General features: G+C 40.0%; 1 protein-coding gene across 1 annotated transcript; it reads right to left on the bottom strand.

Moving 5' to 3' along the window:
- Positions 1–49,327: 49,327 nt before the first annotated feature.
- On the bottom strand, positions 49,328–50,248 carry LOC124153295. Its single transcript, XM_046526392.1, has one exon. It carries the CDS (start codon positions 50,246–50,248, stop codon positions 49,328–49,330), a length of 921 nt encoding a protein of 306 aa, XP_046382348.1.
- Positions 50,249–72,089: the final 21,841 nt, after the last annotated feature.

Below are 72,089 nucleotides of genomic sequence, written 5' to 3'. Positions count from 1 at the left end.
AGCTCTCATCATCATCATTAGTCAACAATCCTAAGATTGGTTTGACGCAACTCTCCATTTCTCTCTCCTATCCGCTAATCTCTTCATAGCTGCATATTTATTCTCTTTTACATCCTTTATAACCTGTCCGATATAACTCATTCGGGGCCGTCCCTTGCCCTTTTTCCCTTCCACTTGTCCTTCAACGATTGTCTTCATCAGACCATCGTGCCTCAAAATGTGGCCAACTAAGTTGTCCCTTCTTCTGCTTAAGGCTTTTAGGAGGCTTCTCTTTTCTCCTACTCTCCTTAGCACTTCATGGTTACTCACACGGTCAATCCATTTTATCTTCATCATTCTTCGGTAGCACCACATTTCGAATGCTTCCACTCTTCTCTGCTGCTGTCAACGTCCAAGCCTCGCTTCCATAGAGAAACATACTCCATATGTAGCATCTGATGAATTGTTTCCTTACTTCTATGCTGGTATTTTTAGCTGTACGAAGATTCTTCTTTTTGTAGAAAGCCCTCTTCGCCTGCGCTATTCTACTGTGTATTTCTCTCTTGCTCCGTCCATCGCTGGTAATTCGGCTTCCCAGGTAAGAGAACTCGTTCACCTCTTCAAGCTTATGCTTTCCTAGGTTGATGTTTGTTTTAGCCTCCTCTCTTTGACTGCAAACTAATATCTTAGTCTTCTTTTTGTTGATTTTCAGCTGATATCTGGCCATTGTCCTTTCAATGTTTGTCAACGTCTTCTTCAAATCCTTCTCTGTCTCGGCTATGGCTGCTATGTCGTCAGCAAATCGCAGCATACTAATTTTTTCTCCGTGGATATTGACACCCGAAGCTTTCTGCTTGATTTCGTTGATGGCTTTCTCTATGTAAACATTAAAAATTAAGGGAGAAAGCGCACAACCTTGTCTCACCCCTTTTCTTATTCTCGCTTCTGCACCGTTTGGTCCACATTTGATCACAGCTACTTGGTTTTTATACAAACTATGAATAATTCTACGATCATTGTATAGTACGCCGATTTCTTTCAAAATTCTAAGCATTGAATTCCATTCCACGTTATCAAAGGCCTTCTCTAAATCGACAAATGCTATGAAGGTTGGTTTGTTTTTCTCCATTCTCTTCTCTATGATCATCCTAAGAGCCAAAATTGCTTCCCTTGTGCCCCTGCTTTTCCTAAATCCGAATTGGTCCTCATCCAGGAATTCTTCTGCTCTTAGTTCAATTCTCCTGTAAATGATTCTTGTCAGAATCTTCGACGCATGTGTCGCCAGGATTATGGTCCTAAATTCTTCGCACTTCTCAGCTCTCTTCTTTTTGGGTATGGGAATGATGATGTTCTTCTCGAAGTCACTAGGTAAATCTCCTGTTGAGTACATATCGCAGATATTTTTATACAGTTGAGTTAAGATCTTTTCTCCTGCATTTTTTATTAACTCTGCTGGAATGTCATCTATTCCTTGGGCCTTATTCTTTCGCAGGTCTCTTACTGCAGGGTCAAATTCCGATCTTAAGCTGCTTGCTCCAATGTCATCCTTTTCAACTTCACTTTCCTCTTCGAGAACTTTTGAGCTAAGTTTTCTCCCGTTGTATAATTTCTCCAGGTATTTCTTCCATCTCTCGGCTTTGTCTTCGTTTTCAATTAGAATGTTTCCATTCCTTTCCCTTATGCCAATACATTTTGTGTTTCGTTCCTTGAAATGGTTCCTCACTATTCTATAGGCCGCTTCCACTTTCCCTTTTACGAGGTTATTGTGTACGTCCTCACATGTGTTCCTCATCCACGCTTCTCTGGCTTTCCTCGCTTGGCGGCAAATCTCGTTCCTTATTCTCTTGTAGCAAGCCTGTCCTTCCTCAGTATTCGTATTCTTATACTTTCTCCTTTCTTCAATGAGGTCTAGGATTTCATCCGTGATCCATGGCTTTTTCTTAACACATTTTCTTATCCCTAGAACTTTTCTTATCTCTAGAACTTCTCGGCCTCCTGAAATCCACTTCTTATGTGAGTTTTTATGTTGGAAGGCGTCTTTGCAACAAAATAAATGTTCCACCCCAATAGCTGTCTCAATTCTGTCTCAATAGCTGCTGATACTGAAAACTGCAGTTGATGGTGAAATAGTGCAGCATCGGCAAATTTGAGATGCAAATCAATGCTTCGGAAAAACTCCTGCCCGAGTTTGGAATCACGTTATTCTTTTCCTTCGGATGGTTAAATTGGTTATTCAAGGAGATTTATACCCTTTGTAGTCAGTTCTTCATCGTCATTGCTAGGAGATGAGAGAGTTGAAGATAAAAGGTGAGATTGCAGGGAAAACCATTCTTCGCCTCTTTCAAAGGAGTAATTTATTCTCGCCAGAAGTTTCAAGTTTCTGATTCCGGGAATTTCCAATGATATTAGAAATAAACCTAGAAAGAAAAGTCATGAATTCATTAACAACCCGTATTGGTCCAAATCACCAATGCTGTTGTAGCTGCATTTTTTCAAAGACATTTTGTTTCACAAGCAGCTAATTTTCGTCGAATGTTATATTATTTCGGGGTCAAGCTCTTTTCCACGCATACAACTCCAAAGTCCTTTTCAGCTTCATATTTTCTCTCGTCTCCCACATTTTGTCGCTGGATCTCAAAAATGAAAGAAACTGTATCAATATTTGTTTTGGCGTGTTCCAAAAACATGAAAACTTGCTTTCATTCTGGAGACTCTGCGAAGGGAATCCAAAGACGACCGCACTAAATTATTCAGGAACCTCATCAACCGAGGCCCCCGCTAGCCAAACAAACAGTGACGTCAGCGGCTGCGGGATTTGCGTCCAAGCCACCTCATCCATCTCAAGCGGTGCTTAATGTCACCGAGTGTGCGCTTCGCAAGTGCTGATGGCAGCCAATCATCCCCCATCAATCTCCCAGCTGCTTGCTATCCCCACGAGAGCGCTTGGACCGCTAAGATAATGCTTGAGGAGTGCTTAGATCGCGCTTGGGGAAAGTCGTTGCATTGGAGCTTCTGCTGCAAACAAAAGACAAAATCAATACGCCATGCGCAACCGTCATGGTGATCATAGCTCTCTCGTGTGATATTGTTCATTGCTTGATCTGGACATTTTATTAATAGCTATACTCAATATATACAAAAAATAAAAATATTAGAATGTCTTAATTTTAATAATAACGATTTGGCTCATTCTTCCGTCAAAAGTTGAGGTTTTCCCCGATCCTTAGCTTACATAATTTATATGATGTCGCCTGCGAAGGAGTGCTAATTAAAAAAATTAACGCGCGGAAAAAATTAATTGCTTTCATATAGAGACGCAATTGGCTTCCTCACTCGTTTTATATTCATACAATGGTATTTACCATTAAGTTGTATGAGCTGTTTATTTTATTAACAGTCCCTCGGCTCCGATATATTTACCCGATAATAAGACTATGGCACAAAGTTGGCTGAATAACATCACATGCCAAAGATAAGCATTAATTCTCCCACAGTGAAGTGGTATGTAGACTGCAAGGCCCAGGCAATAGTAGAAAGTAAAGCCAAAAGCATCATCTAACAACTTCAGAACCGTGGTTATCGGCCAAATGAGTTTAAAAAGTATGTTATAATCAGTTTATGTTTGAAATAAGTTTTAAATGTTTCGTGCTGATAGATAAATTGTAAAAAGCCACAAGCCAAGATACGAAGCAGTTCGTTTCATAGATTTTGATCCGCAAATCAAGGCAATCAGCTCAGCCGGTATTTTTACAGAATTAATAAGACGGAATGAGAGTGCAAAAATTATTGAGATAGCAGTATTATATGAAGAAAGTATTTTATTAAAGCTGATTTAAAAAAGATATATTCAGTATTTTCACTGAGCAACGGAAAAAGTGCAGCATATCCCAAAAGCACTAAATCTTACCAGATTTCTCGAGAAAAACTCAAAGGAAAGGCATCTATTTAATGAGAAGTCTTTTCTCGTATCACTCCATAAATTATTTTGGGCGTAAATAGCTTCAGCAATGTGTTTATTCGCCACCCCCGTGTGCACTGTTCACAACTGGAGATGAATGCCTTCGAGTTGAGGTGGGAAGCGGTCGGCCAGTACAAAGCCTCGGACTCGTTATCTTTGGAAGCGTGTCATGATTCATGATCGGGCTTTAATTTTCCATTTTCCTTAAAATAACTTATACAAGTTAGTGACGTGCCAATTAAATGAATTAGGAGTAATCTTCTTCCGCAACGGACTGCCTTATAGTCGGGAGCACTATATGGCGTAGGTATCTTACGCCTATCGTCATAGGGCATCGCCTCCTTCGAATGCGAGAAATTCGCAAAATGCTGCATCGGGGTCTTTCGGAGGTCGGTTTGGAGTGACTGGGTCGTGGCCACACGCGCTTATTCGTTGCTCATCTATCGAAGCGCAGCGGATGTTCTTCCGTAAGCCTCTATCTTTCCTCCCGTTAATTCACGAAAAACGCGCAAAAGGGTATCTCATCGCCAATACGCTCTTTAATGACGTCGACGATTGTGAATTGATTACCGCATTGATTGGGTGACAAGGAAGCGAAAAATGCTAAAATAATCCTTTTAATTCCTCCAAATGATCGAAAAGTGATAAAAATTGGAGGGGGGGGGAGCTCCTTCGAAAATGGTGGGTGATGGGGAAAAACGGAGTTCATAGTCGGGTTTAGGATGTCATTTTACGTGAGAATCAGCAGGAATGGTGTCAGGGCCGATTTTCATGCCGTCCAGTGTAATCTATCACAGCGTGCGAGTTTTGCTTTGAACTTACCATTAGTGATGAGAATTCTATTCGCGGTAAAGGAAGATAACACCCTGCAAAGTTTGAGCATTTGCAAAGAGCGATTCATGTGATTCTGAAGGCCGGGACATAAGACACTGGGAAATGGAATGGAGGCTGCGCTGAGCATCCCGCATTAAAAAACGAACTCTCTCTTAACGTAGACAGACTGCGGTGGGATTTTATTGAGCCAAGGGTTGCGAAGGGATGCCAATGGATCTTCAGAATATCTTCAAATACACTCTCAATCCACACAAAGTTCACCTTGCTCATCCTTTCTAGCTCATTCTTTCCACTTCCCACCATACTGAGCACTTTATTCGATTTTCCATCCGAGCGTCGAATATGTAAACAGCAGATGCGTTGGTGGGGAAAACGCTGGTCTCGACGTCAAAACGATTTGACGAGAGATCATGGGAAGCTGGCTTTGGGCCACCATGACCTAACGCCTTATGAGTCGCTCTGCGCACGCGCAACTGTCAGAAAACCATGCACCGATTGGGCTCCTCTGGTTAAATACTAAAGAAATGCGTGTTTTGGCGTCCATGTGGACACCAACTGCTTGAATGCGCGAGTTCACTGTGTGTGAGCACCGCAGGTGTACGATCGAAGTGTCTACATGGATGGTCGCTATTTGATGGAGATCAGCTATTAGATGTGCTAGATTCACTTGAGACGATTTACTTTAAATTTCAAACCCATTTGTGCCGTCACTAGTAATTGACTACAGCCACTTGTATTAGGAAATCGAATGTAGAATTTCCGTTGATATCATCAAGCAGCGATCCGCTCCAGCCGCTGAGAAGCGGATGCACACGGCTGTCACTTGGTCGCTGCCCTCGGTGTCTAACAGTTGTTGCTGTGGTCATGCATCGCAACTGGGAAACATCGATTTGGGAGATGGAGGTGAAATCAGTGAAGGTAATGACGCAATGCTCTTTCTCAAGGACACGTGCATTCCATCGTCACGCTTGCTTCGTGCTCCTCAGGGAGACGCCAATATTGAAGGCATTCGGGGGTGAGCGGAAGAACGTCCCCGGCTTCAGGGAATTTTCTTCGACTCAGCATAACTTAACCATTTCGTCTGCAATTATGTGCATTAGGCCGGCCCTTATTTTTCAGAATTGCGAAAAGTTATGTTTTCCTGGTCTCAAAATGATCCAAATGATGTTTATATTTGCGTGTTAAAATTTGGTTACTTTAAAATAACGGCAACCCGTGCCCCAAGGGCCCTAAGTACTAAGGACCCTCAATTGAGTTTTTTGGGGCCAAAAAAGCACTATTTCTATGTAAAACGTAAAAGTAAAGTTCTTTGGGACCAATTTTCTGTTTGTTTTAACCTATCTCTAACCATTTAGGAGATATCGTCCGTCGTAATGCAATCTCCCCCCTAGGGCGCCACCCCGCACCGCGGCATCGCTTAGGTATGTCCCGCACCACTTACTAGAGACTTCCCCTCAACCCCCTCCCCTCCCTCGGCAAAGTCTTTGCTCCTGATGTCAAGATCTAGCCTCTGAAGAAATGTGCTTACCTTAGAAAGAATTTAATTGCCATAACAATACTTCCAATACAAGAGATCAATTTATTTTCACTCTGTCCATGAATTTCGGTACATTAACCAAAATAAAATAGATTTTCATTGTATTTCTAATTTTTCACTGACATCCTACATTTGGCAATGAAAGTGCCTTTCCGCGCGTAAGGATTGTATTGCGATGAAAAGTCACTCTTAGTAATTAATTTTGAAAGCTCTCTTCCTTCAACGTGACTGCCCAAAAATCTTGAATTAGTTTCACTCCTCTCGCTGCACAATCATTTCCCACTTGATGACCCCGAATAATTTGCAAATCGTTCTTGTATGTTCATCCCATTCACGTATGTTCACACCAAAGAATGCAATGCATATTTACAATACATTAAATAGCTTTCTCGAATTAGTAGTGACAAAATTTGGTATAGATACCTTAGTCATGTCTTTACGTTTACATAATGCCTTCTTCGGTGGATCATATTTTCCTACACAAGACCACATACGGCGTATCACGTTTTTTTCACACCTAGAAATGGATCCGTCAAAGAAGGACAGGCCTACCAACTCCTCACTCATGCACCACAAGTAGTTTGAAAACCTCTTTTGTGCTGCTTTCGCTATGTCTAGGTTAACACTTTCGTAATTAATAAGTCTTTGTAGGAACTACGGGTCACTGATGGGAGCTAATGCAACAAAAGGAGCGGAGAACCACATCTTTTCATTTCTTCTTGAATATATTGAAATCTATTCCACCAATAACTGCATTTCGTTCTCCTCTTTATTTGCGTAAGAACTTTATTTCTTCAGCCCAAGCACATTTATCCGAGAGATTAACTGCACTTTCCTCCTCGCGCGTCAAAAATTCAGTGGTATCGCTCCTTGTAATGTCAAGCAAATCATCAAGTGTTGTTACGAAAGATTCTCTTCTCTTCATATCCACCGTAGTTCGCGTTCTCTTTATGCCGTTGCACGGTCATCCATTCTTTGCGTCATTTTTCTAACTTTTCAATCGCCTTATTTTCCGTAAAAACAGGAATTCTAGTTTTATACTATGGATGAGACGCATTTCTCACGGTTTTTCTCGCTCTAAGTCTTACAAATTTCGAACCCATTAGGAGATAGAGAAAACACATAGTACTTCTCTCACTGTCGGTAAATTTGAGCCGAGTATTTCTTCACTTTCTTTACCAACCAGTTCAATGCCTGGATTTAGTCTTGATTACATTCCTTTCCTTGTTGGTCTATTCTTAAAATGAACGTCACGTTCATGATAAAGTATTTATTTCACCACTTTTCTCCTTACATCCTAAAAAACTTAGCTCTTCCTATCCTTTGCACACTATACACAAGAACTATCTCTGTCTATCCACAGTGATCTACATCCGTGAACTTACTACCTCCTTTCTTCTCCTTGAATATTTCTAACTACTGTTGGAGCCCTGGAAGCCCTGCTCAATCCCTTCATTCCTTTATTATTCATAGACACATTTCTATCACATGCTTATAATATTTTGCACATAAAAAGCACTTTGTATCAAAGCCTGCTGGAATGGTTCGCGGCCGTTTGGCGGCAAAAAATCAAGGTTTAAGGGGTCGGTACCCAATACATAGGACGGCGTTGAAGGGTTAAAATTGACATTATAGGTTTTAACAACATTAATCATGACACAAGAGGAACAGCCTATTCAATACTGTACCACTAGCATGTAAATCTTATCATCAGGAGCAAAGTCTTTGCCGAGGGAGGGGAGGGGGTTGAGGGGAAGTCTCTAGTGAGTGGTGCGGGACATACCTCAGCGGTGCCGCGGTACGGGGTGGCGCCCTAGGGGGAAGATTGCATTACGATGGGCGATATCTCCTAAACTCTTAGAGATAGGTTAAAACAAACAGAAAATCGGATCTAGAGGGCTTTACTTTTACGTTTTACATAGAAATAGTGCTTTTTTGGCCCCAAAAAACTCAATTGAGGGTCCTTAGTACTTAGGGCCCTCGGGGCACGGGTTGCCGTTATTTTAAGGTAACCAAATTTTAACACGTGCATATGAACACCATTTGGATCATTTTGAGACCAGGAAAACATAACTTTTCGCAATTCTGAAAAATAAGGGCCGGCCTAATGTGCATGCATGTAAAACTATCGTATGATTTTCATCATGATTCTCTTATCTTCCGAGCTCCAATGTAACACAACCTGTCGTTACACAACATTTTATGCACGACCTTGGTCAGCATTTGCGCTGCCAAGTATTTATCACTTTTCGAATATCATGCATCAAAATGATACACTGCTCAATTTCGCTTATGAGTAAGCCACGATTATCATAGTAAGTGCACGGTCAGGCTGATGAGCCACCGGTTATATTTCCACGCTCTTCGTTCATCTTCTCGTGCCAGATGAAGTGCAATCCCATTTTTTCCCTTAGCCCGTGTCGCTACTTTGCACTAAATCCTTCGCAACACCGCGAGGACGACTTCATGCAATCGCACGAGAAATACTAAAACATTCGACTCTGATTCGAATGGTTGAGTTGCAGTTCGCGCAGCGCACTCGATTCCACGGCGTCCGCCCCCAGCTGCATTTGGTCGCTCAATCCTCTTGGGTGCCGCAGCGGCCGCCTCTGCCCCTCGCCCATTTTCAGCGCTCTCAGAAGAGTTTCTCACCCGGCATTGAAAAAAATCTCAATTTGGTCAATCATATCTTCAAGAAGACGGGGTACTTCGGTCAATATACCTAATTGTAGTCTTATATATGTTTATTATGGATTTCTGAAGTTAAATCGATGTGTCGTCGGCGACCAAAGTGACGTATAATCCACTTAAATGCTCCACGGTATGGTCCCTATTCCACTTGACGACACAACGAAGAGAACGGCGTTTTGTCATGCATGGCTCACTGCTGTAATGGCGAGCTAATCGTCGGCGCCGAGAACAAAAGCAGCGCGGGGGGCGTCTTCCTGTTGGTGGCCATTTGTGTCGTCGACAAGAAAGAAATGAAGGGGGAGTGGATGAAGCAATTCAAATTCAACATGGACGCACCTCGCCATATTTCTCAAAGGCTTGAGAGCTGTCTAAGTTGCATACTTTCAATGTTCCTCTTTCATACCCCATGAAGTTGCAGCCGGTCAGCAAACAAAAGGATAGGCTATTTTGACGTGATAGGGGAAGGCTGTCAATTCTCAAATTTATGAATAAAGTGAATTATTATTCTATAAAGATACGACGAATGGGAAGAACTGCTTCATGAGCCTCTTCAGTGGAGGCAGAGTGCAATGGATATCTCCAAAGATATTTACTTTTTAAGATATATATGCTCTATATATCTATCATTGCAACCTCTTTTCTGACGAAACAATGGCACTTTGTAATGTCTTTTTATTTCGCCAAAAACTTCTGTCGTGCACAGAATTGGAAAAAAATGACGCACGGTATGCAATTATGGACGAATTTTATGAAAATGTATACGTTCACCTGCAAGTAAATATCGCGAATTACTTTTCCCTTTAATGAGTAATCTGACTTCTGGGCTAAAATCATTATTGCAGGAAAACGGTGCGCATATCATCAAAAATGAAATGGCTCCAAGAGCGTCTGAGGAGGCCAAACATCTATCCAGGAAACAACAAAATGAAACCAATAAACTACCTAGAAAGAGAAAAAGACCCTTATTTAAAAATGGTGTACTTGAGAAGGCAAAGAACGAACTTGAGGGAACGGATCAGAAGAAGGAGAAGGCTGAAGTTTATCGACAACGTTAAAATTGGAAGAAATGGAGACTTGAAGGAGATGGCCGGAGACAGGAGGGAATGGAGACAGCATTTGCGCGGGGGACCTGCCGACGCGACGGGCAGAATACCGCAAAATGATGATGAGAAGGTGGAAAACGAAAATGTGCAAAATTCCATAGAATTCTATAACACAGTAAATATATTTAACAAAGTGTTCAAACCGTGTTCATTTGGAGTTAAACAGGATGGAAAAGTTGTTTCAGAAAAGGCTGTGATTTTGGAGACTTGGAGGAAATATTTTGGTGAATTTCTTAATGCCGGAGGTAAATGTTTGGACAATTCATAATGCCGTATGTTCCAGAATGTGCAGCCAAAATAGAAGAACCAAGGTTAGAGGAAGTGGAAAATTCAATTGAAAATCTAAATAAAGATAAATTTAAATGCTACAGATCTGGAAAGAAGAAGAAATTTCTTAAGGGCTAGGAAGAAGCAATTATTGTCCCGCTCCACAAAAAAGTTGATAAACAAGACCCTTCAAACCAAAGAGGAAAATCTCTATTAAACACCACTCAAATTTTTTTCGAAAAGTTGTTAATTAGATTAGAAATGTGTAACAATGGAATTGTAGAGGAACACCGAGCAGGATTCATGAAAGGCAGACCTACTACTGACCAGATATTTATAATATTTATTCATAGTGACGAGCACCCGCGAAAGTTTTAACGAAGAATTCAGACATTTCTACTTAGGCCGTTTCAAAATACCTGGAATTTTAAACTCCTTTGGCTTATTTGTCGATTGTGACAGAGCTTCAAATAGTTTAAACCGGGGAAAAGTGTGCGATAAATGGAAAAAATTGGAATTCATACGGAATTAAATGAGGTAGCAAGGCTCAGTGTCAAAAATTACAAATGTAAGGTAAAATTTGCAAATGAATGCCCCACAAGCTTTAAATTTAAGACTGGTGTGAGACAAGGTGATGGCCTATCACCTGTACTTTTTAATTTGGCATTGGGAAAATGCACTGAAAGAAATCAGAAAAACGGACTTAGGATTGGCGATAGGGAAAAATATGACAGAAAATGAAACTCAAGAATTTGGACTAATAACCAATGACGATAAGACCAAATTTATCTCCTTCCGTCGAAACCCTGATAACTCCTGTAAAATTACAATTGAGGATCACAGTTTTGAAAAAGTAGATGAATTCCTTGATTTTGAAAGATTAAATTAATGAATACCTTCGTACCAACTCAAACTACAGTGAATCACATGAGGTACAAAACATAAGAAATTCAGCCAACATAAGTGAATGTATGCCCTTAACAAACTGCTAACATAAAACATTTTATCCAACAGAACCAAACTTTAAATTTATACAGCTATAGTAAGAACAATCCTACTCTATGGAGCAGAATCATGGGTTAACGATAAAAGAACGGAAAATAAGTTAATTACCTTCGAAAATAAAATTTTAAGGAGAGTTTTTGGACCCAAAAAAGAAAATGGAACCTGGAGAATAAAACACAACGGGGAAATCAGGGACATTTTCAACTCTCCAAACGCAGTGGCTGAAGCTAAGAACCGCAGATGGCGACGGGCAGGGCACATAATAAGAAGAGGCCTTAATAAAACAACACTGATGGAATACGACCTTCAGGAAGAGCGAAAAAAGAAGGAAATGGAGAGAGAGAGAGCAAGGAGTGTGCAGAAGGCAGACAGTTGGTGGGGCTAAACACCACCTATGCTATAAACAAATGACTCTGGGAGGAAGAGTAAGCAAGTATTTATGCAGTGTTTACATAATACTTTAAGAATGTACAAATTACTCCATGCTATCCATATTTGGGGAATATTGTGCATAATATATTACCAAGTAGGTTCAAATAGGCTATTTTCTGATGATGCGGGATGATGTAATAGGAGAGGGATTAATGTAATTATCAGCATGCCTACTCTTACGAAAGGTGCCCTTTTGTAATTTCCCATGGTTCCTCATGATATCCGAAAATTTTGTTCCTGTTTCTTAGTGAACTGAATTTTCATGAAACTGAATGATGGACTACCTCTATCTGAATGAAATTCTGTTTTGGTCAGCGTTGAAAATGACAAATCCTTCATCCATATACCTTTACCACACGCTGGGCGAATAACCGAAGGTGCTGTGACATTAGGAGTTTGTCGTAGTGGCGGTAAACCATGTTGATCACAAAGCAGCAGGAAAATGGCTTTTCCATCGACGTCTGTTTCACTGTTAAACTGAGAATGTGTCACTTCCGAACGGAGTTCAAATCATTTGCTTCAATGCACATGCTCTCTTCATTCCAAGCATTGCGAGTTGTTTTGCAGGGCTTCTGATCGATGATCGACGTCCAATGAAGATGAAATTGCGTGAAGGAAATTTTAGTAGGTATACCGAAGGTAGACATGGTGATAACTTTTACGGAGTCACCCGCAATGCGCAAATTGTGCGAAAACTCTACTGAGAGAAATTATTCACGATGACCAGGATTCGAACCCGGATTCCCCGATTTCCGGTCGATTACTTTAGCCAGTTAAGCTACAGAGTTATCATTCCCCTCTTTTCCGGCATAGTACACAAATTCCATATCGGTGGATCCGGGTTCGAACCCCGGCCAAGTGGAATGATTTTTTCTCTGTTAAATTTTCGCAGAGTGCAGTGTGGAGGGAAGATCCGCTTATTATCCACGAAGTTCTGCCTGTTTTCATTCCATATATTTCTTTCGATGCTGAGGATTTACATTAGTTAGTAAGTCTCTTGGTTAGCTGGCTCGTTGAAGCGTTAATATTTTAAACTATTGGCATTTTGTTTCCGCGTTTATCAAACTTAGATAACTCTTCAAGTTTAAGCATTAGGTCATTCTCGATTTTCAAACCATAGGGAAGGAAGCCTGTTATGTAAAATGGTCTTACATTTATTAATCGCACCTCTGCTTCCAGTGACAACTTTAAGAGAGAGCTCTTAAGAATTTGAGCAACTTGTTTTTTACGTTTGTGATTTTGATGTAATCGTATATTTCAATTACGGCCAATGTTTTCCAGCATGTGTTGGCATTTCTGGAGGAAGGAGTCTTTTTATTTGGAGTCCCGTTTGGTGATTCTGAGGAGGGTGCGTTGCGATACACCGCATCGCCGGCATTGAATCGCCGCCGCCGTGGAAGGCGGGGATTGATTGCGGCGCGGCGCCACCCCGGCGCTCCCTGGCGCCACCCCGGGCGCCTCTCCCGGGCAACTCGGCTGCTCAAGTGGCTGCTGCCCGAGTCTGCCCCAGCAAAAGGACCCAGTGTCCACAGATCAATCGCTGGTCGCGTCTTGAGGGCTCCCGCCTTTGATTCTCACCTGTTGTGATGGCAACCGCACCCATGGCAACAAACGGCGTCCTAGTAGAATCAACTCTCACATTCACAGATTCTGTGACTGTGTCCGACAAATGTGTCTTTCATCAGTCTGCTATTCAGTGATCACCAATGTCAAACGAAAACAAATGTGTGAGGCGAGATGCTGAACACAATGATATAGAATGATAGATGCAATATATGTTAGCTTTAATATTGACTAGTGCAACTAGTTTCTCCGCATTCATGTGTCATGTTCGGCTGCTCTCATTGGTTGTGGGAGTTTTGGAAACCAGAGTTTTGATACCTGTTGCCATCAGTATGACGAGGGAAAAGAGGGACACATTCCCAGATACTACGCCTCAAATCCTTTGCCCTGTTTATGCATACGGAAGGTGCAGAAACTTCAAAGCCCGGAACCTTATGCATTACGGAGGCGTATGACGCATGACTGTGTCGAAACTAGTGCTACGAGTCAGCATTTAAGGGCACATCAATTGCATATTTCATTTTGTTACCAATGGCCTTTCATTGTCGATTGTGGTAGGTTCAAAAAGTTGAAGAGAGTCGTCTTTTTCCGATTTTTTATCCTACCTTCACATTCCGAGCTATTCGCGAAGGACAATCAACTCCAAATTAGTTCAACAACTCATGCAAAGCGATGCCCCGCTCTACCTGAATCGCCGCCTCTGCCCCGCGTCTGTCGCGTGATTCGCTTTTGTTTACATTCTTGCTGGCGTGATTCCTTCCCTCACTGAACTGCTCTTCACGATCAGGTACACGAACCAGGCAAAAATCTACCGAAGTCACCGTCTTTAAGGCCGTTTTCACACGTGCCGGCAAAACCAGTGCCGTTACCGGCACCTTCGAGTGAAGCCGGCGATGAACTCGGCCAATCGGAAGCCGGCGCCGGCACCGCTTGTCGATTACAACGTTTCTTTACGTATGCTTGCCCACGTAATTTTATTTTGCCGGTGCTGGAAGGGAGATGGTTTTCAGTCGTGTCGTTGCTCACGTCTTTCATAGTTCTGTAATCACTCTCATTCGTGGTTTTGTTCCCGAAAATAGACATTTTTAAATAATATATAACAATCTTGATCGAAGTAATAAGTAGAGAGTAAGCCTTCCCTGTGTGACAAGGTTTCAGATTGCTTTTGTCCATTTTTTTCAAAGAAAACCGAATGCACATTTAACGTTTCTTCGAGTTCGGCATAAACAGCAATTGAATACCCGCTTTTTTCCCGTAAGATTGCGCTGCATATGGTCGCATCATTTTCTGACAGCGAAAATTCTTCACCAATCACATGTACAAATGGAAAATCTTCGCTACTAATTGCGTTTCAGGGGAAGCGGGGATGGAATATTCAATTTCTTGCTGACCATCAATTTCAAACAAAGTGATTGATTGAAAAACGGATGAGTCGCCTTCTTTTCTACAGGCCCCTAACGTCAATACGTAACGATATACGTAAATGTGTAGTCTGAATCGGCAAATACCATCAATAGAACGGAAAAGTAGACCTTGTAGATAAGGTTCATTGAGCCACTACGAGAGAACCTAATTACTAGTTCGTGCTTCCCATCGACCGCACCCATGCATTTGGGGAAGAGAGCGGCCTTTTTAAATCTATTTGCTATTTCTCGCTATTTCCCTTCTGTCGGTTGAGGAAAAATTCCTATTTTAGCAAATACCACATGGCATTGCATAACAAACGTACAGATCTACTTATTTTGCTTATCCCCAGCCTTTAGTTACATGTTTTGCTTTCCATGATTATTACACAGGTTCAAATCCGTTTCCCCACAACTGTTCATTATTTGAAATAGTAATTTATTTATATCTATACTAATTTATATATTTCCACTAACCTCTGATTCTCGGTTGGTCATAATAAAAATTTGCGCAAATCTTTCTTAAAACCCTGTAGGTGTTATAATAGTACTGATTTTATTTATCCCTCGATATCGTTGACTAACAGCTCTACGATCCTACGACCAAGAAGTGTTTCTTTGTAATATCTCGTAATGTGGTGAAGCTAGCGTTGGTAAAGAGCACCAAGTTTAATTGATTGAATATTAAACAGTTTATTTCCAATAAACCATATGCTTTTGGATAAATATTGCCTTTTATTTTTCAACACGAATATTTTAGCTAAACTATGGGTTGACGAGGTACCTTTGTCGATCACAGGAGATAGTTACATTTCCAACTTATAATCTCACTGAATCCTAAGATCACTCGTTACGCGCTTGTCCTTTCATATCCTCGAATATATTATTTTTTTTGCCGGCCTCCAACACTATCGCTGCTAAAATCGCAATGAAATATAATTTTTCGTCCTTTTTACGAAATGGCAGAATAGCATAAATTAATTAGTAAAATCATTAGGGAAGAGATCTGGTCAAAGTAATACGAATAAATATACGTACCATGAACACTCAAAATGTTTAACGGCAGTATGTCAAAAAGATGATACTGTATCAAGTCTAGAGGGGTCACAGGAGAAGGTATTACACTGAGGGAAATTGAATTAGAAATAGGCACATGATGAGGAGTCTTATGACCGGGACAAAGCCTGCCACTCACGGAAAAAAAAGTGCAGAGAGGACGTAGACCAAGCACTTTTTCTCTCCGTTCTACTCGCTCAGAGGAAAATGGGCGACGAGGAAAAAATCAATTCCGTCTGGGTGTCTTAAAACTTATTAAAATAGGAAAACCATGAGATAAATCACCGGTCACAGAACTATCTCCTTCCCTTTCATCATCAGCTTCTGTCTTCCTCATCTTATGATCAGCGTCAATAACAGATTTCGTGCAACAATCGTCTTCAGTAGACAATCATCATTGCCTCCACGCGAACAGCTGCAGCTCCCCTGTGACCCGCAAATCTAACTTTCAACCCCCTCCATTCGAGGGCTTTTGTTTTTTGAATATTTTTGCTACAAAATCTTATCAAATATTTCTCTGTACCTATTATAATTAATGTTATAGTGGTGTATATCGGCGGTGTATATGCCTTATTTACTGCATCTTGGTACTGAATAGCTTATCCTTTGTGTTTGAGAGAAAATCATTCGTATGAAAACTCACACGAAAAAAATTAAAAAAAATAAGAGTCGTCCATTGTAAGTTTTTCATATGTAGAACAGAAACTTCCTTCCAAACATCCAACTTTCAAAAGTGGATACACGGAGAACTATCTTTCTCGTCTCCTGTACTTCCGCTAAGGTAAAAAGCAAGATCAAATGACCTCTCCTATCTTCAGACCACATATTTCTTCTTACACGATCAGAATTAAACTGGCCACCGATCCCGGGAATGCTGGTGTGTGTGAAATGGCCTTCGGCCGGTACCGGTGACGGTGGCGACACCGGCACCGGCTTTGCCGGTACGTGTGAAAGCGGTCTAAAAGTTACTTTTTAAGAGTCGGACACATGTCTATCTCTTCCATTATCTGAATTGTTGTCGTGAATTGGGGTTTGGGGAACGACCACAATGTAAGAAGGAGGCCAAACTGTGACGACTCAAACACTAAAATACATACTATCAAAGTCACTGTGTGACATTTGAGTAAAGTGACGGTCAACTGCAGAGAGGAGGCCATCCCATTGAAGGCTGATTTTTATTGTAACTTGCTGTACCAATTCCATCCCATTGTGCCTCATTACCCCGTTAAATGCGTAGTAATGAATTTCTGGGAAAAGAATAACTCCCCACAACATAGCTATTAGTGATGGGTTCGTTCAAAATGATTGAATCACTCAGTGATTCAAATGATTGATTCATTGCGCAAAATGAAGGCGATCATGAATCAGCCCGACTTCCGGTTCGTTCGGTGTTTGGTGCCCCGTTTACACAACGATCGTCGGGACGTTGATCCGTACGATCGTAACCTCAAAACGTCGTGTAGACGCGCAGAGTTACCATCGTAGGCCTTAGTACCTAACACTGCCGAACTTACGATGGTTAGCGCTAGTGTGCCAAGAAAAAAGAGATCGAAATGAAGATCGATGCATATACGATTCTTTCGCGCCGTTGCAATCTTGATACAGTAATTGATATTTCATAAATAACTCTAATATATCAAAGATATATGGCAACGAATGAAGACATTATTGAGCAGGTAATGGAAGGACGTGATGGGAAAGTATTTTCTGATGTTCTATTTACCAAATGATATCGGATATTCTATACTATACCAGTTTTATGTATTTCTTTATTTACAGGTTAACCCATACCCATGTATCCTTACATTATACTTCGCAGATGATGGAAAATAACAAACATGCACAAAATGTTAACCAATTAAATCATTGTATAAAGGATTTCACAATAAAATTCGCCAGAAATAACCATAACATTTAGATGAGGACGTGGAGATATCAATACTTGTGCCGAATCAAGCCGAAATCTAAGCCTTTTCTAGTTAAATTATAACAGCAATATGTACTGTCTTTAATGCGTGAATATTCTTGAATGTTTTGACATATTCTCTCGAAGAATCTAGTTTCTTAAAGACTTCACGGACTGTTATGACTAGTTTTAGTTTTATCTCATCATAGCTGGGAGTTGAAGGCATAATTTGCTCTATGGTAATTAAAAACAAGCCGGTGGGGATTTATATAGCTATGATGGGATCCATTAAAAGTTACTTATAAAGGAGATAGGAACAATCTAAATATTAATTGATAATTTTGTAGAGGAATATGCCTTTGTTGGAGGATCCTTGGTCGTGCAAGAATTTTCAAATTAACTAGGGAAAGAATATATGAAGTGTTGTAATCAGACAAAGAGATTAATAGATCGTAATTATTTAATTTGAAAAAATTATTTTGGACACGTTAAATCCGGATTGAGTCGATATTATAATAAAGTGACCAGTTAGCAAAATATTACAATTTGGAACGTAGCAAGGAGACATATCTACTGTCTTTACCGCACGAATATTGCTTAACTTTGGACATATTCCCATAAAGAAACCTACATTCTTTAACGTTTTACCGACAGTTCGGTCTAGCTTCAGTTATAGCACATGAAAACATTAATATTCTTTTGCTTCTTAATTTCCAGGATTTCAATTTTCTCACGCAGTGTCGTCGTCAGTTGTTATCTGACACAGTTCCACAACGAGGGCAGCACTGAGTTACGATGGTAACTTTTAGACGTGTAAACGTGCAGTAGTCGCGATCAACGTCGGTACGATCGTGGTGTAAACGGGGCATGGATCAATCATCAACCAGTGAGACTTCCTGTTTATTCAGTGATTCATTCTAAGTTCTTACTTCGTTTTTTTCGTATTTCCGGATTACTTTTGTGTTATTAAGATATGTTTTCGAAATGTTTGAAAAACATTCTGCTTGAAATTAAACATTGCATTTGGCACGTCTATGATTCTCACCCTCGATATTTTCAATATGGCAATGAGTATCGGTGTAGGGCGATTCACGAAATGAATGAGAAAAGATTAATTGGATTTACCATGCTAAATTCGAAATCGGAGCCGGCTTTCCATGTCCACGAACAATTTCCGACCAATCATGAGCCGGTTCCTTATCCAACAGCATGAATATTACAGATGAGGATCCTCAAGTCTAAATGTGCTCTCCCCCTTTATTCGAATACGGTATTTCTTTACGGTATATCTCACGAATGAAGTCAGGTAGCTCTGTAAAGCAGAGTGGCGGGAACCGTAAAAATTTCGTTTTCAAATTATAAAATGAAATTCCATTATTATTTGTGTGGTTTGACGATGTAATGCATCAAAGTTACTCTCAAATTAACTGAAATAGTTAAGTTGATAGGCAACCGGTAGATAGGCATTAGTCATATAATAATGCACGGTATCGATAAAATATCCTAGCATTTTCTTCGACATGATTTTGATTGAAAAATTCCATTTGTTTATTTCATCTTCTCTAAATTTTAATCTGAAATTCATTAGATCTATGCTTAGTGAGGTGAAAGTGTACATCGTACGAATGGATCTCGACCGCATTGGCCTTTCCGTCCGACACAGTTTCTTCCTCTATCAAAGGAAATTCCAAGCCTCTTTTCTATTGGCTATTCATCTATGTGTACATTAATGGAGACGTTACATGGCAAACAAATTTCACGGACCAAATGTATTTCAACCAAAGGTTATGAAATAAACAAAACACTATAAAATTATAGTCAGGCATTTTGCCGAATGGATAGGTATAGAATTCGTTTACTCCAAATCATTGAAGTGCTAGCTGAGACTCATTGTCCAATGTATGTCGAGCACGTAACTACTTTGTCAGCACCGCCGCCATTCGCCGACAGAGACGGATTGCAGGGTAGCACGTGGACAGTGATGAGGAATGAATGGCCAACCGTGGCTGCGAATAGTGTAGCTGCTGATTAGCGGGATGGACTCGAGGCCGTTCCATTTGGATGGAATTGCAATGGCATACGTATTAATGACGCCCCCCGCTTCAAAAGATCCAATCCAATTATCTCCACTTAATTAGCAGCGAGAGAGTATTCAAGACGAGCGACTTCAATTCCATCCAGAATTCATTCGCGAAACTCACCACTTGAAGGTAGGCGCTGCGTCATAAGGCATTGAACACACTACCGATGTAAGTATTTTTCCATTTGGTCGATATCTATGCCGCTGAATTCAATGATCATGTGTTTTGTGACTTTATCGCGAATGATTCCCCCGTGAGCAGTCGATGCAATCATGTTTTCTGGGCTGGCATTACGTTGTTTGATGTTGATTCCAAACTGAAATAAACTGTATCATGTTGGTAGTAGGTAACCTTCGGTTGCATTCCTTAACTGGAGAAACACTTTCCTCTCCTGGAATCTGTCCACACTGAGCTACGATAACAAATCCTGCAATGGAATTTAATAAGTTTTATTTTGGATTGATTACACTAATACATATCTACAAAGCTCACCTTCTTTCTTTTTAGCAAGTATCCCCCGCCACTTCCCTCTTATTGTCGACGCTTGCAAGGTTGTATGTGGTTGTAGATGGGTAGATCATGAATGGTGCCGAGTGCAATGAAGGGAGTTTAGCCGAGCCAAACATGGTGATTGTGCGCATCAAATGTAGGTAGTGCCCCCGAAATGGAAAGTCAGACAGTCGCCGCTGAAGACATTTTACGAACCACCTCACCCTTCCCGCTTGAGTAATTGCTGTCTATTTATCCATAAACCCTATTCTCTTCCTCCCCTTACCTATTATCTCCTCTCCTTGCCCACCATTCATAGCACTTCCTCGTTCATCCTCCTTTCCGTCCACTTCACCTCCTCCATTCTCCTCCGCATGCATTTTTTCAGCGGCTCCAGTCTTTTTGGCAATATTTCCTCTCCGGGTTCAGCATTATGCTTTCCTCTACAAGCTTCAAATGAAAAACTTGTGGTTTGTGATGTGTTAGGAAATTGAGCAAAGTTTTATGTTTATATTACCGTGATCACCTTGCAGATGACTTGACATGTCCTGGTCCTAAGGAGGTCATTAAACAGGTAAAAGGCTCACTATACCACGATGAGTATTTCATGTAATCCACATTTACAGTGCAAGCAGCTACCACCAGGATGAGTGGCAGGGGGTGATTCCACACGAAGCACTCATTCTAGTCATTATCAGACACGCGCTCGGCACTGGCCACGCAAACAGGACCACGAAATTTATTTATTTAATTAGTCATAAAAAGAGCCAAAATGTCCTTCGCATCTATATATTCATAAAAGAAAGTCGAAAATCGTTTTAGTGACACCATTTATAATAACTCGAGAACGGCTGAGCAAATTTGCATTCAATTCGGTTCTTTGGATTCATCTCAGCCCTAAATGACAGAAAAATATTAAAAAATGGTATAAGTTCACGGAGAAAATTAATCTTGTCTTAGGGGTATATTTTTTAGGAGTTGGTAACACTGAAAAAGCTGTCAAGTCGGTCAAATTTAGATTATTTGTTTTGTTTTTAATGATTAAGCTTCGTAGCAATATTAAAACGTTTTAAGATTTAAAAATATTGCAGTTGTTTAAAAAATGTCTTAATTCGAGTTAAGACCTGCCCGAGTTGAGTCGTCAACAATCTGCGAGTAAATAAATCTGCAATTAATTGATGACTATTGGTGATGATCGTGTTCCTGTCGAATCGAGTAGATTGATTTCATTTCATCGATTTTTCGGCAATTTCGTTTCATCGAAAGATGAGCTCATCGACGAAGTGTTTCCGAACATGATTGATAGCCATAAAAATCACAAATGGCTGAGTGAGCGACCAATTATGGCGGCTAAGAAGGAAGATGTGGATGACTAAACTTCGTAATTCAGAGTCAAATAGCAGGTACTCTGCATTCACTCAAAACTATATATTGTGTAAAAAATGAAGACGGAGTCACCAGCTATCCATCTGAATTATTAAACTAATTGGATGCACCTGGCTTCACACACCACAATTTACAGCTTAAGGTTGGCTCGGTGGTCATGATGCTTTGATACCTAAACCATCCAATAGTATGCAATGAAACCGTTCAGTGATTGTAAAAACTGATGACCAATGTGATTCACGCGATAATACTCAAAGACAAATTCAAAGATGAGAAAGTTCTCATTCCGAGGATTCCCATGATCTCAACTGATAAACCGTTAGAGTTTAAACAAACTCAATTTACGATGCGTATTACATTCGTGATGACGATAAACAAATCATGAGGTGAGTGTTTGCGGTCTTAATCCAGAAAATCCATGATTTTTTCATGGCCAAAGATGTGTGTGACATGTCCACGTGCTAGTAAACCATCCGCTCTATATTTTCTTGCGTCTGATAACAAAATAAAAACTGTTGTATATCGGAAGTTACTTACCTCAATAGAATAATGCTGCCTTTGAAGGGTAGACAGGGGCACGTTTACGCTTGGGGCCCGTTTACGCAGTGCACTCTACCGAACCGAGTTACAACCAGCGCGCCACAAGTCATGACATATTAATGCTGCTCCCTATTCTGCCTATTCTCACATGATTTTAATCGCTAGCGACTCCTCGTCGCGTCTAGCGTTGCGTAAACCTGCCGTAACGACGGGGCAGTTTACGCAACGGATTAACACCTAAAACGATATTTTTAAGGTTAAAAACACAAAGAGCCCACCATCTGAATTGATAAAATTTTGACTTTATTAACTACTTCATAAGACCTCAATGTCTAAAATGCCCTTAGTTAAAGCATGAAAAAAATAATTGAAAAGACCGCGTAAGCGTATCCCGGTCAACCCTATGTATATTGAATAAAGAAAATGTATTTCTTACAACCCATTGTAATGTTTTTTGTAGTATTATTGAATTTATTATAATAAGTAAAATTATTAAGATTAGTATAGCCGCTCTTGATTTATAAACGGTGTAACTAAACTGTTCCTTCATTACTAGGTGGTACAAAGTTTACCAGGTCAGCTTGAAGAGTATGGATATGAAATCTTCAGCTCTAACCAATAAGTATGGTGTACAAAATAAACTAAATGGAAGAACAAAAAAAAATCAGGAGAATATGTCTTTTCGGAGCTCCCTCTTGAAAGATCCGAAGGACACTGAGGGAAGGGTCGGTAGACGAAATGGTGTTGTAAAAGGTGGGAAGACAGTAAAAAAGTGATCTCTGGGAAAGAGGAAAGACGTAATTTAGATTGCTGAGGTAAGTGATTATTGCGGAAGACGGGAGGTGGGAAATTGAAGTTACAGGACTTTCACAGTATTGGTACTTACCATTTAGCCCTTTTGCCACGAACGACGTTTTAACGGCCGAAACATTTTCAACGTGTGTGAACGTACGACGTATTTAAAAGGCGTTGCCGCAAAGCCAACCCCAAGTGGCCCTAAAGACATTTGTAGTAAAGTACTTTTTCCCCGGTCCCTTTTTCGCTCAGCGACAGAGGATTATCTATGGGCTCCTTTAATACAGAGCGGAGCATGCGATTTGGCAACAGCGCCTTAATAGACTTCAGGGGTTTAAATAAGCGAGAACTTACTTAAAGTACTTGCAAATCACTCTCTCGCCCAAGTAGTTGACAAGTCTAAGAGAGGAAATAAGATATTAGACCTTTTAGCGGTAAGCCATCCTAAGTTGATAAAACAAGTCGATATTATTGACGGTATAAGCGATCACAGAGTAATCTTTGCAACGTTAAAAATTGATGTTGTGTCAGCCGTAAAACCAAAACGAAATATTTACTTATTTGATAAATGCATCTTCACTAAATTTGGCAAGATGCTTAACGACTCCTACAAAAAATTCGAAGCTACATCAAAGGACCAAAGCACAGATGTAACATGGAAACACTTCCTAGAAGTTCTGCGCCAAGGAATCAACGAACATATTCCGCATAAACTGAAATGTGATAGTAAGGAACCACGCTGGTACAACAACGATGTCAGAAGGGAACTTAGGAAACAGAGAACACTATACAACGTCTACAGAAAGTCCATTACGTTATGTAATAAATCGAAGGGACTTGAAGCTATAGAAAGTTACGCTGTACAACGCTCAATAATCAAGAAATCAATGTGAACTGCAATGTTAAAGTTCAAGAAAAAAGTACTTGGTGAATTACTCGAAGAAAATCCGAAATCCTTTTGGTCGTACACGAGAGAGCTTCAGGTAAAATATTCAACCGTAGATTCGTTATTTGAAAAATATGGTAAATTTGTCACCGAAAATATTGACAAAGCTAACATATTAAATTCCCACTTCGAAAGTGGGAATTTAATTTAGACATCCCATATACTGAGGAATCTATGGAAGAAATATCTATACAACGTGATGGGATAGCTAAACAACTACAACCGATTAAGAATAGTAGGTAAATCTCCTTTTTTGAGCCAGGAAGTTGAAACTTCGCATACATATTCTCAAATAAGTTGTGCATAATTTTCCAGATTATTTCCTTCCTGTAGTTTCACCTTAACCATATATGCATTTCTTCAGGGTTTCCTTCCGCGTCAGCTTGTTGTGGACAACAGTTTTGCTGGCTATCCTGCCAGCTATATTTTAGTTAAGGCACTCCTTAACTAAAAGAAACTTTTAGTTAAGGAGTGCCGATACTTCCCAAGACAAATCAGGGAAGCAATAGAGATTAAAAAACACCATTGAATTTCAATAGAGAAAATGGATACTTCCTCCACAGCGCCTGGAAAAGAGTCATCAAGAGAGAGCCAATCAGAGAGAAGCGTTACGATAGTCTTGTTAGTGTAACTGACCTCTTAGATAAACTCGGATGGGAATCTCTGCCGGACCGTAAATTGAAAAATAGACTAAACCTTTTAGATAAATTCAAGAGCAGTGTCTTTTCTAACGAAGTTAACCTTATTTTATGGACGCCAACACACTACGTAAGATCAGCTCATATAAATAAAATAAGAGAAATAGATTGTAGAACAGACAAGTTCAGAATGTCATTTTTTCCACGATCAATAAGGAATTATAACGGCAGCAATAGAACTGGTAAATAGATTGCATGAATTGTAGTGTAGCCTACTAACCTATGTAAAAATTAATGCATGTTTCTTAATTCAATTATTATTTCTAACAGCATATAGTAGTATAGTTTGTAAGTATACGGGACGTTTTTTTGGACCGTGTGGTATGCATGTGGGAGTCCAATTGCATGCTGCATGCTGGTGATTGATCACCCCCTGCCAAACACCCTAGAGGTGGCTCGCAGGGTATTATGTAGATGTAGATTGTTCAATAGTGAACGAAACATTCCTTAAACGTGTTGGAAAATGGATTTGGCCGAAAAATTAAGTACTGTCTTGCTGCTTGAATAGTACATTATTCTCATCCAGTAAGTTTATTTAGTTTATATCCTTGATTTAAAGCAATATATAATGTACACGCAGCACCCTTATGCAGCATAATGTACACGTTGCTTTAGTTTAGCCAGTGCTTGTGGACGTCAAGTCGTATGTTTTCAGGGTTGTAGCCAGATAACGAAAAGGAGGAGAACGAATGGAAAAGAAGATACAGTGGCCACACCTCGGAGGAAAGAAGGACCCTTGCCAAGTGGATAAAATGCCACCCTGTCTTTGTATTATGTGATGTCAGATTAAGAGGCCCTCTCACTAAGTAATTGTTTCTATGCAGCTCACAAAATTTCAGTACAAGGGTCTTCGAAAATCTGAAATGCCATGGATATAATCTTAACCCCAGTTATGAGAGAGTGAGGTGAGCATAGGATTCCATTTACGCGAGTGAAATTATTGTAGCAGAGGCTATATCATAAGTTTCCAAAAATGGTTCTGCATCTTACCGCGACTCGAATCACAACGTGCATTTCAACAGATCCAAGTCTCGCGTCGCATATAAAGTGCACTTTAATTTGCAAACACGGCTTTGACAGCAGTTAGGACATGCGCAATATTATCACGCGTGGGAACGAGAGCCTATGTCTCATGAATTCTTGCTCGTGAGCACCCTTGTGCCTTCTTATTTTAGTAAAAGATGCTCTTCGTTAGGTAAAGGATGAAACAGGTACGAGTATTCAAAAGTCATCACAATTATTCTAGATTTCCTCTCTAAATAGCCATCTTTACGCTTAAAAGATATATTTGTATGCCACCGACCGTACACATGCCAATATATTAATTGTACGGAATAATAATAATATAAATAATACATTTTTAATAATATATATATGTTATTGTAATAATATTCATTCACGGAGCATTCAAATCGCATAAGATTCCATTCTCCGTAGTAGTATATGGAATGCACTCAAAGAAAGAAGTCTTTCAGTGCACCTCTTGCAGTGCCCAGCGATTGCAAATTAGGAGTCATTCGTAGCATTATTTATTAATTTTACTTTCTGGTGATTATTTTTACCACTATTATATCAATTATCCACCTATAAAAGTGAATGAGACTATATTGCATCCACACGCTTGCCGCGTCGTCGTACTCTCCGCCGTCGCTGGCCAGAACCGGAGTCGACCGAACTCTCGAAAAAAACGATTTAAAATTCGGGGTCGCAAGTTGGTGCAAGGTTTTACTTTAGATCCACGATTTAAAATCTCCATAGAACGACGTGGTATCAGTCACTTGGCGGAAGTTCGGGGTAATATCTACTTTTTCTCTACGTTTATGTAAAAAAAATGGGCTGAAAACAGGGTCCGCCACTTTGTTATATACCTATGGTTGCTGATGAAAATATTTCTTTAAAAACCCTTCAATTGGAAGAAAAAATGTCAATTAAGATGGTATAAAAGTTTTGTCCATAAAACTATTCATAAAACCACTGCATGAGGATAAATTTGGCAGTTTTCAGAAAAACTCGAGGTTGGTCGTTTTTCGCTAAATTTGTTCAACTTTGACCTGATATATATTGTTAAGGTGAAAGTACAGGAAAGAAATAATATGAAAAATTATGCACAATTTATTTGAGAATATGTGTGCGAAGTTTCAACTTCCTAGCTCAAAAAATCGTTTTTTGAGGATTTGGCCACCTTTTTTCGATTCTAGCCCACTGTGCAACGTTTTAAAATCTGGTGAATCGAAAAGACAAGTTGACGCACTATTTCTAGATTTTAAGAAAGCTTTCGATACGGTAACTCACAACAAACTTTTATACAAATTAAAGTAATGCGGATTAAACGAAGCAGTTGTAAACCGAATACGAGACTTTCTCAGTGATCGTAAACAAAAAGTACTTCTAGACGGAATTAGCTCTGATTTTGTTAAAGTTACATGAGGTGTTACACAAGGAAGCGTAATCAGCACCCTGTTGTTCATTATATGCATTAATGATCTCTGCTCCCGCATTAGCAGTAAAATACGTTTATTTTCTGACGACATTGCCATATATCGCGAAATTAGTGATCACTCTGACAATGAAATTCTATCATCGGACTTAGACAACGTTCATTTGTGGACCCAAGAGTGGCGACTCGAACTTAATCCAAGCAAATGCATGACGGTACATTTCTTGCGGAATTCGTCCAACTCAAACCATGTTTATGCAGTGGATGGTATTAACATAAAGGAAACAGACGAAGTGAAGTACCTGGGAGTTACGATAACCTCGAACCACACATGGCGAATACACATAAAGAATATTTGCGGCTTAGCCCTGAAGAAAATAAGATTCATCAAGCGTATTGTGGGAAGATTTTCGTATGAGAAAGTAAAAGAAAGGTGCTATTTCGCACCTGTCTGACCGCACCTTGAATATGCAGCGAGAGTATGGGATCCGGTGCAGAAAGAATTAATCCAAGAACTGAATAAAGTACAAAGGAAGGCTGCGCGTTTCGTCAAAAACCGCTATGAGCGTACAGACAGAGTTATATAGTTGTTAAGCGAATTAGGCTGGGAGCCGCTGGAGACTCGGAGGCTGAGCGCTAGGCTTAGATTGCTTGAAGAATTGAGAATGGATATATTTAAGATCGACACGGAGAACATAATATTAGAGCCACACAATATTTCCAGGTCCGATAAAAGCGATAAATTAAGAGTGATGTTTTGCCGACGGATAGATATGGGAATTTGTTTTTCCCCCGAACCATAAAGGACTTTAAAAAAGGCTTGTCCCAAATTCGTTAGAGCACTTCATCTTGTATGTATATGCCTGGTGTCCTAACATCCGCTGCCACTCGCCTTTTAGGCGGCTGGCGGGGTATTATGTAGATGTAAATGTAGGGGTCCCACTATCATCGGCCTAGGGGTCCAGTGAGTTGGTTTCCACATTGGCAACGTCGCGTGATTTTGCCTCGGATGGACATCGATATACCTTCCATAAAATTAAAGCCGTTTTCTGTAATTGCTTCCGCACTCATAAATTTCTCAGATAATTTCTTATGCTCTTCTTCGGGGAGGCCCTGATTGGCCTTCTACATTTTTGAATGCACGTTCTTTTTTGCAGACATTTACGGACATCGCCATTATATCACCTAGGTTCCGCATTAATTTTCTTCTGTTTACTGTGCATTGCATTACCCAATGCTATTTGATGGAGTCTACGAAAAGCATTACGAATATTATCAACGTTATGGTTTTCGCAAAATATTTAAAATGTCATAATACCTTACTAATTCATGTTTTAAACTATCGAACTCCGGCTAATGGCATAAAAATATTTTTCTCCAACTGGCCATCATTTTTTTCGGATTTTACATTAATACTGCCTCTTACAGCTTTATGATCACCATACCATTTATGGTTGAAGTATTAAGTAATCTTTCAGATGTATTTGTAGCTAAGATATCTGGATAATTATTGTATAGAATAGAATTTTTGATGGAATATTATTTTAGAAAAAGAGAATGTTATTCCATTTAGTCGTTGTTGCACCCCTTTTGGTGCAAATGATTAGACATGGAAGTATTGAGTAGTGATTTGCACAATTTCTTATCCGCCGTATTCCTGATCTACCGCAGTATGTAGGCCTCCGTAAGATATGGCTAACTTAATCGGAAAATATACTGCTCTTGAATTTATCTAAAAGGTTTAGTCTATATTTGTGGATATTTCTGAATTTTCTAATTATTTCTAACTTTAAAACCGTACTTATGTTTGAGTCAGGTGGCCTGTAATATGTGCATATCAACTCCATATTGATGAGCATTAGATAGAGAGCCATGCTCTGTCTTTGACGTCATCTGGAACAATCTCATCTCTGCTTACAATCTCTTCTCTTGCACTCCTCCAACCCTCTCCTCTTTTCCTTTTCTTTACACTGATTGTGAGTAAGACTTAGGAAGCACCTCCGCAGCTGTTGGTTCACTTTACAAACAGCTCCCAGCTCATTTCACTACGTCAGCCTCCGTGCTCAATGATAATTTGTGAAAATCATCTATTATGTTTAAGTGCTATGGCAATGTACCTACTGATTGTGAGAAATTTTAGAGACATTGTCACTAAAAACTTAACAAAAGAACGTTACAGGTTTGAGGACAAATAGCAAGGGCTATCTGGATGATCATTGACTAATCACAAGAGATCACTTGATCAAAGGTCACTGCAACCCGGCCTTAATCCAAATAAATCTATTGCTATAAAACCAAGTGCAAATTATCAACTTATGCTTCGACATTAGTGAGTAAATAAGCTACGTACATGAGATAGAAAATTGTGTTCTTATGTGCGAAGGCAGTGGAATAAACTGACGCTCTCCAAATAAGACTCTTCACTAACCTTTTCAATAATCATAACGATCGTCTCATTCAGATATCTTCGCTGCTTTGACCCTTTCTCTCCATTTTGAATCTTTTTGCTCACACCCCTCCATCCACATGCGCTTACACTAACAGCTGGATTATTAAGCATTAGAACCATATTTATTTTCCAATTCATGGTTCCAATAATGCAAACATATCACAGCAATGAAGAAACACAACGAAGAGCCATCTCTAGGGTGTTTGGAAGGGGGTGATCATTCACCACCATGCAATAGAATTCCCACATGCACACCACACGACCCAATATACACGTACATTACGCGTAATAACAAATTTCACTTCCACACGAATGAAAAGACAAAACTTGCCAACTGCTCATGAAGGTAATCTGCCATAAAAAAAACCAACAAAGCATGCTGTTAGAAATAATAAGAGAAGTCAGAAAAATGCATTAAGGTATTCATAAGATAGTAGGTTACAACACAAGGCATCTAATCTATTTCAGAATTCTAACGCTGCCATTACAATCTATTATTAAAAAAAAGAAATTCTGAATTTGTCTGTTCTGCAGTACAGTTCTACCGTAGTATGTAGGCGTCCGTAAGATATGGCTAACTTAACCGGAAAATACACTGCTCTTGAATTTATCTAAAAGGTTTAGTCTATTTTTGTGGATGTTTCTGAATTTTCTTATTATATCTAACAGCATTTTTGGTGCGATGTATTTTTGTTGGAAGATAGTCTGCATGAGTATTTGGCAATTTTTGCATTTGTATGAATGCGGTAGTATATTTTGTTCGTATGCGTAACATTTTTATGTCTGTGTGGTGTGAATGTGGGAGTCCAATTGCATGCTGCATGCTGGTGATTGATCACCCCCTGCCAAATACTAATGAGGTTGATCGCAGGGTATTATGTAGACGTAGATGTAAATACATGATCTATGTACCTCAGGACACAAATCGAAACAGTAATAGTGCGCTGGAATGCAGTCTTCGAATAACCCAACCAATATTCAAAATATTCAAATTTTCTCGCTCACATTCCGAATAATAGTTACAATCACAGCCGTTGCATTAGGCATTCTAAGACATAATTTGTTATTGATAGAAGACAACGTTAATTTTTCAACATAGCTCGGTATTTTCAGGAGAGCACGTATCGTAGAAGAAAATGAATTAGAAGAATTAAAAACTTTAGATGTATTCAGCCTTGTCCATAAGTATGTAGTACATATATTGAGTTGGGCTAGTTGATTGAGCGCTGGGTTTATTGCTTCAAGTCTCTGATTCGAATCCCGAGCAATGCTTTTGGACATCCAAGGTGGAACTCCTCAAATTGTGAGGTGGGAAAGGGCCTGGCACGGCATGTTTGGCGTTCACACGCCTGGTCCGGGATGAGCGCTACCTATCCTTCGCCTGCCCAAACGAAACTTCAGGTTGAGTCATCGAGGTGAGATTCAGCCATGCGTTTAAGATGGGAGCGTCACCGGTGCAACACCGAAAACTGCTGATCAGCAGCGGAAGAGGGACAGATACAACATTGAATGATGGTAAGTGAAACCTTCTCATTCGAAAATACACTCATATCTTAACCAATAGAAGATTGTGGGATATTAATACCGGACTCAACCAAATCCCTTTCTTTTACATCGAAGGACCTGATCTTTGTACTCCTGACGAAACGGACGGACAAAACCAAAAAGAAAATTAAGAAAAATGAAAGTCGTGCTGAAATTTTGAATCGAAGCGCTGCGATTTTAGTGGGCAAATATAGCGTCATTTGCATCACTTAAATCAAATTTATAAATCATTTGCAATAAATTGTGAATTTAAATTGTACAAACCTTTAAACGAATTTTACAATAGTTTTCGAGAATCGTCATTAAAATTTGTTCCATGTAAAAGAAAAGATCGTATTGACAACTGAAATGTTATATGTAAAACATAGGTATGCATAAGTATACTTCCAAAAATGAAATAATTTAAAGTGGCCGAGTGTTGAGAGCCTCCCTCCAATGTCATTCCAATGTACGCTCTCCCCCTACAAAACCCTCGACACATGCGGAAGGAAGTTCTTTCGGGTTCGAAGCCGCGTGAGAGAATCCCTCTCCGCACGCCCAGCCACGCTAGAAACTTTGGACCGATTTGAAGAATTCGATCAAGCGGCTGGGAACCGGAGATAACTTCACCCAGGTAATTCGATAGAGAAGCAAGTGATATTTCTCCCCTTTTTATGGCCTTATCCTGTAGTAGGCGCGCGGGAGTCTCCCAGACCCCCACACATTTATTTTGTGTAATAACTTGTTAACTGTTCGATGAGCATTATTGATATAGTCAGTACCTTCCAGAAACTTCGTATTCAGTCATAATCAATAAAAAGTATAGATTATTGATATTTTCAATTTTATTTACAGATTTAACATCCTGGGGGTCACAGTGACCCCTCGCGCCTACTAAAGTTACGCTTTCTGTTCATGACTTCTATATGCTAAAATTCTCATTTGCAGTTTCTGCAGTTAATATGTTTGTATTTTACGCTAAAATAAATTATGTTGACATTTTTACTTAGCAATATTTGGTCAGAGCAAGTAATATTATTAATAAAAGTACTAAATATTTTCTATTTTCTTGAAAACGTAATGTTTACCTATTTCGAAAAATGTTTTTGACATATCAATGAAAGGAAAATAAGTACGTAAACCATTAGTACATTCATAACAGTATATAGCAAAAAAATAAATTAATGCGATTGTCGTTTAATATTTTACTGTGCAAGTGAAATGTTACACTCAAAACAGCATTTCCTCTGAGGGTCGCTAGTCCTTCTTTCCAGCACCTTCTCCCCTCCGCGCACCTCTTTTCCCCTCTCCTCCATTCCTCTTACAACTGTTCACATTGTATACATTCGGAGGAAATTATTCATTTTGTCACATTTCTTACTATGTTTTGAACCGATGCTGTTTACTTGTGGCCCCCATTCTTGGCTTCAGTCCCCTTTCTTTCACAAGGAAGCGTCATCTCGGCAGTGTTTCCCTATCTTCACAGCCGAGTAGGAGTTGGCTGTTTGCAAATCTAGAGCATACACGATGTCATCAATCAGGTAAGGAAATGGTTTACATATTTGAAAACTTTAACTTCGTAAGTCACCCTCTCGTCGTCGCCCGGGGAACGATAGAGAGACTCGCACAGAAAAAGGAGGAGAGCTCATGCCGAAGGACAATCACACTTTATTCCGACTTCATTTGAATGCACACGCCGACTGCCCAGCACACTGTCATCTCCCTCTGGTCAGCGTTTTTCTGTTATTCGCTCGGGTGCGTCGCAGGATCGTGTTCTTAAGGAAGATGTCTTACCTTACTTCATAATTCTCATAATTCACTCTAAGTGGCCATGCGAGCACTTCTTGTCGGGATTGGGTGGTGATGGGGGAACCGAAAGGAAAGGAGTTATCGCTGACTTTGGATGGGAAGGAATTGAGGCAAGGAAGACGACGGCCGCCTCTTACAATTTCCTAATTTTATCGCAATTGTGTTTTCTTTGTTGATAATAATATTATCAATATTATTTGCCGTATCATCACAGTTCCTGAGATAATTGAAAATAGATGGAGTCTTATTATTTTTGGCTGGTATAAATTTCTGTTGGTATGTAATTCGTCACTTATATTAGGAATTTGATACGCAGCATATTTAGCACAATGAAGATTGGTGTAAAACAATGTATAAATATTTGGGATGGTCGGATCGGATACCTCGGATCCAAATATCCGCGGATATTGCCCTTCATCGGATACATCGGATCCGAAGTCGTGGAAGACATCGGATCTGGATCCGAAATTTCAAATAATAGCTTCAGTGAATGCAACGCCCCATAAGGGTGGAAAGAGTTCCGATTCTCTCTTCGAAGGCACCGTCGCATGCGATTCTTGTCCTACTCATGAACCGTTATGTTTGAAAGCTCTCGCAGAGGTTACGTAGGAGAATTTCATCCGTGGAAAATAAAAATAGCAAAATACGACTGGCATATAGTGTGATTCTTCCCAAGAGATTGAACAATCATCGGGAGAATCTCAGCGACAGGAATTTTAAAATGCATTTGGATCCGAAAATATCCGATCCGAAATATCCGGCTCCAAAAATCAAGGATCCAATCCGAATCCGGATCCGATAAAAATCCTGGACTTGTCCCTAATCAATATCTCTAATTCATTATTCACTGAAATATACAGGTGTGGTCTTTGAAATGGTTCATAAAGCAGATGCAGAAAAAAAAGAAATCTTATTCTTCATCTGCTCCGAGACGTGTTATCGGAAGAAGTATTATATAATTCATCTCCTAATGAGGGCGACCTTGTGTATACCTCAGAACATGACACTCGATCAGAACAAAGTGACTCATCAGATGCCAATGAAAGATTTTATCTTCAGTGTCCGCAGTCATCAGTCACCGGTCAGTGGAATAAAAAAACTTCCCCCTCGAAATATAAGAACCCGTTCAGTGAATCTTGTGACAGGCTCTGAGGGATCACTGGGTTCCGCTAGAAGTGCGAAGTCTCCACTATTTTGCGGAAAGTAGTGGTATCTACAAATCAATTCATTTCACGAATTTATGAGTCATTTGAGAGATAACGCGATGCTAAACTCACCGACGAGTCTGAAATGAAGTCATTCATTGGGTTGCTCGCATCAGCTGGATCATTCCGCTCAGGGCACGAATATGCCCAATATCTCTGGGATCAAAATGGCATGGGGTTTGATATATTTATTCAGAAATGGACTTAAAAAGATTTTTATTTTCTCTTCGTGTATCTGATTGATAATATAAATGACAGGCAACAACGGCGGGATTTGGACAGATTTGCTTCTTTTCGTGAGATATTTGAGTTGTTCGTTGAAAATTGTGAAGATAATTTCAGACTGGAATCTATAACACGATAGACGAATAAGGGATTCAACCAGATGGTCCATTTAAAGTGTCATATAAGCCACATACTGTTGCGATGCGTGTAATTATGACCATAGAAGGAACAGGAAGGAATGTGACAGTAGATATCCAGCATTGCATTAGTACAGGAACTGCTGTTAAAAAACACCTTCCTTGGGACTTTAAGAAAAAATATAAAGGAAGTACCTTCGCAGTTTCTAAATGTAAAAAATAGAAAGGAAAAGAGTAGCTCTTTAGCATTAAGTAGGGGCATGACTCTCGTTTCTTTTGCCTCAAAGAATAATAAAAATGTAGTTAAGTTCCTTCGATTCGTCACGTTGGAAATATTAATAACAGGTCAGGGGAAATGTAGACCAAGAAATAATTAAAATGTATAATTTCTCCAAGGCAGGCGTTGAGACTGTAGATGGAATGTGCGGAACATACTCAACATCTAGAAGGTGCAGGCGGTGGCCATTAGTTCTTTTTTACAGAATGTAAGATATTGCTGGTATAAATGATCAAATGGTATATCTTTCCAATTGCCCAGGAGCTCAAATTGTTCGTAGACATTTTTTAAGTGATATTGGTATAAATTAATTAAGAATGCAAATTTAAAAAAGAGCAGCTTTGACTAAGTTGCCAAAACCTTTGAAAAGAGAAATATCTGACAAGAGACTATGCACCCGATAACAGAACTAAGGAATGTTACGGAATGGTTAAAAAGAGGGAGATACACAATATGTCCAAGGAAAAATGATATAAAGGCAAAAACTTATTGGATTACCTGAAAGGAGTGTATGTGCGTGAAGCAGATTAAAAATATACGTCATAAATGCTTGAATGTGACTGATATGTAAGGAGAGATAAATATTTTCTCTATATTTGTTCTAGTTTTTGGCATCATTTTTAGAAATTTGATTGTTAACTTTACAGAAAATTTGTCAAATATATATGCTTGTATGTCTCGCCTGCTAAGATTTAGATGAGTGTCAAGTAATTGAATACATTTTCTATATTTAATGGTTAAAGGGGCGCCCTAGCAAGGTCGTGGAAGGCGATGCAGACCCTTTCTATTAACCAGTTCGTGCTTCGCTCGTTATAGGTACATAGCGGTTTCTTGACTCAGAATAGTAATAAAGTTAAATCTTTGTATTAAGACAAAGACGGGTCTTTTAACAGGTTTCCAAAAGAAGATGCTTGTCGCTAATTTCACTAATTTTCATTTCTTTTCAACGGCCATCACCACGGCGCAAAATCACGTAAAGAAAATTCTACCGACCAAAACAAAATATAATATTTAAACTACAAGCAAAGGATGTACATATACCACACGTCGTAAATCAGCACTACAATTTGGGAATTTGTGATAACTTGCTGCCAGTTTTTCGGTCACGCGCAGTCGTTTCGAGTCATACTAAACACTTTTCCTTCTTCCGTGAGTCATCCTTCACTTCTTTGACTCCCCTCCTGGCCCTCCCCTCCACAGCGCGCAGGCCCTCCCCTCAACAGCAACACCGCCGGGCGGCCGGTCACACGTTTTCTTCGCTGCTCGATTTTGAGGTCGCATCGTCGTTCTTCCTTTCTGCGTTTTTTTGTTGGTGCGATGGAAGAGTCGCTCCAGCCACAAGAGAAATGACTACATCGAAAAGGATAAAAGCCTTAGAAAGGAAGACGTGCAACAAACAGAGACGTCTGTCAAATTAGCATAAAATTATCTCAAAAATGTTTTCCTCTCTCCTGAGAACATTTTCTGAAGTATATGTGTACAGTTGCGTTTTGTTTTAAAATGAGTAATTTAAAAGAATGCCATAGCAAGAATGAATATGTGTAGAATCCCTAGTAGTGAAAATTTCTTTTCTATTGATAGTATGTAGATATTATTTGTTATAAAACGATTAAAATGTTTTACTTTTCACGTATTGATAACATGGTTAGAGGAAAACTTCATGTTTTACACATTGCTACGCATAAGCTTTTACACCGCATTGCAAAACAAACGATAAACTTTAATTGTCAAAAGATAAATCTTGCACCAACCTGCCACCCCACCTCTCCTATCAAGTTATGTGCCTGTGGGTGCCTTCACAGTTCGGCGTTGCGTTCACCCTGCGGCTCGCGAGCCAATCAGAGAGCGTCTTTGAGGATTGATGACGTCATATCGCCAGCTCGCTGCGTCGTCGCAGAAAAATTGAACCTGTCGGATTTTTTCTGCGTGAGGGCGGCAGTACGCCGACGATTTCGAATTGGTGTTTGTTTATGGGAAGCTTAGGTATACAAATTTGCGAGATTAGCTCTAATGGGAGTGACAAATGCTATTTATTTCATTATTTACTATTATTTTCAAGTATTAAGTATAGATATTTCGTATCTTTCTTAAACATATGACAAATGTTAACCCTAAATTAGATTGCAATCACTAAGGAGCATAGATTAGCATAACACATACCCGTCAATGGTATCGCAAGCAATTTATGGCGTGAAAGCTCCTTCAGGGTGACTACGGTCTTTTAAATTCCAATTTATATATAATAATTGTGCCCTCATTTATAGTTAAGAAGAGTATTTTAAGAAATGAAATTGCGTAAAAATGCACAAAACAACATGTGTATTGTGCGTTTGGTTCGAAATCAGATGATGATATGCTCCCAGGCCAACTTATAGGGGCCTATTACGAACGAGCGGGCGGTACGCTACCGCCGGGCGGAGGTTTCGTTCGGTATACGGTATCATACCGTCCCTTGCAATTACGAGTGGGACGGTCGGAAAGTCACCGCCGGGCGGAGAGTACATGTCAGGGGGTCGGTAAGGAGCGATGCGGCGGAAGTGACGTTTGTATGAAAAATTCTGAGCTCCTTCAGCCCGAAAATGGTGTAGCCAATGGCAAGGGCGTGCGGTGTTCCAATTCCGCGGCAACTGTTCCTAGCAGACGAATATTTCGGCAAGAGTTGTTGGCAGTCGATCAAGACAATTAGTGGTATTTATGGATTAATAAGGATGTGTTCTTCGTCAATTCACCTTAAAAGTTTGACAAATGAACGAATTTTGCTCCTCAATTCTTACTTATAGGATAAAAAGTTGGATAAAACAATAGTTAGTAGTGACTTGCGGAAGATGTCATCAAAAAATCACGTATTATGAGCAGACGCAGGTAGTGACAAATTGCATGGCAGACCATCGAAAAATTACGATAGAAGTACTTTTAGGGCCAACGGGCAAGGTGAACCACCAATTCCATTAGAGCTTTGACCGAAATGTCCATTCTTAAAAAATATATGAAAATCCACCACGAATACTTAGCTGGAGAGCCTTAATCACAGACAATATGACACTCAACATCTGTGAAATGACAAAATATCTGTTGCTCTGCATTCATTTCGTGTTAGTAACGGGGTTTGGAAACCTAATGCAAATTCAGAGAACAAGAAAGGCACTTTTAAAAATAATGAAAAATAACTTTTTGGCTGTTATCTATGAAAAGCAATGGAGAATTAAAAAACACAAGATATTCACTTCTGGTTACAATAAAATTTTATTGACGCCCCCCTATATAGCTGGAAACTGATTCAATGATTGGGTGATTGATACAAATTAGCAGCCCAAACTGTGATATTTGTGGGTATATGGAATATTGGACGTAAAAGTAAAAAAATATTCATCGGGAGGAAAAATCTGAAAAGTTAAAAAAGTCGATTAGTTTTCGAGATATATCGACTTGGATTAACATGGGAGCCTTATGGGACTACGACTTTTTCGCTTTTATTTTGTACTTTTAAACGTCCGAGGAACATGATATTCAATGGACATGGACTAGATTTTTTGGTATGATTGCCATAGCGACAAATTGATATTTAGTATTTTTTATTTCTGTTTGAATGCTCTCAATGCTTTTCTTATGGGAAAACTTTATGAATTTTTTTGACCAACTTGCAATAATCGTACGACAAATTCCTTTGCCAAAAAGGTAGAAAATTCTTTGGTTAATATTTTGGCTATCTTGGAATTTTCGTGCGTCGAAACAATTCCGAGGAATAAACGATTTCGATTTTACATTGTCGTGATGGGCGAATTTTCAAACTCGGATTTCAGACTTGAGACATGTAACATATGAAAATATGATATCTCCTAGAAAAACCGTAGAGGGTACTTCGTACCCTCACGTTTAAGCTTACTTTCGCCGTAGCCCTCTTGGTTAATACATAATTAAATTCCGAAAAATATCCTGCACGCGAAAAATCATTGTCGCCATTTTTTTGTGGGGCATTCAATCTTGAATATCATAGCAACCGTTCCAGCAAGATGAATGAAATTTTCAGGGTAATAGCATCATTAAAATGGTCAATAGCATGCAATAGGTGATACAATCCTAGGGTAAGGGCTGAAAGACGAAAAATCGGCTACATTTCATAAGTTCATCTACCATAAACTATATTTTTCTACATTGCCTAAATCATTCACATCAAATCGGTTTCCCGAAGCATTTATCACCGTGGTTACTAAGAAGGTCTGAAGTATTGTTGACTGTGAATGAGCGTATTGCCCGCCTATTTCACTCATTTAAACAATATTTTGAGTGTTTCTTTCGCTTTTTGAACCACTTATGGGCACATGACTCGGAATCATGTGACACAACTATGTTCCCAACCCCCCTAATTACGCGCTTGATGAATTCAAGCGCCCAATCGACTCGTAAAAGTCCCTATATAGCTAGAAACTAATTCACTGATTGTGTGATTGATACAAATTAGTAGCCTAACTGGTGATAGGTGTGGGTATATGGAATATTGGTCGTAAAACTAAAAAAAAATTCATCGGGAGGAAAAATCTGAAAACTCGAAAAAGTCGATTAGTTTTCGAGATATATCGACTTGAATTAACATGGGAGCCTTATGGGACTAAAACGTTTTCGCTTTTATTATGTATTTCTAAATATATGAGGAACATGAGATTCCCTTGACATATTAATTTTTTGGTTGATTTTTAGGCGTGGTTGTCATTGCGATGAATTGATATTTAGCATTTTTTATGATTTTTTGAAAGTGCCCCATGCTTTTCTTATGGCACTACGTAAGGAATTTTTTTGACCAACTTGCAATCATTGCAGGACAAATTCCTTGAAACGCAATAAACTAGATTTTTTGGTTGATTTTTTGGCTATCTTGGAATTTTCATACGTCGAAACATTTCCGAGGAATAGACGATTTCGATTTTCCATTGTAGAGGTGGTCGAATTTTCAATCTTGGATTTCGTCGTTGAGACATGTGCCATGTGAAAATTTGGAATCTCCTAGAAAAGCCGTAAAGGGTTCTTCGAACCCTTACGTTTGAGTTCACTTTCTCCGTATCCCTCTTCGTTAATTAATAATTAAATTCCGAAAAATGTCCTGCACGCGAAAAATCATTGTCGCCATTTTTTTGTGGAGCATACAATCTTGAATATCTTAGCAACCATTTCAGCTAGATGAATGAACTTTTCAGGATAATAGCATCATTAAAATAGTCAACATTTGCAATGATTGCCATTCCGCTCGATCGATTCACGTGCGAGTTATATCGACACCAATCTCCTTGGATACGCTTTAATCGCTAATAACTTATTAGTTAATCAAGTTTTGAACATAAAAGTCATACAATATACAACTACTAATGTCATTCATCCGACAAAAGTTAAATCAAGCGGATCGATTGATAAGACTCGAAGTTATGATCGATACATGGTTGTATTCGATTGAGCCTTTTTTTGGGCTAATTTACATAGTTCATCATCATCATCAGTGATTACTGTCCTTAGACAGGTTTCCACTGGACTTCTCTCCATCTTTCTCTATCCTGAGCATCCTCCTTTAGGTCTTTGTATTTTCTTCCTCTTCTTATATCATCCAACATTCCCATCCTCCTTCTTCCTCTTCCTCTCTTTCCTTCTATCTTCCCTTCTATTATTCTCCGTTCCAAACAATTCCTTCTTAATATATGCCCTAACCAACTTGCCTTCCTCTTATGAATCATATGTATTAATTTTCTTTCCTCGCCTATTCTTCTTAGAACTTCCTCATTCTTCACTCTGTCAGTCCACTTCACTTTCAACATTCGTCTCCATACCCACATTTCAAAACTTTCTAAATATCTCTCCTCCTTCTTTTTAACAGTCCATGATTCACATCCGTACAACACTACACTCCACACAAAACATTTCATAAACCTCTTCCTCATCTCTATTGGAATTCTTTTTGCTGTTAACAATGCTTTTACCTTTCCATACGCTCCTTTACCTATTGATATCCTTCTTCTTATTTCCTCAGTACAACTTCCATTTCATCTTACCAGACTTCCCAAATATTGGAAAGTCTGTACTTGCTGTATGATATTTCCTTCTAAGGATATACAAACACAACCTTCTTTTCTGCTGATTCTCATCACCTTGGTTTTATTTAAGTTTAAGTTCATTCCAAATTCCCTCCCCACATCCATTATATCATTCATCACTTGTTGTAAATCTTCTTCACTTTCTGCCAGCACTGCCTGATCATCTGCATATTTAATTGTTTTTATTCTTTCTCCTCCTATTACAACTCCTCTAGCTTTTTCTAAAGCTTTCTTCATCATTTTTTCTGCATAAACATTGAAGAGCTGTGGAGAAAGGCAGCACCCTTGCCTTCCTATGCCAATTTCTTCTGTTTCATCATCTCCAATTTTTATAACTACTACCTGCCTACAATACATCTCCTTTATTAATCTCCTATCTTTCCAATCAATGCCAATGTCTTTCAAAATTTTCAATAACACATTCCAATTAACCTTATCAAATGCCTTTTCCCAATCAATAAAGCAAATGTACAAATCTCTATTCACTTCCATCATTCTTTCTCCTATCATCCTCAAGCATCGTATTGCATCACGAGTCCCTTTAACCTTTCTAAATCCAAATTGATCTTCTCCCATATTTTCTTTAATTCTTCCTTCGATTCTTTTTAATATAATCCTTGTAATTACTTTGGTAACATGGCATATAAGACTAATTGTCCTATAGTCTTTACATTCTTTGGCATTACATTTCTTTGGTATTGGTATTAGAATAGTTTTAAGTAGATCATCAGGCCAGCTCCTGGTATCATATATCCTATTGATTAAATTTTTTAATCGACTCATTGCATTGTTACCTAGGTTCTTTAATGCTTCTGATGGTGTTCTATCGCATCCCATTGCTTTCCTTTCTTTGAGATCCTTGATTGCCTTTTCCACTTCTCTTCTCAGTATGTTTGGTCCTCTATTCACCTCTTCACATTCCCATTCCTCTTCCAGCTCCATCTCAGAATGATCATCTTTACTATCATATAGTTCTTTCACATATTCTTTCCATATGTTTTTGTTTTCCTCAACACCTGTTGTTATCTTTCCGTATTTATTTAACATTCCTTGTTTACTTATTTTCTTTGGCTCTCTTTTTGTGAACTTTTTAGCTGTTTTATACATTTCTTCCAATCTCCCTTGTTCTTCTAGGACTTCCATCTTTTCGCATTCTCTCTCCATCCACTCCTCTCTTGCCTTATCAGTTAATCTTCGTAGTTCATTGTTAAGTTTCCTATATTGCCCTTTTCCTTCTTCAGTGTGAACATTTTTCCACTTTCTCCTTTCCTCCATTTTATCTATCATGCTCTGAGTGATCCATTCCTTCCTATTTCTTTCCTTTTGTACACCACCAACTTCCTCTTCTAAGACTTCCCATATTACATCCCTAATGTTATTCCATTCCTCTGATACCTCATTACTTTGTCTTACATCTTCCAATTTTTTCTCAACATTTTTATTATATGCTTCATTCTTCTCATTTTTCAGCTTTATTACATCCCATTTCCTTATCAACCTCCCTTTTTTAACAAGCTTCAATCGTGTTCTTATATCAGTAACTAGAAGATTGTGGTCAGAGTCAGCATCATAAACATAAACATAGTTACGGGGATAAAAATTTTAACAATAGGTAAGGAAAGGAATGAATTATGCGCAAACATAAATTATTAAGATGAATTATGTTTCCTAATGAAGATACATCGCTATGAATTTATATCTTTTTGTATTAGGTCCCCGTAAGAAATACACGCATCCCGTCTATCTACGTCACCAATATAAGAACATAGGCTAAATTTTGAAAGCGGGGATAGTAGAGAAGACAGGGATAACGGAGTGACCATAGAATGGAAGGGATATCAATAGGATTGCGGATTTTACAGTACAGATGTCAGCATTGTCTAAAGTACGTTTCCATTTTCATAGTAAATACGCAAATTGCTATAACTTGATTAGTATACACGTTGGATTAATGAAATTTAGTGAATAAGTACATCTTGGCATTCCTCACAATGCCCAATAGAAATATGTTTTGTATATAGTCTCACGTTCGATATATATCGAATCTACTTTTTCTTAAAATATGTCGAATTGCTATAACATGTAAGATTTTACATCCAAGGGCATAGTTGACCAGGTATTATATAGAAGATACCCATAGACTGAAAGTTAAACCAATAGCATTAAGGATTTTACAGTTCAGATGTCAGTATGATCGAAAAATCGATTCGATTATTATAGCAAATAAGTAAATTGGCATAACTTCAATAGTTTTCCCGTTGGACCAATTGTTAGCCCCCTCGGGCTCGATCGGGCAAATTTGGCAGGGATTTGAGAAAGGAAAGTCCAGAGATGGTGGCAAAGTAGTTTATTCCTTGTTAAACTGTACTTTCATCGTGACCGCCCACCCGAGTTCCCTCTGCTCCTCCTTCACCTTGCTTTTATCCCCAGTCAGCCGTTGTCGTAATTCGCATTCCTCCGGGAAAGGTGGATGGCACAAAGGGTGGGGAGGGGGCGTCTGTGCGAGGGAGGGGGAGCCGTTGCTGCAAGTTTGCAATCAGACTTCGTAGCACATTCCTCTAGTGTGAGGAAAGGAAAAAGGTGGGTGGGGCAAGAAGGGAGGGAGGTGACGAGACATGAATGCTGACATGGGGACTTACAATCACCCTCGCCCAACAGAAAAAAAAATAATATACATGTATTTTTTTTTTTTTTAACTACAAAATCAAAATTAGATGTCACTTTAAAACAGACAATTGACAAGTAATGAATACAATCCTAATCCCTAAAACATAAAGACACATATATTTTTTTTTCATCACACATTTTCCGTTTCCAGAATTTCGCAGGGAAGAGCGACGCGCACATGAGTCGCGTCAATAATAGGAGTCTGTGGCTCTTTCCTCTTACTTCCACAGCAGGGAATCAAGTTTTTCTTTTTCACATAATAAAGAGAAATAATAATACATAATACAAACATAACCAATATAGTTCCTCCTCCAACATAATAGGTATGGACCGCAGAATTTGTGCGTGCACTTACGACTCCCAATAACAGGCTTTCGAAATCTTTCCTCCCTCCGCCCTCGGAGAGGCTCTTTTCCACTTCATCCCTCAGCAACTCCAAGCTACTTCCATTCAAGCCGTAAACATTTCGCAAGAGGGAGTTTCCCTCTCCAGTCAACAAATCGAATTGTGGTATCAACATTTTGGGAAGTGTCCTGTTTACAACGGATTTCCCATGGACCGAGGAAAATAACTGAAATCCCCGTGCCACGATATCGCAATGGCTCACATTGAACAACATACCACTCCCACTAATTTCCAATGTGACTGGTCGCTCTACTGAAGTGCCGTTGCGGCATAGCAAGGTAATTTGAGAGGGACTAGAAATGGAAAACAGCCACCCCTGATCAATTTTTTTCCAAAAGGGGCGTTTAAGTTTAAACACATCTTTCCGACAGTTTGAAAAACAATTATTGTTATGAGCCATAAACATGTTATATTCACAGGAGTCCACATTAGCGTGAAATAACACAAAATCGGCGGGACACAGGACCAGTGGCCCCTTATTGCATTTATCCAAGTCACCCTTTTCTAGTATGGCATAATGATTTCTATCGAAACTAACTAAGAGGGAATGAGATAGCTTCCATTCAAGGTGAACACCCATGTCTTTGTTTAAGATAGGGAAAGTATGTACTAGGTAATGTTCTAGAACACTGTCTTTATTTCCCAACGGAAAGGTCACTATTACCCGCAGTTTGCTACCAATAACAACCGCTGCCGTCTTAGCCAACCCATAGTAAACATGTAACCACCTCGGGTCGACGGGAGATACCATATACAATGGTAGCCGAACACTCCTCTGAATGTGTAACAACACTTCGAGTAGAACCGATGGTGTTACCAGTAAACTGCTAAGGGAGCCATGCACGCTACTTTCTACCGATTGTCGGAAATTAATTAAATCCACTCGTGCATTTACCAATGCATGACCAACCTGCCTCAAGCGGTCCTCTTCTCTTAGCTTTTGACTGAATTCCATTCCCCACTTATTGACTTCCCTAGACCCGTTCACAAATTTAGTTATTTCGCTGATCATACTTCGGATGAATCGGGTATTATTGGAGATTCTCCCCTCCAAATCCCTTACAAAAAGCAATTGGTTTCTTATCTCTACGTCAGTATTTTCCCCGGCTCTTTCAACATTGGCAATGCGTTGATTTATGTTAATTAAATCTCCTGAATCAAGGGTCCCAAAAACCGTTTTCAAAATGGCTCCCCCAGCGTTAACCCAACCCCGTTTTGATCTCTCATTCCCCAATAAACCAATAAATATTTCTAGTTCATCTCTGATGCCATGAAATTCCATGAGCATCTTATTCATCGCTATTGAATAGCCCTCCTTCATGGGTTTCCCCTTCAAGTTAGCACTCTCGGAAACACTTTCAATTGCCTCCCCCAGTTGTTTATATTCATTTTTTAGCACTAATAAGTCATAGTTCATCACCACAGACCAGGTGTGCTCTGAGAATACCACATCCCTTTGCTTCTCGAAAATCACCCCATTCATCAGAGGGGTCACTCTCACTGGCCCACCGCTCTTCGGCAGTACAAGCAGTAGTATCAGACACCACCATAAATTAATTACCTCCATTTTTCGACCTTGGTCTAGGACGGAGGTTGTATTGGTGCGTCTGGGCTACGCTACCGTTTCCACACGTGAGGGGGGGGCTTGCACTGCCTTGGATGGGAGGGGATTCTTCACTTGAGGGGGAGGGGGACTCACTCAGCGTCGGCGGTGGTCCAAGGGATCGCAGAGCATACGTTGGGCCGGCGAGGGGGGGCTGCGGCGGGGCAGGTGGACACTCCTCCTCTTCTTTATCTTTCTCTGGCGTCGCCAAGCCGTCTGGTGCGTTATCCGCCGGGGGTTGCGCGTCGTTGAGGGATGGCCGTTCCTCCAGGGGAGATGTGGATTCTTCGCGACTATCTCCGTTGAGTGAAGCACTGCGATTGCCGTGTATTTCCCACTCGTCTGCCACCTCTTTTATTAGGGGTGCCGATGTCACCTTTTTTGGCCTCCCTCTTTTTGCGCCGGCTGGGGGGGAGGGGGGAGGGGAGGCGGAGGAGAAGTGATGAGGTTTCACTCGGTTTTCGTGCACAATGACCGTGCGGTGCGCGAGTTGCAATTTAAGGTTGCAAGGTGGAATAACACTGACAATGCGGAACGGCCCCTTCCACGGCTTGTGGAATTTTTTCACTTGTCCCGGCCGCAAACTTAAGTCGTTCAAGTATACTAAATCGCCCTCTGAGTATGAGCGCCGACTCGTTGACTTCGCTAAAGATGCTCGCACTTGGTTTTCCGCTGCTTTTTTATTATTTTTCCTACATTTGTCCCATATCATTTTAAGTCGGCGCCTCAAGGTAGACACATATGTCCCATCCAGCCCTTTTATTTTCCTCTCCATACATTCGAAAGGTGAATTCATTGCGTAACCAAACACAACTTCGTGTGGGGCACACTTTGTACTCCTATGAATACTCATATTGTACCCTGCCGTGACGTACGGTAGGATTAAGTCCCAATTATTGTTTGCACTGTTTACATAATGACTTAACATTTGCGCGATCGTCCTATGAACCCTCTCCACTCTACCGTTACATTGTGGATGGAAAGGAGATGTTCGGAGTTTTTCGATTTTCAATAGTTTGGCCACCTGAAGGAATAGTTCCGACGTGAAATTACTCCCCTGATCTGTTAACAACTTTTGAGGGACACCGAACTTGAGAATCCATTCCTTTACCAGTGTCGACGCAACTGTTTCTGCGGTTTGATCCTCGATAGGCACTAACATTATGTACCTAGAGAAATGGTCCAATATGGACAACACGTATCGATTTCCCAAACTGGTCCTAGGGAGGGGCCCAACAATATCTAAGGCAATGAAATCGAAAGGGCGGTCCGTGGCGGGGAGGGTTTGGAGGGGGGCTCTACTTTTCCCGTACGGACTCCTCTGCTGGCAGGAGATGCACCCCTTAACGGCCGTTTCTACGTCTTTCAACATTCCAGGCCACCAATAAGAATTTCGAATTCGCCGGATGGTAGACCGGACTCCCAGGTGGCCCGACAAGGGATGATCGTGGAATTTCTGTATTACTCCACCCCTAAAACTCTTAGGCACAACCACTCTCTCCCCATCTTTAGTACTTTTAAGCAGAATTCCGTTCATCTTTACAAATCCCGCTCGCCTTCCCCAAAAGTCGCACTCCGCATCCCCCTCTTGCGCCGCCGGCCAATCCTCTATCGGGAAGACCTCCACCCGCCCTACCTTTCGACTTAGCCCATCCGCGTTTAGGTGTAATTTTCCCGATTTATGGACAACGTCATAATCGTATTCACTTAGTTTAAGGGTCCATCGCATCAGCCGGCTGCAGGGGTCTTTCACGCTAAATAGCCACTTCAGCGCCGCGTGATCTGTGACTACCCGAAATTTCCTGCCATAGAGGTAACATCGGAAATGATTCACCCCCCACACTAGGGCCGCCAATTCCTTTTCCGTGGCGCTGTAATTTATTTCGGAAGTATGAAGCTGCCGGGACGCATAGGCGATAGGATGTTCATTCCCATCAACTTCTTGGGCCAATACCGCGCCTAAAGCAAAGTTACTGGCGTCGGTGGAGAGTATAAAAGGCTTATGGAAATCGGGATACACTAAAACTGGACTTTGCGTGAGTGCAGTTTTCAAGGACTCCATAGCCATATCGCACTCTGGGGTCCAAACAAACGCGGCCCCTTTTTTCAGTAGACGTGTGAGGGGTTTGGCCGTCACCGCATAATTCTCAACGAATCTCCGATAATAATTGGCCAACCCCAAAAAGGACTGCAATTCCTTAGTTTTCGTGGGCGTAGGGAAATTCCTAACCGCCTCTATTTTCTCGGGGTCCGGGCGAACTCCACTCTCCCCGATTATGTGTCCCAGATATTTAACTTCGCTCTGCGCGATCATACATTTTTCGAATTTGAGTGTGAGTTTGGCTGACCTCAACTTCTCCAACACTTTCCTTACTCTTATTGCATGCTCGTCAATACCGGAACTGAATATGATTACATCATCGAGATAAACGAGGGCCTGGGTCGGTTTTAATCCTCGTAAAACCCCATCCATCATTCTCTGAAACGTCGCGGGGGCGTTTCGGAGGCCGAATGGCATCCTCTTATACTCATAATGGCCACTGTCGACGATAAATCCTGTCTTAGCTGACGAATCTGGGTGCATCTGAATTTGGTGGTAGCCAGCTGTCAGATCTAAAGTTGTGAAGTAATTACAGCCCCCTAGGTAATCGAGGGTCTCTACAATATTGGGTATTGGGTAGACGTCTGGCGTGGTGATGGCATTTAGAGCCCGAAAATCAACACAAAATCTAAATTTTTGCTCTCCATCCCGCGATTTTTTCGGCACGATCACCACAGGGGACGCCCACGGGCTCTCACTTGGAACGATTATCCCTGCGTCGAGTTGCTCCCGCACTAATTTTTCGATAATGGCCTTCTGATGGAAGGGGCTTCTATAAGGTTTTCTGTAAATTGGGGGGTGAATTCCCGTCGGTATGTGGTGGGCGGTTATATCAGTTGGTGGTGGCATTCCGGCCTCCGAAAATAAATCTCGGAACTCTTCGAATACAGGCAAGAGGACATTCCTCTCGGACTCTTTCAAGTGACTCAGCTTTTCGGAGAAATCTAACTCATCAACCACCGGTCTCGCAACTCTCACCTTCCCCTCCATTCCTCCGCCTTTGCTTTTTTCCCCACTCATGTCGACCTGTGCGACGCTCGCCAGCACCGTTCCCTTATTCAGCGTTAATTCTCCGTTGTTGAAATTGGCCACCTGAAGTATTATTCGTTCGTCTTTGCTTACGCGGCACACTGCCCTCGCTACATAGCACCCTTCAATACATTCCAACGCCGGTTCGGCTATGACTTCGCTACCAACCCACCCCCGCCCTCCTTGCAATGCCACCTCAAATATTCTTTCACTACGTGGGGGCAAAACTTCGGATCTCTCGAGTCGCGCAATAACATTTCTTTCCCATAGTTTTGCTTCATCATCGACCTTTTTCAACATCTCTCTTTCACCAGCATTGGCAATACGGCCGTCTTGTGAGGCCCAAACCTGGCCGTTTATCGTAATGCGCCCTCTGCTAGCATCTATAACACCCTTATATTTCTGCAAAAAGTCTAGTCCCAAAATCCCGTCAAAACCACCTAAATTGTCCACGACCTGCATCACATGGTCATACCGCTCCTTTCCCACAGAAATGCATATATGTTTTTCTCCGTGGACCCACATCACGTCTCCCGTAATTCCCTTTACTCTGTAAGGAGAACTCTTCACACCCCCCAGCCCACACGCTGCACTCGTCACCAATGATATTTGAGCTCCTGTGTCAATCAGTACCCGACATGGGCGTTCTTTAATATAAACTTCCGCCACTAAATCGTGTGCCCCTCCCCCCATATCCACCCTCGGAAGAAGGACACTTACCAGGGGCCGCGGTTGGCGGCGACGTCGGCCCCAGCAGCGTTTAAATTCCCGTTGCCCTCCCCTCGGCGGCGGTTCCGGCATTCCCGCGCGATGTGGCCCTCTCTCCCGCAGGAATGACAGCGTCTCCTTGTCTTGCATTCCCTCGCGAAGTGGCCCTCTTCCCCGCAATTGAAGCACGCCATCTCCCTCGGTGCGCGGAAGATGTGTCTGGTTGGTTGTGGCCGCTCCTTGAAGCATCCCTCCACCTCTTGGATTCGCATCGCCGCTTGGACCGCTTCGTCGAAAAATTTCGGCGCCGTCAGGCGGCACTGCCTCCCCAATTCACCCGGAAGGCCGCGGAGAAACGTATCGAGAGCACGTTGGTCTGCCTCGAAACGTGTTGCGGCGACGTGCTCGGCCGCTCCGTCTATTTCGTACGTTTGTGAATTAATTTTTCGGATGCGGTCCGCGAAGGTCTCGATATCTTCGCCGGGTGACATGCGTATGTTGATGAGCATTTCCCGGTAAAACCTTGCGCTTCTTTTACTGCGGTATCGCTGGAGGAGTAGTTCTTTCAGTTCTTCGTAGTTGGCTGCATGCATACATTCCTCCCTGCTGCGGAAATACTCGGCGGCTTCCCCGCTTAGCCGTAGCACGGCGACGTGTAGTTTCTCTGAATCTGACAACCCTCCCAACTCGGCTGCCCTTTCCAATTTATCAAAGAAGAGAGTCACCGACTCCCCTGGTTTCCCAGAGAACCCCTCTACGGATCCAAGAACACCAAAATTTTTAGTCGGTCCTCTATCTGCGGCGGCTGCACCGTTGTCAGCCCGGAGCTTCTCGTTCTCCTCACTCAGCTCCCGGAGTTTGTTGTGCATTTGTTCTAAGGCCTGTTGCAGGTCCATCTCCTTCCCTCCAATGCTCACTCTTCCGGCCATCCTGGAACTCGATTCCCTTCCCCAAATATGCCAAATCCCACTTCCAGACACCAGTTGTTAGCCCCCTCGGGCTCGATCGGGCAAATTTGGCAGGGATTTGAGAAAGGAAAGTCCAGAGATGGTGGCAAAGTAGTTTATTCCTTGTTAAACTGTACTTTCATCGTGACCGCCCACCCGAGTTCCCTCTGCTCCTCCTTCACCTTGCTTTTATCCCCAGTCAGCCGTTGTCGTAATTCGCATTCCTCCGGGAAAGGTGGATGGCACAAAGGGTGGGGAGGGGGCGTCTGTGCGAGGGAGGGGGAGCCGTTGCTGCAAGTTTGCAATCAGACTTCGTAGCACATTCCTCTAGTGTGAGGAAAGGAAAAAGGTGGGTGGGGCAAGAAGGGAGGGAGGTGACGAGACATGAATGCTGACATGGGGACTTACACAATGAAATTTTGTGAATGAGTACATATTGGTATTCCTCACAATTACCAATAGAAATATGTTTTGTATATAGTCTCACGTTCGATATATATCGAATCTACTTTTTCTTAAAATACATCGAATTGCTATAACATGTAGGATTTTACACCCAAGGGCATAGTTGACAAAGGTATTATATAGTAGATACCCATCGACTGAAAGTTAAACTAATAGCATTGCGGATTTTACAGTACAGATGTCAGTATGATCGAAAAATCGATTCGATTATTATAGCAAATAAGTAAATTGGCATAACTTCAATAGTTTTCCCGTTGGACCAATGAAATTTTGTGAATGAGTACATATTGGTATTCCTCACAATGACCAATAGAAATATGTTTTGTATATAGTCTCACGTTCGATATATATCGAATCTACTTTTTCTTAAAATACATCGAATTGCTATAACATGTAGGATTTTACACCCAAGGGCATAGTTGACAAAGGTATTATATAGTAGATACCCATCGACTGAAAGTTAAACTAATAGCATTGCGGATTTTACAGTACAGATGTCAGTATGATCGAAAAATCGATTCGATTATTATAGCAAATAAGTACATTGGCATAACTTCAATAGTTTTCCCGTTGGACCAATGAAATTTCATGAATGGGTAAATCATGGTATTCCTCACAATGCCCAATGAAAATATGTTTTGTATGTAGTCTCACGTTCGATATAGATCGAATCTACTTTTTCTTAAAAGATATCGAATAGCTATAACATATAGGATTTTACATCCAAGGACGTAGTTGGCCAGGAATCATATAGAAAATACCCGTAGACTGGAATTAAAACCAATAGTACTGCGGATTTTAAAGTACAGATGTCAGAATAATCGAAAGATCGATTCAATTATTATAGCAAATACACAAATTGGTTTAACTTGAAAAGTATACCCTTTGGACCAATGAAATTTGGCGAAGGTGCACATCTTGGTATTCCTCACAATGTACAATAGAAATATGTTTTTTATGTAGTCTAACGTGCGATGTATATCGAATTTGCTTTTTCTTCAAATATATCGAACTGCTATAACAAATAGGATTTTACCTCCAAGGGCATAGTTGACCAGGTATTATATGTAAATTATATACCCATAGACTGAAAGTGAAACCACTAGCATTGCGGATTTTATAGTCCAGATGTCAGTATGATCGAAAAATCGATTCGATTATTATAGCAAATACGTAAATTGGCATAACTTCAATACTATATCCGCTGGACCAATGAAATTTCGTGAATGGGTAAATCCTGGTATTCTTCACAAAGCCCAACGGAAATATGTTTTGCATGTAGTGTCTCATTAGATACATATCGATTCAGCATTTTCTTAAAATATATCGAATTGCTATAACATGCAGGATTTTACATCCGCGGGCGTATTTGACCATGAAATATAGGGTAGATGACCTAACGGGAAGATAAATCAATAGGATTGCGAATTTATATTTTCACATGTGAGTATACTTGAGAATTCGTTATGATTATGGTAGCAAATATGCTAATTTGCGTATCTTTATTACTATTGATGTTAGACCGAATAAATTTTATGAATATGCTTACTAAAGCATTGTTCATGCTGCACCAATGAAATATATTCGCTTTTTATGCTCCCATTCGACACATATCGAATCTACGTTTTTGTAAAATATATCGAACTGCTATTACTTACCGAATATAACATCAACGGGGACAGTTGAACATTCTTCGGTTCTTTCTCCGATTCAAGTTTCATAACCGTAATAATATATTTATTGTAATCAATGCGTTTTGTTGTTATAAACCTTCCTTAGATATAAAAAAATGACAGCATTGAGAGACATACATCGTCAGAGAAATCCGAACATTACTTCATTATTCGAGACATATTTATTCGGATAATCAATTCATTAGTCTCTGTTCGTTTATTTCCTAATAATGATGTATTTGATTTCATTAAGTCTGCGGTATTCAAACGTTAAAAATAAAAAATGGAGGTGATACAATCCTAGGGTAAGGGCTAAAATAAGAAAAATCGGCTACATTTCATAAGTTCATCTGTCGTACACTATATATTTTTCTACATTGCGTAAATCATTCATATCAAAACGGTTTCCCTAAGCATTGATCACCGTGGTTACTAAGAAGATCTTAAGTATTGTTGACTGTAAATGAGCGTATTGCCACGGCCGTCTTTAAACAGGCCAGAGGGATGATATTTGGCAACAACGCGGAGGAGGCCTATTTATTATTTGTTTATCATTCTACAACAGTGGACTCGTGATGAATAAGATACTCGACACGACTCGTTTGAAGTTAATTTTCTTCCTCTAAACCCTATTTTTGCAGGAGATGACGTTAGAAGGTTCATTTTTAACCTATCATATTAGCTGTAGTCGAAGGTAAGTTATTTATTTGTAAGTTGAAGCGTTGGAAGATGATGAGCTCATACTCAATCAGTTCGACCTCCTGGAAACTATGAGCAAACCAATATTAATCACTGCCGAGGAATATTCGGGTCTCAATTACGTTTGTGGGTATGCTGTCAGGAAGGGATTGCAGCACTTAACCATTGATATATGTGCATGTTCATTTATTTCAAATGAGGGTAGTGAAGATGCCTATTTCATAGACTTTACACGGCACACGGAATTGCGCAATCTGACGTACGTGCGAAGGCGCAATCAAAATTGCGTCGTGTAAAGCGGTGAATTGCTAGAACAGATGCGAGAATGCGTGGACGCGAGACGGCAAAATAGCCAATGTTCTATTTTCGTTAGAACAGGGGCTATTTTGCCGTCTCTACTACAGCCCGGTATGGGCTTTGGCCTCCGTCAAGACGCCTGTCCATTCTCTCCTGTTCTGCACTTTCTCCCACCATCTGACAATCCTCATAGCCTTTATGTTTTCTTCCACATCCTGCATCCATCTTTTCCTCGGTCTTCCTCTTTTTCTCTTTCCATCCATATTTCCATGTAGAATCTTCTTAGGCATCCTTTCTTCACTCATTCTTTTTACATGACCTAACCAAGCTAGCCGCTGGGTCTTCACAAATCTCACTGTGTCTTCGTGTCGCATAATATTTTCTATTTCCTTGTTTGTTCTTATCCTCCAAGTTACCCCATCTGTCACGGGACCATATATCTTTCGCAAAATCTTCCGTTCAAATATCCGCAGAGCTTGCTCGTTTCCAGCGGAGATGCTCCACGTTTCTGCTCCATATGTCACGACCGGTCTGATAAGTGTCTTATAGATCTTGAATTTCATCTCCTTAAATAGAAGAGTTGACTTCAGGAGCTTAATATTAGCAAAGTAAGCCCTATTTCCAGCCATTATCCTCTTGTTGATCCCTTCTGTCATTGAGTTCTTACAGTTTAAATTAGTACCGAGGTAGCTGAAATATTTTACATTATTAAAGTTGTACTGCCCAAATGGAACGTTTTGAGTCTATCTTCTGTCTTCCGTGGTCGACATTTTCATGTATTTCGTTTTTCTCTCATTGATTCTGAGCCCTATAGTCTTACTATTCTGTTCTAAGATGTTGAATATTTCTTTCAGAGAATCCATATTCCGTGCCATTAGAACTATGTCGTCGGCATGGGCACATGCCTGAGTAGATTTATGCACAATTGTCCCCTCTAACCCCAGTTCTTTCATGGCTTCATGTAGACATAGATTTAATATTACTACTGATAGAGAATCTCCTTTTCTTACTCCAGTTGTTATCTTAAAGGCTTCACTAGTCTTGCCCCCGATATAGGCCTTAGCTTGAGATCCTTCCATAGTCATATTTACCAACTTAGTTTTTTTTTAAATTTCTTAAAATTATCCTTCTTGACGATAATTTAAGAGGAATTTATGGAGACAGCTGTTTTCAGTGCAATGTACCGAACAGTTATTTTTTTGCAAAATTTATTAAAACTCTGGCAAATGTATTTCTAAATAATTATACTAAAGTGAGGAATAACAGATTGGATGTCGCTAGACACACTTCCAATAAGAGAAAATACTCTACAATTATGTGACTGCTTTCAATTCGGTGACTATATATTTCAATAAAATCATCTGTTTTATACATAACTAATTTGTATCATTCCTGTCTGCTCCTGCTTCACAATCAGCAATGGATGCACGATTATGCCGAGGTAAGTAAAACAACAGTTTTTTTAGTGGATTTCCTTGCCGCAAAGCGATTTCTTTTGCCGATATTCTACGCCGAAACAATAGACTTGATCGCAGGTGAGAGCAATCCCGCAGGCCTACTAGATGACGGGCGCGCGACGTTGCCACATCGGTCACTCCGGCCTGTTTAAAGACGGTCGTGGTATTGCCCGCCTATTTCAATCATTTAAACGATATTTGGGGTGTTTCTTTCGCTTTTGGAACCACTTATGGGCACATGACTCGGAAATACGTGACACAACTATGTTCCAAACCCCCTAATTACCCGCTTGATGAATTCAAGCGCCCAATCGATTCGTAAAAGTCCCTATATAGCTAGAAACTAATTCACTGATTGTGTGTGTTGAAGCACGGACGCAAGGTTACGATTCCAGCGCCTCACGCCGTCTGCTGCGGCCCATCGCGCATGCGCGGGAATACTTCGGCAGGCGCCCTCTCTCGCCGCTCCGGCCTAAATTCTCGTCCGCGCACTGACATTCTCTCTTCTGACTACAACCTCAACGGCGTGCGGACCTCATCCAACTGCATCAGCCGAGCACTATCAACGAGCGCAGCCCGCCTCATCCAGAATATTTTTAGTTGTGTATCTTTGTCCTTATTGCAATTTTCAATACACAATTAGCAAAGATAAGCCAGGAAATTTTAATTTACTCCTGCAATAACCATTTGGTGACCCCGACGTGATTCTTTGCATGAATCAACCACGTGGCTGCGATCGGTTTCCGAGTCGTATTTCTTCACGAGAGAGCAGTCTTCAACGAGAAGGAGCTTACTTCGACTGCTGCGCGACCGCATGTGCAGTTTTCCCGACGAGCGTCATCACGCCTGTGGAAACCACGCCGGTGGAACGACGGAGCGAGCGGCTGTTCTGCCGATTCTACCTTTCCTGTCGACGATGGCCGTCTCTGGTGAGTGTAATCATTTTTGGTTCTGGCTCTTCCTTCTCCCATTGTAATCCTCAGTATCCTTTGATGCAATAAGTTACCAAGATAACATGAGTGAGGATCTTAAAAAATTAATTCATAAGCGGGGTCTAATAAAATCTCGCCTCACGAGGTTTAAGGCGTACTTGGACGACGAAGAACGAGACCTCGCGGAGTTTCAGTTATCAAGCCGTTTGTCAAGGCTGCGAGAGTGCTGGTCGGAATTTAATTCTATTCAAACAGAAATTGAATTATTACCATCAGAATCTAAATCTGTAAGCGAAGCTCTTGCCGAAAGAGAAGCTTTTGAAGATACTTATTTTGAGTTGGAGACCCGTTTTGAAGAGCTTATCAAAAGTGGAACTTCAACTTCGTCAAATTCGCCTCCAAACGTCAATGCCTCAATCGCCGGACTCCAGCTGCTCGCGTTAAATTTGCCATCTTTCAGTGGAGCATACGAGGAATGGGTTCCATTTCATGACACTTTTCAGTCTCTAATTCATGATAATGCATCGCTCTCTCCCATTCAAAAACTCCATTATCTTAAATCATCTTTAAAGGGAGCGGCTTCTCAATTACTGGATAGTTTAGAGATTTCTGCCACTAACTACCAAGTGGCTTGGCAATTATTAAAGGACCGCTATGAGAATAAAAGAATAATCATAAACAAGCACGTACAAGAAATTATGAATTTCCCTCCGATAGCCAAGGAATCGGTGGCAGCGTTAAGGCGTCTCTTGGACGAAACTCTGAAGCACGTTAGAGCCTTGAAGGCTTTGGGTCAACCCACAGAGCAATGGGATACCCTATTAATTCACATAGTTTCCCATAAATTGGACTCGACAACAAAGAGAGCATGGGAATTAACATTGAGTTCAAATGAACTACCAGTTTTCGAGGACTTAATTTCATTTTTATCCCAGCGTTGCAAAATCTTGGAGGCATCTGAAAATGATCAGTGCGCTCACCAGAGGCCCATTCAGTATGTATCCCCGGGAAAATCTACAGTGCATTCTCGTCCGCCGGGGGAATATTCTCGCAAGTCAAGCGTTCATGTTGCCGCGCAACCCTCCTCTTGTGCGTTCTGTGAGAAGTCTCATCAGCTATTCCAATGCAGCGCTTTCCAGAAGTTACCGACTTCTGATAAGATAAATAAATGCAGAAATATAAAGTTATGTATGAATTGCCTGCGCCGGGGCCACATGACAATTAATTGCAAATCGACTTCGTGCAAGAAATGTGGGAAGAGGCATAACACATTATTGCATTTGGAGCAACCCATTCACGATTCTTCCGCCTCCTCCACTCAACAGCCTCAAACGGCCGGAAACGAGTTTTGCCTCCACAACAGCGATGAATCTCAACAAATCATTTTGGCCACTGCCATCATCAACATCGCGGATTCACGAGGCCATTTGCATAGTTGCAGAGCATTGTTGGACTCTGGTTCTCAATCGAATCTCATAACAGAATCACTTTCTCGATCCTTGGGACTTAAAAGAATTAAGGCTTCCAAACCTATTATGGGCATCAATCAAAATATATCCCGAGCATCTCATTATGTTACTACTAGCATCAAATCAAGGATAAATGCTTTCACATCGGAACTAGATTTCATAGTTCTGCCCCGTATTACCGGGGATTTACCATCAACAACAGTGCGTCGTTCGTCATTTCATGCACCCAAGAATATTCAACTCGCTGATCCCTGCTTCTATCGCCCCAGTAGAATAGACTTACTTCTTGGTGCCGAGATATTCTGGCGTCTGATGTGTGTTGGCCAAATCCGAATTTCTGATAACTTACCTACCCTACAGAAAACTATTTTAGGATGGGTGGTATCAGGAAAAATTACAACTAACGTTTGCTCACCTCATTCATTACCACCAAGTGTCTGTAATCTTAGCACACTAGGGGACAGCTTGGAGGATACTATGCAGAGATTTTGGGAAATTGAACAAGTAAATAAGAGGGAAAATTTTCTCTCAGAAGAAGAAAAGGCTGTCGAAGAACATTTCAAACGCCACTTCAGTCGCAGTTTGGGAGGAAGATTTTCAGTTAGACTTCCGTTTCGCCATGATCCACACTTGTTAGGTGACTCAAAAACCAATGCACTTCTTCGATTTAAAAAATTTGAAAGGCGATTTACGGCCGATCAACAATTAAAAGTGGAATACGGCAATTTTCTTAATGAATATTTAGAACTGGATCACATGGATTTGTTAGATGAATCTGATTCTGAGAACCATACATCAAAAACAGTGTTTTATTTACCCCATCATGCGGTCATAAAACAAACCAATGCCGCTAAAAAATTAAGAGTTGTATTCGACGGTTCAGCGAAGAGTTCAACTGGCATTTCTTTGAACGATATTCTGATGGTCGGTCCAGTGGTCCAAAGGGACTTGTTCTCAATTCTTCTTACCTTCAGGTCATACGCTTTTGCCGTCACCACGGACATTCAGCACATGTATCGGCAAATTAAGCTTCAATCACCTGACACCGACATGCAGTTAATTTTGTGGAGGGATTCCGTGAAGGAGGAATTGAGGACCTATCGCCTAAACACCGTTACCTATGGATTATCGTCCTCATCTTTTTTAGCCACCAGATGCCTCTTGCAGCTAGCCATCGAGGGACGAGCGGAATTTCCTTTGGCATCAGCAGCTTTGGAAAACAACTGTTACATGGATGACATCATGTCAGGAGCTAATACACTCGAGGAGGCCTTAGAATTGCAAGCAGAATTGAAGAAATTGTTTGAATCTGCTCAATTTAAACTTCATAAATGGTGCGCAAACCATCCATCTATCCTAGAAAGGATCCCGATTGAAGATCAAGAAACATTGTATCAACTCCCAAATGAATCTGAAAATACCATCAGGACTCTAGGGATGCAGTGGCAACCAATGATGGATCATTTTTCTTTTATTGTTCCTCCCATCGATAATCAAGTTCAATTTTCAAAACGCAGCATTTTGTCTGATATATCTAAATTATTCGATCCATTGGGGCTCTTAGGACCAATAATCGCAAAGGCCAAAATAATAATGCAGAAACTTTGGCAACTCAAGCTGCAATGGGACGAATCTATTCCTACCCATATCCACACTGAATGGTTGGAATTCCGACGGCAGCTTGCAGAAATCCATCGGATACAGATACCCAGAAGTATTATAAATGGCGGTGGAAACCACAACGATGACCAGCTGCATGGATTCTGTGATGCTTCAGAAGCTGCGTACGGCGCCTGTATTTACGTACGTTCCGTTAACGACAAGGGAAAAATAAAAGTGACATTATTTTGTGCAAAATCCCGAGTCGCTCCATTAAAACAAATGACTATTCCGCGACTGGAACTTTGTGCTGCATTATTATTAGCGCAATTAGCTTCAAAGGTATCAAGTCATCTCAAGTGTCAGCGTTATTTTCTTTGGACGGACTCGAAGATAGTTTTAGCTTGGCTTTCATCCCCATCTAAAACTTGGAAAACATTCATCGCTAACCGGGTTGCAGCGATACAGGAGCTAACTGATAACATGGAGTGGGGCCACGTTCCCTCTTCTGAGAATCCGGCCGATGTATTATCCCGAGGTTCTTTTCCGCTTCAACTTCTTCACTGCAACTTATGGTGGTCCGGGCCAACTTGGATAAGTGATTTCAACTCAATTCCTCCATATGAACACCATGCTGATGATTATTCCGACGCGCAGCTTGAGAGAAACTCTGATTACCTCCAGGTCCATCTTGCTGTTCATGTTAGCAGCGATATCTTCAAGAGATTTTCATCATTTTCCCAATTGAAGAGGGTCATCGCCTATTGCCTCCGATTTGTAAATAACAGTAGGCTACCGAAACGTCAACGAAAAATAGGAATACTAACTTTGGGCGAAATTCAAGATGCTCTGTTTCATTCAATTAAGGTCATTCAATCTCAGCATTTCGGTCCAGAATTAGAAGCTTTGAGGAAGGAAAAGGAGGTGCCCCCTAGAAGCAACCTGAGATCCTTAAACCCTTTTCTGGATGACAAGGGTATGATCAGGGTGGGCGGCAGACTTGAAAATTCGCGACTAAATTATGACCGGAAGCATCCAATTGTTTTGCCAAAAAATGAGCATTTTACTGAATTGATAGTAAAAGAATTTCATATATTATCCTTACATTCAGGACCTCAAGCGCTGTTATGTGAGGTTCGACAATTTTACTGGCCTATTCATGGCAGAAAACTAGCCCACAAGGTAGTAAGCAAATGTTTAAATTGCTTTAAAGTGTACCCTTCCACTTCTAAGCAACTCATGGGACAACTTCCACCTCCAAGAGTGGCACCCAGCAGAGGCTTTAGCAGCACTGGCATCGATTATTTTGGTCCTGTGTGGTTTCGACGGGTGCAACAGAGGCGCAGTCCACCCGTTAAGGGCTACGCGGCTCTTTTCATATGCCTTTCCACAAAGGCTATCCATCTGGAGCTCGTCAGCGATCTTACTACTGCTTCTTTTTTGGCAGCTTTGAGACGCTTTATGGCACGCAGAGGGAGACCGCATGACTTTTACAGCGACAACGCTACCAATTTCGTGGGAGCAAAAAACGAGTTGATAGCACTACGCAAATTATTCCAATCACAGCAGCATCAATACGAGGTCTCTCGCTCTTTATCAGAATACAATGTGGCGTGGCATTTCATACCACCCAGGTCTCCGCATTTCGGGGATCTCTGGGAAACAGGCGTCAAATCTGCAAAACGCCATCTTCTACGAGTGATCGGCAAGGCTATCCTTACGTATGAAGAATTAACTACACTGTTAGCGCAAATTGAAGCTTGCATCAACTCACGCCCTATCACCCCCATGTCTAACGACCCTAATGACCTAATGCCTCTCACTCCCGGCCACTTCCTAATTGGCCAACCCTTAACCTCAATGCCAGAGCCAGATTTGATTGCTCTCCAGGTCGACCGACTGTCGCAGTGGCAACATGTGCAGCAGCTCTTCCAGGCCTTCTGGAGGAGATGGTCGACGGAGTATTTGTCCAGTCTTCAGCAGCGGACCAAGTGGACAGTTAAGTCGGAGAATCTAAGAGTTGGGACTCTGGTGCTGCTCGTCGAGGAAAACCAGCCCCCTCTTCAGTGGAGGACCGGAAGAGTGTTGGAGCTTCATCCAGGGGGAGATGGCTTATGCCGGGTCGTTACCGTAAAAACCTCCACGGGTGTTTTTAAGAGAGCTATTAACAAGCTGTGCATTCTACCAATTGAGAATTAAGAATGTTTTGTGTTTTCATGTATTATTTTCATATCATTTATTTCAAAGCATAATCTGTTTCATTTTTAGATTTTTATTATGCTCTTTATTTTTCATTCCAATTGTTTATTTTTGCATGTCATTGAAAGCGCCTGCTTTCAAGGTGGGCGGTATGTTGAAGCACGGACGCAAGGTTACGATTCCAGCGCCTCACGCCGTCTGCTGCGGCCCATCGCGCATGCGCGGGAATACTTCGGCAGGCGCCCTCTCTCGCCGCTCCGGCCTAAATTCTCGTCCGCGCACTGACATTCTCTCTTCTGACTACAACCTCAACGGCGTGCGGACCTCATCCAACTGCATCAGCCGAGCACTATCAACGAGCGCAGCCCGCCTCATCCAGAATATTTTTAGTTGTGTATCTTTGTCCTTATTGCAATTTTCAATACACAATTAGCAAAGATAAGCCAGGAAATTTTAATTTACTCCTGCAATAACCAGTGTGATTGATACAAATTAGTAGCCCAAACTGTGATAGTTGTGGATATTTGGCTTATTGGACGTAAAAGTAAAAAAAAAATTCATCGGGAGGAAAAATCTGAAATCTTTAAAAAGTCGATTACTTTTCGAGCTATATCGACTTGAATTAACATGGGAGCCTTATGGGACTAAATTTTTTTTAGGTTTTTTTCGGTATTTATAAATGCGTCAGGAACATGAGATTCCCTTGACATACAAGATTTTTTGGTTGATTTTTTGGTGTGGTTGTCAATGCGATAAATTAATACTTAGTATTTTTTATGATTTTTTGAAAGTGCCCCATGCTTTTCTTATGGCACTACGTAAAGAATTTTTTTGACCAACTTGCAATCATTGCAGGACAAATTCCTTGAAACGCAAGATACTAGATTTTTTGGTTGATTTTTTGGTTATCTCGGAATTTTCATATGTCGAAACAATTCCGAGGAATAAACGATTTCGACTTTCCATGGTAGAGGTGGTCGAATTTTCAATCTTTGATTTCGGCGTTGAGACATGTGCCATGTGAAAATTTGGAATCTCCTAAAAAAGCCGTAAAGGGTTCTTCGAACCCTTATGTTTGAGCTCACTTCTTCCGTATCCCTTCCGTATTCCCCATTAATTCTACCATACCTCACCAACATTTTCAACTCGTCACTATCACAAGATCATTTTCCCATTCAATGGAATCTGCCCTAGTTAAACCCATTACAAAAAAGGGAAACTTTCAAGATCAATTAACTTTTCGCCCAATTTCTTTTCTTTCAATCATTTCTAAGGCTCTAGAAAAACTTGTTCACGAACAAATCACTACCTTTCTTAAGCAAAATAAAATACTCAATGATTATCAATCTGGCTTTCGGCACGGACATAGTACCACCACTGATTTAGTTAAAATAACGGATGATATGCGACGCTCAATGGACAAGAAAGAGATCACAGCACTCGTACTGCTAGACTTTAGTAAAGCCTTTGACTCATTAGACAAAGACATTCTTGCAGCTAAAATCCATTGCATGGGTTTTTCTCCTTCTGTTGTTAAATGGATTACTTCTTATCTCTCTGATCGGAAACAGAATGTAATTGCTAATAATTTGGAATCCTCTTGGATCCACCTTACTAGAGGAGCCCCACAAGGCTCCATCCTCGGTCCACTTCTATTCTCACTTTACATCAATGATTGCTCATCAGGACTAAATTGCAAGTATCACCTCTATGCACCTCTATTTACAAATCTATTTGCATTCCACAGTCAATAATTTAAGCAATAGCTTGATGTCTATCAATGATGACTTAGCATACCTCCAAGAATGGTGCAATAATAACTTCCTATGCATAAATCCTAATAAATCTCAAGCAATACTGATTGGTTACCCAAGAATATTAGCGAGAGTGCAGAGGGATAAACTGCCAAATTTACGTATCGCCGATTCCCCAATTTCTTTTTGCGATGAAGTCAGAAACTTAGGATTAATTATTGATCAAAATCTCTCTTGGGCATCACATGTAAATAAAATCACTAAATCTGTTAATCAATCACTTTATCCCCTATTAAAATTTAAATTTGTCATCCCTACATCTCTTAAAGCGCAATTAGTATCTAATTTAATATTACCTTTATTTGACTATTCTGACATTGCCTACCAGGACCTTTCTCAAGAACTTAGTCTTAAGCTTCAACGTTCCATGAACAGATGCATTAGATTCATATTTAACTTACAATTATCGGATCATATAACAGATTATATTAATAAACTTTCATGGCTGAAACTTGACTCTCGACGCCGGCTGCATACTCTTTCTCTCCTATATCAAATTCTAAACACAAAAATACCTCCTTACCTATCATGCGAATTCAGGAGTCTTGACACTGTCCATATGACTAACACAAGAGGGAATCACAATCTTGTTATACCTCATCACCGAACTGTCATTTACAACAAATCATTTACCGTTACTGCATGTAGGGAATGGAATAATCTTAACCTTTCAATTAGGAACTCATCATCATTGGCATCTTTTAAGAGGAGGCTACACAAAGCACTTTTACCTCACAACAAGTAGGTATACATGACACTGAGCAGCACCTGCGACAAAGTGATATGCATCACTGAATGCTTGTAAATATATACATGTTATATTTTATATCTTAATTGCTTGTGTAATATTTGTGTATCCTATGTATCTCATGAACTATGTTGTATTTTGCATGTAACATGACATTAGCTTTCACTGAGTAGGTTTTCGCAGGTTTTTCACGCCCCCCTTCTTGTGTGGGCGTTTTCCTGCAGTGGGTTTTTTCGTTGAAGGATATTACACCCTTATCCTCATATTTTTTCCCACCAACTTAAATCTTTTCTACACAAAAATTTCACATATAGTTGTTTATATTTTTTGACATTTCACTAACAGTGTATATTGTATATTCTTGGTACTGTAAACGTTTGTCTAATATTTTATAATATGCTTGCATTGACGTTATCGAGGGGTTAGGTGGAAGAGGGGACTTTCCAGTCTCAACCTCGCCCGAATAAAGGCATTTTATTATTATTATTATTATTATTATCCCTCTTGGTTAATTAATAATTAAATTCCGAAAAATGTCCTTCACGCGAAGAATCATTGTCGCCATTTTTTTGTGGAGCGTAAAACCTTAAATATCTTAGCAACCATTTCAGCTAGATGAATGAAATTTTCAGGGTAATAGGCTTATTAAAAAGGTCAACTTTTTCAATGATTGCCATTCTGCTGGATCGATTTACGTGCGAGTTATATCGATACGAATCTCCTTGGATACGCTTTAATCGCTAATAACTTTTTTGTTAATCAAGTTTTGAACATGAAAGTCATACACAATACAACTGATAATGTCATTCATCCGACAAAAGTTAAATCAAGCAGATCGATTGATAAGACTCGAAGTAATGATCGATACAAAGATGTATTCGATTGAGCCTTTTTTTGGGCTTATTTACATAGTTACGTAGATAAAAATTTTAACAGTACGTAAGGGAAGGAATGAATTATACGTACACATAAATTATTTAGATGAATTATGTTTCCTAATGAAGATACATCGATATGAATTTATACCTTTTTGTGTTAGGCCCCCGTAAGAAATACACGCATCCCGTCTATCTACGTCACCAGTATAAGAACATAGGCTAAATTTTGAAAGCGGGGATATTAGAGAAGGCAGGGATAAGGGAGTGACCATAGAAGGGATATCAATAGGATTTCGGATTTTACAGTACAGATGTCAGCAGTGTCTAATGTACGATTCCATTAGTATAGCAAATACTCAAAATGGCATAATTTAATTTGTATATACGTTGGACCAATGAAACTTAGTGAACGGGTACATCTTGGTATTCCTCAAAATGCCCAACAGAAATATGTTTGGTATGCAGTCTAACGTGCGATATATATCGAATTTACTTTTTCTTAAAATATATCGAATTGCTATAACATGTAGGATTTTACATCCAACGACATAGTTGACCAGGGATTAAATAGTAGATACCCAAAGACTGGATTTTAAACCAATAGCATTGCGGATTTTACAGTGCAGATGTCAGTATGATCGAAAACTCGATACGATTATAATAGAAAATACACAAATTAGTATAACTTGAATAGTATATCCGTTGGAACAGTGAAATTTGGCGAATGTGTACATCTTGGTATTCCTCACAATGTCCAGTATAAATATGTTATGCATGTAGTCTAACGTGCGATGTATATCGAATATGAATTTTCTTCAAATATATCGAACTGCTATAACATGTAGGATCTTACATCCAAGGGCATAGTTGACCAGGTATTATATAGTAGATACTCATAGACTTAAAGTTAAACCAATAGCATTGCGGATTTTACAGTACAGTATTATCGAAAAATCGATTCAATTATTATAGCAAATACGTAAATTGGCATAACATCAATACTATATCCGCTGGACCAATGAAATTTCGTGAATAGGTAAATCCTGGTATTTCTCACAATGCCCAATGGAAATATGTTTTGTATGTAGTCTCACGTTCGATATATTACTAATCTACTTTTTCTTAAAATATATCGAATTACTATAACACATAGGATTTTACATCCAAGGACATAGTTGACCAGGAATCATATAGAAAATACCCGTAGACTAGAAGTTAAACCAATAGCATTGCGGATTTTACAGTACAGATGTCAGTATGATCAAAAAATCGATTCGATTATTATAGCAAATACGTAAATTGGCATAACTTCAATAGTTTTTCCGTTGGACCAACGAAATTTGGTGAATTGGTACATTTTGCTATTCCTAACAATGATCAATGGAAATATGTTTTGTATGTAGCCTCACGTTCGATATATATCGAATCTACTTTTTCTAAAAATACATCGAATTGCTATAACATGCAGGATTTTACATCCGCTGGCGTATTTGACCATAAAATATAGGGTAGATGACCTAACGGGAAGATAAACCAATAGGATTGCGAATTTATATTTTCACGTATGCGTATACTTGACAATTCGTTATGATTATGGTAGCAAATATGCTAATTTGCGTATCTTTATTACTATTGATGTAAGACCGAAGAAATTTTATGAATATGTTTATTATAGAATTGTTTATGCTGCACTTATGAAATATATTTGCGTTTTAAGCTCCCATTCGACACATATCGAATCTACGTTTTTGTAAAATATATCGAACTGCTATTACTTACCGAATACAACATCAACGGGGACAGTTGAACATTCTTCGGTTCTTTCTCCAATTCAAGTTTCATAACCGTATTAATATATTTATTGTAATCAATGCGTTTTGTTTTTATAAACCTTCCTTAGATAAAAAAATGACAGCATTGAGAGACATACATCATCAGTGATATCCGAACATTACTTCATTATTCGAGACATATTTATTCGGATAATCATTTCATTAGTCTCTGTTCGTTTATTTTCTAATAATGATGTATTTAATTTCATTAAGTCTGCTGTATTCAAACGTTAAAAATAAAAAATGGAGGTGATACAATCCTAGGGTAAGCGCTAAAATAAGAAAAATCGGCTACATTTCATAAGTTCATCTATCGTACACTATATATTTTTCTACATTGCGTAAATCATTCATATCAAAACGGTTTCCCGAAGCATTGATCACCGTGGTTACTAAGAAGGTCTTAAGTATTGTTGACCGTGAATGAGCGTATTGCCCGCATATTTCAATCATTCAAAATGATATTTTGAGTGTTTTTTTTCGCCTTTTGAACCAATTATGGGCACATGACTCGGAAACATGTGACACAACTATGTTCCCACCCCCTTAACCCTCTCCTTCCTAAACCGCCCGAAACCGGCCGTAAACATTTCCCCGTCATGCACGAAGTTTAAATACCCATTTGCCCCACTGGTAGACCTATTTTTCTCCGCGATGAGGAACTGACGCAGGTTACTTCAATTAACTTGCAATAACTTGAAATATATTTAAGTGTTTTGTTTTAAATTTTGTATACGTTTTAAGAATATATTAATTTATTGAAAGAAGTTGGCCTTACCTTATATTGAATTTAATTCCCTCCTTCAACTCCATTTTCTTGGTGATATTGATGATAACATCCTATTTTGCAAAGAGGTAAATCGCATCCGATGCATTTCCATGACGTTTCTATGCTCCGACCAGCAGGAGTTTTTCTTTTCTTTGAGCTGCAATAGGCGCACACTTTTTTTCTCCCCACGATCTTTACAAGAGAGTGTTGCTGTCTCTGTGAAAATGTGCCCATCGGAAGGATTCTTTTACGTCCCACTACTTTACGCGAGGAGAATTTCCCTATCATCTGCCTGTAAAGTGCTAAACGAAAATTCTTCTGTGTTACTCCATGCCTAGTATTTGAGGGTGAATTGGTTTCTTTGTACAAAATAAAACTGTTCACTATAGCCGTGTTTACGACGAAGGCAAATAAATATTTCCACCACTTTTTTGTTTTCCTACCTAAGCCATAGTAGCACCTACTTTGATCAGCTCTGTCAACACCACCCATGTATTTGGTGTACAATGCAACTGAATTTGGACATGATACCATAGTTTGTTTGTTCCCTTTTCCTGTTTTTCTTTGCACATAGACTTTGTTATTGGGATCGCAATTGGTTTGAAGGATACAAATATCCCGATTATCATGCCAAACCGTTGCAGTAACTTTTCCGCTCTGTAAATTTCTACTCTCTCCTCTTTGGAGTCTAAGTTTTTTTTGGATATTTAAATTCAGCAGGCCATTCTTTACGAGATGATCTTGTAGTAGCGCATGCGTATGTGTTATTCATAAGTAATAATTTCATGAGAGACACACTCGAAAAAAAGCTATCAAAGTACACATGATGATTTTTCCCTAAATAGTTTTTCATTAAATTCATTACAACTTGCGTCCCAAGAAACATTTCACGATTTCTTTTATCTTTTTTCCCTAAGTACACATTTCCCTGCAGGACGTAGCCATGGGAGCTTGCTAAAACCCAAACTTTAAATCCCCACTTCGTTGGCTTTCCTTGGATGTATTGTTTGATGTAATGACGTCCTTTAAAAGCAACCATCGCCTCGTCAACACTTAATTCCCTACCTGGTTTATACTTATGCTGAAAAGTTTCCATTACATCAAGAACCGGCCTAATTTTATGCAATACATCAAAACCCTCCTCTCCCTGTTTTTTTTCCTGAGTTATATCACTAATATGGAAATATTTTGAAATTTTTGTGTATCTTCCAAAGGTCATACAGTCACGAACAATTGAGCAGTCAATATCTTGGCTATGCCAGTAATCCCTGCTTTCAGGCAAATCGAATATTCCCATGTATACTAGCACTCCAATGTATGCCACCATTTCATCGCATGTAACATCTACCCAGTCTTTGTCAGCCTTTCCTGAGGAATGTTGAAGATGTTCTGCATATTTGTTTGTGTTCTTGACAATGCTGTGAAAAAAATCTTCGCCCCCTAGCATATATTTTAGGAAGGAAAATTCATTGTCACCTATCGCCAAGTTATGAATAGGCCCTCTCTCTTCTTTGAACTCCGACGGTTCTTCAAAAATCAGGGTGTCCCTCCAAGAGTCATGCACCTGATGATCACCTTTTAAATCACTCGTGCTTGGGGTAACGTCATCCTCCAATGGTACATCACCTGATCTGACACTATCACTGTATCCTTCTTCTCCATTCAAACAACTAGAACCATCTGAATCACTCGAAAATTCGCTTCTGTTCACTTCTTCTGCGATAGCATCCTCACTTAACGAAGCCATGGTCAGAACTGAGGGGCATTAGGTTTCTTTTTATTTGAGCTGAGCTTCGCCTCCTCGCCATATGAGATAGGAAAAGTGTGAGAGTGCCTGTGACCACCCACAAACAGAACTGAGGGGGATTAATTTTCTTTTCATTTGAGCTGAGCTTCGCCTCCTTGCCATGTGAGATAGGAAAAGCGTGAGCTTGTGTGTGACCACACAGAAAGAAATATCGCCATTAGACGTGACAGTCACTCTAAATAACACAGGACAGGCCTAGGGTTTTCGTATCACACCATTTCAAAACTGGCCCTCCTAAAAATCCCATCATAATGGCTTAAAAATCTTTTCTCATTATTTCTCAGTTAATGTGCCACGCTGGAACAAAGCACCTTATTGTCTCGGGATTTTGGCTTATGGTGACGACCCTCTGCTTCTTCTTAATGAAACGAGAGATAGGAAGGATGCTTGGGCTAGCAAAGATAAACACTCTCAAGATAAAACAGATGCCTATGAAGCTCAAAAGGCTGCCCCAAGTATAGCAGGCCAGGCCGGGCGGATTCGGCCGGTTTATGAAGGAGCGACTTAAATGCTGGCGGCCGGTTTCGGCCGGGTTAGGACGGAGCGGAGAATGAGGCATTTAAACTTCAATAGGGAGAGGGTTAATTACCCGCTTGATGAATTCAAGCGCCCAATCAACTCGTTTAATAAATATATAATGACAAATTGATTAACCACTGACTCATTGATACAAACCTCCTGCCCAAACGGTGATGGATGAGGATATTTGGCTTACTGCACGTAAAAGTAAAAAAAAATTCATCGGGAAAAGAAATCTGAAAACTTGAAAAAGTCGATTAGTTTTTGAGATATATCGACTTGAATTAACATGGGAGCCTTATGGAACTAAAACTTTTTCGCTTTAATTTTGTACTTTTAAACGTCCGAGGAACATGACATTCAATGGACATAAACTAGATTTTTTGGTCGATTGTTTTGCTTGGTTTCCATTGCGGCATATTGATATTTGGTATTTTTTATTATTTTTTGAACGTTTTCTATGCTTTTCTTATGGAAAAACTTTAGGAATTTTTTTGACCAACTTGCAATAATTGTACGACAAATTCCTTGAAATATAAGGTGGAGGATTTTTTGGTTGATTTTATGGCTATCTTGGAATTTTCATATGTCGAAACAATTCCGAGGAATAAACGATTTCAATTTTTCATTGTCGTGATGGGCGAATTTTCAAACTCGGATTTCGGCCTTGAGACATGTGCCATATAAAAATTTGGAATCTCCTAGAAAGCCTCCTAGGAGCCTACTTTCCCCGTAAGCCTCTTGGTTAATTCATAATTATATTCCGAAAAATATCCTGCACGCGAAAAATCATTGTCGCCATTTTTTTGTGGAGCATACAATCTTGAATATCTTAGCAAACGTTCAAGATAGGAAAATGAAATTTTCAGGGTAATAAATTATTAAAATGATCAACTTTTGCAATGATGACCATTCCGCTCGGTCGATTCGTGTGCGAGTTATATCGATACTCATCTCCTTAGTTACGCTTTAATCGCTAATAACTTTTTTGTTAATGAAGGTATGAATATGAAAGTCACATATATAAAAGCTGCTAATGTGTTTTATCCGACAAAAGTTAAATCAAGCGGATCGAATGATTAGAGCCGAATTAATTATCGATCCAAGTGTACATTCGATAGATCCCTTTTTTAGACTTATTTACATAGTTACGGGCATATAAATTTTAATATTTTGTTAAGATATAAAAGCTCTATGCACACATGCAAATAATGTTGATGGGTAACGATTCCTAATGAAAATATATCGATATGAAATTATATCGATAAGACTCATTTTCTCCTTAGCTATTGACCGTACCTCTCCGATATTTTCATTGTAGTACCTGATCGGTAATATAGATGTTTCCTTATAATGAGGGCTCCATGGCAACCATAGTTATCATTTTATATCGACATTTAATTTCAATGTAAAGTAAATGGCGATACACTCATATCGTTTTTATGTACGATTTCATTCAGGATTTCGAAGTGGTTGCTAAGGATGGAAGTGATTGTTGATGTCTGGTAAACCAACTCTACTACACCTAAGCGTAACCAACTCATTATTTTGGTTTAAACATTGACTTATTTTTTACTTTCAATGACGTTTGCATGCATTACACCATTTCAAAATGCTAAACTATATTTATGTATTTTTTATATTTGATTGTTTTTAACAGTTTTAATTTCTCTTTGATAGTATATCTCCTTTCCAAAATTACACACTATATTATGCATCATTGAAATACGAAAAATTCAATATTCAGGGCGCATCCTTACCTATTCTTTCATCAAATCATTTCAGCCGCATTATTGATTGCCTGATGTGCGGAATAATTTCAATCATAGTAACCGGTAATACTGACTAATATATACCAGGGTTGCTTTTTCCCGTGGTTATTTAACCACACGATATTACGGATAGTATGCTATTAAAATATTTACTTACGTTTTCTAGCATACGTAGGGCCTATATGTTATGCCTGTTGCATACTTCCTTATCAACGCTGAAATTTGGGGTTACGGAGACTACACCCTCACATAATTCATCGTTTAAGAATGATTTACATTACATGGGATTCAAGTAGTCGGGAATCGATATCTAATAAAGCTCGCGTAAGGCGTCACGACAAATGAATGCCATAACCAAAAATTGAGTTAATTCGGCGAGGACAATTTGCTGTGAATATGTAATGATTATGAAAAAATCTTGCGCGACCTGTTATGAAAGCCGTGTTACTCTGATTTGCGTTGGTGGCGCCATCTATTCAGTGATAGTAAAAATGTATTTTAGAATATCTATTTTCATGTATATTGTTAATAAAAAAAACTTTCGCGCATGGTGATACTTTTGTGTCCCGATATTTCGCGTTCATATTGCCATCTCCCACCTCACAAATAAGAGCAGGTTTTAGAATAGCTTTAGCTAATTAGCTAATTTTATGGCTGTTTGTGAAAATAATTTACAGGCCAGGTGATAGCTATCTTTCACATTATTCCGCGCTCATATATTTATGAATAGATGAACAGTTATGATGTGTATGAATTGTCGAATTTGATAAATAAACCTCAAGGAATATGCGAATGCTGGATTTTTGAGGACAGAGTGTTTGAGCTTCTCTCGGTTAAAAGGTAGTAGCACTTAATAGATCCGCGCTTTTTGGATTTCTGTCTTCGAAATTAACT

This window comes from Ischnura elegans, chromosome 2, assembly GCF_921293095.1.
Source record: "Ischnura elegans chromosome 2, ioIscEleg1.1, whole genome shotgun sequence".
Taxonomy (NCBI): Eukaryota; Metazoa; Arthropoda; class Insecta; order Odonata; family Coenagrionidae; genus Ischnura; species Ischnura elegans.
The sequence above is the reverse complement of the archived record's forward strand: the minus strand, read 5'-3'. Positions and strand labels throughout refer to the sequence as shown.

What these genes read in the sequence shown, in the direction of transcription:
- LOC124153295 (XM_046526392.1), bottom strand. Translation starts at nt 50,248, where the DNA reads ATGGCCGGAAGAGTGAGCATTGGAGGGAAGGAGATGGACCTGCAACAG.